The sequence below is a fragment of the Anarhichas minor genome, unplaced genomic scaffold (assembly GCF_050575085.1).
Source record: "Anarhichas minor isolate MPS153535 unplaced genomic scaffold, ASM5057508v1 ptg000073l, whole genome shotgun sequence".
Taxonomy (NCBI): Eukaryota; Metazoa; Chordata; class Actinopteri; order Perciformes; family Anarhichadidae; genus Anarhichas; species Anarhichas minor.
Genome location: NW_027466519.1, coordinates 8,235,414 through 8,307,502, shown reverse-complemented (window position 1 = coordinate 8,307,502; position 72,089 = coordinate 8,235,414). Strand labels below are relative to the sequence as shown.

At 41.2% G+C, this 72,089-nt stretch overlaps 2 protein-coding genes across 6 annotated transcripts in view; both read left to right on the top strand.

Annotated features, from left to right (window-relative positions):
* The window catches only part of mvb12ba (multivesicular body subunit 12Ba), a 16,123-nt gene extending 5,374 nt beyond the window's left edge, over positions 1 to 10,749 (top strand). For 4 of the 5 annotated variants that reach the window (XM_076079669.1, XM_076079672.1, XM_076079671.1 and 1 more), the window contains 8 exons: positions 375 to 482; positions 607 to 703; positions 1,128 to 1,257; positions 2,308 to 2,445; positions 4,656 to 4,750; positions 6,335 to 6,390; positions 6,690 to 6,749; positions 7,929 to 10,749. In XM_076079669.1, coding sequence (XP_075935784.1) covers positions 375 to 482; positions 607 to 703; positions 1,128 to 1,257; positions 2,308 to 2,445; positions 4,656 to 4,750; positions 6,335 to 6,390; positions 6,690 to 6,749; positions 7,929 to 8,015 — 771 coding nt within the window. In that variant the 3' untranslated portion in view covers positions 8,016 to 10,749. Of the gene's footprint in view, positions 1 to 374; positions 483 to 606; positions 704 to 1,127; positions 1,258 to 2,307; positions 2,446 to 4,655; positions 4,751 to 5,119; positions 5,172 to 6,334; positions 6,391 to 6,689; positions 6,750 to 7,928 lie in introns of those variants that run through there. The other variant, XR_012947848.1, reaches the window with a different exon arrangement.
* Positions 10,750 to 20,495: 9,746 nt separating this feature from the next.
* LOC142935386 (LIM/homeobox protein LMX-1.2-like) lies at positions 20,496 to 71,366 on the top strand. Its single transcript, XM_076079740.1, has 8 exons — positions 20,496 to 20,562; positions 21,679 to 21,865; positions 62,748 to 62,980; positions 63,181 to 63,356; positions 63,526 to 63,603; positions 67,462 to 67,528; positions 69,500 to 69,667; positions 71,209 to 71,366. The coding sequence occupies exons 1-8, from the start codon at positions 20,496 to 20,498 to the stop codon at positions 71,364 to 71,366; spliced, it is 1,134 nt and encodes a 377-aa protein (XP_075935855.1).
* Positions 71,367 to 72,089: the final 723 nt, after the last annotated feature.

Sequence of the window (72,089 nt, the reverse complement as noted above, 5' to 3'; positions counted from 1 at the left end):
AGATGGAGATAAAGCGCGACCAAACCTATAAGGGAGTTGTACTGATATCGATACTGTTTAACAACAGGAATTAAGTACGATTTAACTCTTTCATCTTATTGTACTGCTAAAGGAGAACTGAGTGGATTTCCTTACACTGTGAACAGAACTATTCCCTTTACAACTGCAGTGGAGGTTATCATTATCGTGTTTTACTCTAAGCTTAATACAGAACTACTGATGAGTAGCAGAGACATGTATCAGGCATTTAGCCTGTTACAGAAATCCTATGTAATGTTTCTTTGGGAAGCTGATGAAAAAAGGTGCTGAGACGGGTTAAAAGACTTGTTGTCTTAGTGTGATGACCCCTCCTCCCTTCACTTATCTGCCTCCAGGTCTCTACGACGACAGACGGCCTGGATGCTGACCTGTGGAAAGATGGCCTTTTCAAATCCAAGGTGACCCGCTACCTCTGCTTCACAAGGGCCTTCTCTAAAGAAAATGTAAGTCAACTCAGCTCATCAAACAGCTATGCATGTTACAATCTTCTGCCATGCACACAGCATTTGAATGAATCGGATTCACTCTGGTCCTGTTTGTCCTTCTCTTTGTTTTGTACGTCTATAGAGCCATTTAGGCAATGTTCTTGTGGACATGAAGCTGATCGATATCAAGGACACTCTGCCTGTGGGTTTCATCCCGATCCAGGAGACTGTTGACACTCGTAAGTTATCAAGTCAAGTAGAAAAGGCACTGAAAGCATTTGTCCAAAAAGGATTCAAATCAAATCTTTAAATCCAAGCATAGATGCTACCATGCAAAGCAAGAAACAACTGTAACAATCTCGATTTGAACAAGAAACTCAGATCTCTGTGCAATGATTATGTCAGAGTAAAACTAGTAAAACATGGAGCCTTCATCTTCCTGGGAGATCGTACCAGGTGGCAGACAGAATTGCATAGTTAGTAAAAACAAGGCTTATAGGGATCCAATCTAAACATCAGTGGTGTCATTATTCTATATTCATTGTGCGATCAATGTTTACTTCATAATGATAATCAAAACAATTGTCTATTACCACTTTAATGAGCAGACTGTTTACAGTGGAGTTACTCTCAGTCCGTCTGTCCGTCTCTTGTGTCCCCCAGAGGAGCAGGCCTTCAGGAAGAGGCGACTCTGCATCAAGTTTATTCCACGGGACTCCACAGAGGCAGCAATCTGTGACATCCGCATCCTGGGACGCTCTAAGCAGGCCCCGCCGCAGTACACCTTCATAGGGTGAGCAGCCTGACATCACACGATGGGACGTTGGCTTTTCTTGTAGACTTGACAAATAGAGAGAATTTTAGTTGAAACCAAATAAGTGTTTGCAACTGCATGATTAAGATGAACCTCCACACTTTTTCAGGCTTTAGTGAATGCACAGGGAGTTTCTGCTGAGAGGCATGTTTTAGGTGGGGCATGGAGTAGGGATGTTACGAGAACAGATACTAAGTCGATGGCAAAATTCTGAAAACGTGACGGTACTCGCTTTTCTGCAGTACCGCTAGTAACATAGGTACCGGGGGGGCTCGAGACTAACACGCAGTAAACTCACTATCGATGCATCCACGGGACACACCCTATTATTTCCCTGATATTGCTACATTGTGAACTAAAAATCCCAGCTGAAATCGGCAAGAGGAGAGCTAGTTAAAAGTGCTAAATTTCATATTCAGGGAATTAATATAGCACTGTACAACCCTACATTATATAGCGGCTTAAGTCTACCTTTGCAGCGAATGAAGTCTCTCCCTCTGTGTGTGTTGTAATCCAAGCCTCTCTGTGCTTTTTTTACATAGCCAGGCCGGCGACGCCTGCCTTTTAGTGCATGTGAGCACGCCACACTGTCTCGCTCAAAGCTGATAACGGCGCCCCGTCGAGCGTAGCACCAATTCCCGTATTTAGCACTTTAAAGCTAGCTATTAGCTGTTAGCAGTCCTGCCTGGCTAAATAACAGAGCTAACAGCTTATGTTAGCAGAGGTTGCATTGAGTGTCATTGTGATACGTCGAGCTTGTTTCAGTCAATATGAGTATTGGGCGAAGGTAAATTGTAACATTATCATGGATCATCAAAACAACCCCTGCACATGTTCATCCACTGCATCCCGAAGAAACACTTCCAGCCTCAATTCCTCAGAGAAAGTATTAATAAGAACAAAAAATGTGGGATGCAACATGTACACATTCACACTTTTCGGGGCTGGAGCAAAAGACAAAGTGCTTTATGTTAAGCCTGTAACTTTTCTACGCCGTCTGAGATTTCCTTTCACTCCCTTGTTTCACAGAGAGCTCAACAACATGGGAATCTGGTATCGCATGGGGAACGTACCTCGGGCCCAGGACTCCACACACACACCGACCACCAACAACATCCAGAATGTGAACTCCAGCACAGCCCCAGTCCCAGCTGCTCCGATGCCCAAGTATGTCCACTCTGTTGATGTGTTTTACATGTGTCTGATGTGTGCTAACTGGCATGTATCCACGTCGCTGAGACACTCTGCTCAGTCCTTGCACAAGGAACGAGGATGTTCACTGTCCTTAAACAGATCTATCTTTAGACCACAGTAAAGCAGGAAAACGTGATGCATTCAGCTGGAAAACAAAGAAAAGTAGTGTTTTGATTAATGCCACGTTGACAAAGAGGAAAGCTGTGAAGTAGAATTTCGAATGTGCATTGTGTTGTTGGAACTGTCAAATGAGTTTGAATACAGGTTTTGACTGGTCCTAATATTTGATCAGGACAATAGGTTGAAGGTTGGATCTCTACTGTGTCCTGAACAAAAGTGAGACTGATACTTCCCGCTCTTTGTCACTCCCTTGGATGATATCAAATTTCATATTCAAAGTAGCAGTTTTTATTTTTCAGAAGGTAGTTTCAGGGTGAGCAGTGTCAAAATGAAAATCATCTAGATAAGGTTGAAACCAAGTACATTTTGGATTGAGCTTTTCATTTTGATTGCATGCGTCTGATGGAAAAAAATAACAACAGCAACACTTCAAAGACCACCGGTGTATGTTACCGGTAGCCTGCAGCTGCACCTCCTCCGTCAAGCCACCTGTGTGGCAACATGTGACCTGCCTCGTGAACTCTGTAAACTACAAACACAACTACAGATTGCAATGGAGCCCCGCTCCCAGCAATGACAACAGCTTTCAACAAACTGGCGATTTCAGCTCAAATGGATTGTCGCGTCTGCATCTCTTTGTGCGATAAACATGTTGGCTTCATGGTGCATTCAAGCTGTTGTTGGATAGTAGCCTCCTGCCATCTTGTGGATCTTCTTTTTGTTGTTTAACAGTTTCTTCCCAATTGACTGGTGAAAAAAGTTATTGTTATGTCAATAACTATATTATTTAAGTTTGGCCACATGTCCCTCTAGGGGGGTCCAGGGGCCTTCTAGTCCACTACATGTCAGAGAGAAATATTGTACTTTTAACTGCATTTATTTGACAGTATTAGTTACTATTTAGGCTTCTTAGCCGATTCAGATTCTTGACACAAAATATAAATGAACTAATAAACTATGATGTATTATTAAGTAGTGTACAACCTAATGAAAGTAGTTCAAATTAGCTCAGCCTATACTAGCTGCAACATTAAAGTGATGAACACATTAATGCATCATAAATTATAAATCTGTAAACCTGCTCAGGGAACCAGAACTGCGAGTCACTTCACTGTGTTTTGAAACTGTGGCGGAACAAAATGGACTTTTGCTGGCTGCCAGAGTCTCGGTCAACAATGGGAAACACTGACCCATTCATATGAGAGGTCTGTCACCTCGCTTATCTCCGTCAACGGAGACTCCAGTCTGTGGTGTAGATGCCATAAATCCCAAAACTACGTCCAATAAGCAGCAGCACTTCACCAAAGCCGGACATCTTCCGACCCACGTGCTCGGGAGGAGCGGCTGGTTCGACTGTTCCCCTCCACAGACTGGCTGTGAGGGAATCCCTTCACAGCCAGTTCCAATAGAAGAAGAAATGGGGTCCTTGTTCTTTGCTAAAGTGCATTTTCAAGTTTAGCCAAATATAATGAGACTTAAAGCAGTCTGAGTCTGTGTTTCTATCCGCTCAGCAAGGAAACACAACCACGGGATTTTGTTGTATTCAAAGTGTGACACCATGAGTCCGACACAATGACGTGGGCCTTTTTCTCTACACAAACATTTATTCAATACATTGGACATCTGAGATAATTCTATCCTCGGACTCCACCTTTTGAAGTTAATTGCAACAGTTAGCTGTAGCAGCCTTTAGTTTTTAGTTTCGTTAAGATTGGTGCAGGGTTTTATGTGTCTCGTGAATCCACTTAACAGCACATTTGCAGACAAACACATGTGCAATGTACACAGAGGACATGCATAGTTTATAATGGAGCCCATTGGCCTGAGGTAAAAAGTGAAGGCAGGAGAGAAATCCTAAAGAGACGAGAGGACCCATCTGTTTTCTGTCCTGCAGTCTGTAACTCTTTGAACTAAGAAACATTCTTGATTGTTGGGGCGTCAGAAGACACATCCCATTATAATCTATGAACCCCATCACAGTATGGACATGCAGCAAGGGACTGATGCATAGATTCATCCTTTAGTCTCTATTGAACTAATGGAACAAACCTTTTTGTCCCAAGACATATTTCCATGACGCTCCCAGCCAGCTTCAGAGGGAAGAACACCACCAGACCAGACTACGAGCACCAGAACTCCAACCTGTATGCTATCTCAGGTCAGCAGTTTCTTCTCAACATCCTCTCCATCAAATCCCAAATGTCTTTTTGAAATGTGCCAATCAAAGCCACACATGGTGTTGTTGTTGGTGTGTGTAGAAATGTGCTTTAAATAGAACCATTTCCTTTCTTGGAGTCATTGTGATGGTTAAGGGGATCAATCTGGGAACAGCAAGACTTAGCTGATCAAGTATCAGAGAAGCAAATCCACTTACACAGTCATCTGATTTTAACGCATGACCCGTCCAGCCAATAAGGATGAGGTATTCTCTGCCCATGTCATGACAACCATTGACTCTGTGCACGAGATGGTGCTACTCTTTAGTTTGAAGCTTTGTTTGTAACTCCTTTTGTCTTTTGTGTCTCAGAACACCAACCACGGTTAACATTGATGTGTTTTTAACTTGCCCGGTCGAGCAGGTGGGTCAGAACTCCACTTGTCAAAAGTACATTTTCACTTGCCCCAACACAAAAAACAACAACAACAACAACAACAAAGACCAAAGTCATTTGTCATCATTTTTAATTTAAGTAAATGAATCAGAACAACGACACATTGTGTCAAAGACGCAAAAAACATTCTTGCTACTTTAATAATAATAATTGAAATATGTCAACGTTATGAGTGATGCTTTGGTACAGCCCTGGATTTGGATTTGGATATTAAAGATTAGATAATATCAACAGAAACGTCGAGCACAGACGTTTAAAAGGGAGCCGTTGTTTGAAGAGAGGAGACATTGCTATTAAATATATTTTAAAGACAATGTTCATAAAAATATTTAGCTTGAACTGTATTGCTGGCATAAAGCTTTATGTCTAATTCCCTCTGATTTATAGGTATATTTGGTCATATTTTAGAGTGAAACGTCCTTGTTTTCTGATCTTCTCATGCTGTTAATACAAGCTCAGCACTTCCTGTATTAAGAGCCCTGTAGAATGTCAGTGGACTGAATCCTTTCACTTCTTTATGAGACTTTTATTGTGAATCATTTGCAGGACTTCCTTGTGGAAAATTGCATTCCTGGTGCACACGCTACTGTAAGTGTAGCCACTGACATCTTGTAGGTTATTACAAAACAGCGTTTGGCTGGGGCGCTAACACACACACACACACACACACACACACACTGACTGAAATACAACAATAGCACTTTAGATGAGTAATCCAGATCAACAAACATGATTATATTGTTGAATTTATCAGATTAAAGCACAATGGAACTACTTATTCTTAATTGGCATGCACACTATATGACGGGCACCTGGAGGGTTTTCGCCCCGGCCTGTATTTGGGACCGGACATTATTTGAAAATATGGTATTAGGCTTATGCAATAATGGTGTTATAAAATGAACATAAAAAGACTCGTATGAAGTGAATTGCATGTCCAACATTATTTGTATGACACCTAATCATCAACTAGCCCTTGATGGTTGTGACGGCCCTACCTCTGATCTATAAACCACTGCTGCCCCTACATGAAGCCGCTCTGTGCCGTTGGATTAGGGCCCTCTGTGTTTCCTGACTTTGTGAGTTGATGCTGTCACTGTGTGGAGCATTTATTTGTGTTCCTCTTTCAGCAATGGACGGAGTGCCTTTCATGATCTCTGAGAAATTCGCCTGCGCTTCATCCGATGTAAGTAGCCTGGGTTGAGTCTTTAGCCCTTTGGTGGCAGGTTGACCTGATGGGGGACAGAATGTATCCTCCTATCAGAGGTGCCCAGTCGTGTGCTTCAACACCTCTGCTCACGTTCTGCCCTACGTTTAATCTAACCAGTGTAAAAGAATGCCTAACCTCTGGTTTGACTGCTAGATGTTCTGTACACGTGCAACAGATTTTGAATATCTAAAGCAGTGATAGATTGAAAGATAGGAAACACTAGAGTGATTGGACAACAAACTAACTAACTAACCGTCATTGCTCTCCATCTTCAGCTGCAGCAGGTGGATCTGATGGGCATTACAATCAAGTCATTGGCTGAGATTGAAAAAGAGGTGAGTAGACAGATGTAAGAGCCCTGCTATATCTATCATATCAGACGGAGATAGAAACACCACGATCAGACAGGTTGTTAACAAGCAACAGTTTATCACCTCATGTGGAGCTCAAACTGCAAACACCAGGAACACCAAACCGGAGTCATCCTCTAACTATCCTGCTTTGATATGAACAATGGGCGGGCGGTAGTGCAGTGAAAGGTAAAAACCTTTCCAACAACAGATATGAGTTGTGGGCCCTGTTTCAGAGAGCAGGTTTAGTTAGTGAACCCTGAGATGAGAGGTAACCTAAACTCTGGGTCTGTTACCGTGGTAACTGACTCTGAGATCCAAACCTGCTCGCTCGTAGGTTTCGCTCTCCCTCTTACATTTCCTCATCCATTCAGTCTGTATCACCACCTTCATTACGGAGGTTTGGCATTTAACATCATTCCTCACATGTTTCTGAGTGAGCAGGATGGTGGTGTAGCTGCAGTAGTGTGGAAGTGAGGTAGCTGAAATAAAGCTTTAAATCACCCAGAACATTATCGCTGGCTCAAGTCTCCTTTGTCTGTCGATTTATACGTTTGTTTAAAATGTTTAACAATATTTTCCATGTTAGTTGGCCCCTTTGTTCTTTACCCGTCCGATTAAAGCTTCCATATATATTTAAAATGTAGACTACAGCCTAACACACAGTCAGATTCCACCACTTTATGTTTATTATGAATTAATCGACAATATAGAATATAACCTTTGAATTGTACTCCCTTACTCTCTGACTCAGGCTCTCCATATATATTTTACATGCATTCATATCTTCAGCTGGATTAAAATGGAGGCTGCCTGTTGTTTACCTGTGAGCTCCATGATGATGGCTGTTTGCGTTCATTACGCAGGAGCTTAACTCTGATCAGCTGTTCTGGAACCAAAGACTTCTCAGGGTTAGGTTCAGTTTGTTAAACCTGCTTTCTGAAACGACCCTGGTGTGGTCCATTGGTGGTCTCAACAGATAGAAATGTTCCTGTAATTACACGCTGTGTCCACCAGAGGCCAGAGTGGTCCTTAGTTTGATCTACTGGACCCTTGTAAATCCAGGGCGTTTTGCTGATGATGTGATGAACTCATTGTAGACTTTGGTGATTTTTGCCAGCATACATAATACATAATAACAATGATTGACTCTCCCTCCCTCAGTATGATTACAGTTTCCGCACAGAGCACAGTGCAGCAGCTCGCCTCCCTCCCAGTCCCACACGGACCTCCCTGAGCTCTGAGGCCTGAGGATCCCCTCAGCAGCAGAGACCTGTACACAACTACTGAGGACCTGCCTACAACAAACAGTCCCTGAGAAGAAGAAAAAAACTACAAAAATGATTTTTCCCAACCTTTGGAAGATGTCATTGTCTCTAAGTGTTAGTTGTTCTGTTGAATTGTAAAGGAAATGAAAGACTCTAAGAGGAGATAGAAAAAACTGACCTTTCTTGCTCAAGAGAAATGGAAGGAATCTCACTCGTATGATTTTAAAATACATTTTCTTTTCTTAAAGAAGAGTGTTGTTGCCTGCAATACAAATAACCACGTCCGACCTGAAGGACTTGTTACAAACAAGATGTCATCACGTCTGCATCATTGGCCCGACTCCCGGCACCATAAATCATCCCGTTCATGTGTTGGAAATACAAAAGGAAATATCATGTTAGCAGGATTCTTTTTTTTTTTTCAAGCTTGTACTGCTTTTTTTGAATGGGAATGATTCTCCTTGTTCTCTTGATGTTACTGTTAATATACTGGTGTGACTGTGAGTGCACTTTGTGTTTGGGAATTTCAGTGTGCTTCCTGTTTGCCACAGGTATTCTGTTAAGCACTCCTCCACTGTCTGTACACGAGCCGAGCTCGGCTTCGATATAGAACCACTGTTACTGTTAATAGGTTACACTGCCGGACCTCACATACCACTATTCCTATGATCTGTTTTCAACCATTACTAATGGATCGTAAGGGCTGGGTATCATTTGAGTTTTGGTACCAATACCATACTTTAAAAAGATACTTTACTTTTAATTACTAACATATAAACATGTTCATGAGGAACAGCTGGTTTTATCTTAAACACTTCTCGTGTTCAGTGTATTACATTTCTTCAGTGTCTTTCCCTTCTGTCCAGCTCAATCTCTCTACAAACTTACAATGTCCAATAAGAGTCACTTGTGTAACCAGGGTTCTATGAGTTCTGTCTGGCTGCTATTACACTAGCTTCTGCAACTACAACTTACAGTTTACGGTCCATGTTGAGAATCTACTACATTTAAAGCATTTGTTAGCATACAGAAAACTACAGCTCCCACTAAAACCCTCCTGAGCTTTTGAAATTGTGAACGCGACAACAAAAATGTTAAATGAACAATATTTTATTTTTTATTTCTTTTATTATTGTCTTTGCCAACTGTTGACAGCTGTCATTACTCTGTATAGGTATTGAGGTTTGATACCCAGCCCGAGTTTCTTTACATCAACAGAACTATCTTCACTATTTTGAGTTTCTTTCTTAAGTACAATGCTAAAGGTGCTAAATGTGATATTCAGAGCATTAATACAGCAGCAAACAACTATTTGCTTTGTAAACATTTAGAGGAGTAATGTCTACCTGAGGAGAGAATTTAGTCACTCCCGCTCTGTGTGTTGTAATCAGAGTTTCAGATAGCCGGGCCTGCTGAGCGTGCCCGTTAGTGTTTGTGAACGTGCCCCGCTGGCTACCTCATGACCGCCGCTCTGCATTGGCGGCTACAGCTGATAACTGCATCGTCGCAGAAGCGTGCGGAGGCAATAGATGCTCTGGATTTTGCATTGAGCACCTTTACCAAACAGAGATGTTATGTTACAAATTGTTCTTCACGCCTGAACAAAGGCAAAGTTGTCAAGCAAAAGTGCTCTTTTCTTTTGAGTATATTGATTACACGTTAAAACCTTTGTGCCTACAGTGCATATTTTTCCTGTTACAAAGCTACGTCTTTAATTACATCTTTTCCCGCTAACCGTTTAAACAAACTCGTCTTTTAGCTTGAATCTGTTTTAGAAGTTGGAGAACTTCAATTTGACATGTGAACTCAGAACCACAAGAGTACATTTCTTTGTGACAAATTAAAAGGTCTTACCTTGGAGGGATTGTATCAGGAAGAGGCGTGTCCTACTCACCACTGCTGCTTTTCTTGTTTGCCGGTTTTTTAAATTGCTGTTGAGCTACTGTCGGTGAAACTCAACACTTCCTGCAGACGTTTCAAATGAACAGACTACCAATAGTGCAGAGGGCGTAATCCTCTTCATTCCCGGCAGGCCGTCATGTGAGAGACCCGATCTTACATTCATTGAGATGTTACTCTTCAGTTCACTCCAAATAGATGTCTCTGTGTATTTCAGTACCTCTTTTCCTTTATGTATATCCAGTATTGTGTTCAGAAGCGCCATGGATTTTGGTGACCCTGTTTTATTTTGCTTATTTCCTTTCATTTGTTTAAAGTGTCTCTGCAATATTACATAAATGCATAGACGAACTCCTTTTTATTTTATATTTTCTGTGTGTGTAATTTATTTGTCATCTCAGTATTGTGGCCATGTTCTCCTAAAGGCTCTGTTTTCAGAAATGTAACGTATAATGTTGTATATTGCACTGGCAACATGTTTGATGGGCTCATGTCCATGTGAAGCTCCGTGTATTTGAGCTGAGTGTATCCGCCTGCTACACGTATCATTTCTCAGCTGTGGTGTTAACTGAAACATTTAATAGCTAACCAATATTGTGTCTGCATTAACAAGTAACAATACTGCTTTGATATGTCTGAGTTTGCATGTACAGTGACATGAGGTGTCAGGTTTCAATAGGACAGTTATTTTTGTAGCTTAATGATCAAAGGTCACAGATTTTGTCTCATAAATAGATTTTATCCACTAAAGAATGAACAAAACGGCATCAGTTGAATTTGTATTATAATGAAGTTTTATTAAACTATGATGAACTGGAGTCCTTGATTTAAAGTTTGATTTCATTTTGGTGATGTCACTCAAGTGCAAGCCTGATCAGTAGATTTTATTTCTTATATATGTTTGATAAGGATCTCTTAATGGTGAACTTAAAGGGCTTTGTATAGTTGCACCAACGTATCGTCATTCTACGATTTTGTATATCTTACGAAACGTTCCTCATTATTCATGCTCGTTACATGCATACGGTCTTTTCAAAATAAACTTCTGTCTCCACAGGAAACGGGCAACAAAACGACTTAGTTAGGTTTCAGAAAAGGTCGTCGTAATATAACTACGGAAGTTACTGATGTACACAAGTTACGTGACAAATAAATCAACGTTGGCTTGTCATTTGACACGGGGAACGTACAGCGGCCTCCTGGCTGAAAGCCCGCAGTTTGTGGGGCTGCACTGCTGTGTTTTCAGCATAATAACAGACCGTATATAAGAAGTGGACGTAGTCATCGTGACGTCACCCATTGGTTTGTGGACTGCCAGTATACAGTACAGTACAGCAATCTGGCACAGAATATAATATATAGTGTACTAGTAAAACATGATTAACAATAAATAGTATAATATATAATAAATGCCATGTGTATTTATTGTACAATAATTTAACTTATTATTCTGTAAAATAGTCAAAACTATTTTCATATAGCGAACAACATTTTTAGTGAGTGGACATTTTACATTGTGAAAATCCATTTGTCTGGAGGACAAACTGCGCAAGGGAGGCACTGTTTCTCAATGACCATTGGCATGTCTGTACCGACGTTAGGTATCTATAGACGCTCTCTGAGAGATGTCAAGGTGCGAAGAGGAGCAGATGTCTCCATTGACCACCACCTTGTAACAGCAGGCATCAAACTAAGGCTGAGAAGAGCAGGCCCACCACCCAAAAGAATGTATGCATATGAAAGACCCGTCAATAAAGACAAATTCCAAATACAAGTCCTGCTCCCCTGTGGATGTACCATTGTCGTTTTTGATACGCCACAAGCTCGACTCTGGTGCCACTTTCATTCAAATTTTCACACAGAATGCTTCATGACCTAATAGGCAGATTGTCGTGTAATTATCTGAGCAAATCAATCTCCCAAGGGGATGAACCTTTTTTGTTTTTAAAGACGTATGGCCTTTCCTCTACTGTAGTGCCACCCTAAGGACAAATTACACTCGTTGAAAGGGTGTTAGAATGACAGAACTGTCTTGTGGTGTAACGAAAATTGCAGCCCTTGAGGGCCTCGAGTAAGTTGACATACTTTTCTGTGTTCCATTAAAGCTTCAAAGCCCAGTTCACAGCCAGCTTCAGAGAATAAAAGCCAATGTGAGCCTCTCGGTGTGGTTGTCTTCCATTGCTTTGAATTGGCACACACGCTGTTGGTGGTTCATTTCTCCTGCAGTGTTTCATCTCCGTGTATCTTTATTTTCTCAATGGTTTACTCACAAACATGAGTCAATTAGCTCTCCAGCAAACACGTGGCTTCTCCTGCCGGGAGCTTTATGGAGTGGAGTAGACAACAGCAGCCGATACGACATCTGGAGCTGCGTCACTGCACCACCACAGACGGCAGAGGTGGAAAAACTCAACGTGCGTTTGCCCGTACTTTGTCATGTGTTGTGTTCTTGTTCTAAACCACAGTGACAGATGTTTCAGTCCATGTGAAATAGAAATGCAAATCATAAAAATTGGAAAAGGAATTGAACTTCCCACTAAAGAAATATGAAGTCAGAGTGCAAACTGAAATGCTCATTTTCTGGCTGCCAGACAAGTTTTGAATGTTATTTTCCAATGCTATGAGCATTACAAATGAAATCCCATTCTCCTCCATTGTAGCTACTGGGGTGGAGACCGACTCTTCAAAAATTCTGGATCTTGTGACCTCGATATTGAAGCTGATCTCTGATGGTGCTCCAGACAGATTCCTTGGCCGGACACCTGTGGAAGTTCGGGATCACCCGACGAGGGTTTCATGAACATCACTGCAGTATAAGGATAAGGATGTTTATTGTCATCGTAAAAACATACAACGAAATTAAGTTGGGGACTCATCAGTCAGTACAGCAGTATACATGATCTTCTGGCATCATGGTCACAATAATTCCACGCTCGATCCCCTCAGCACGGTCTCGAGCGGATGTCCTCAGCAACACAATGTGCTCACCCTGAGATGTTACAGTCGAACTTAGATTTGAGTTTTTAACACAATATACTCTGATGTCAGTCAGAGTGAAGCCAATGCTGAAGTGTCTTAAAACTTGCATTATCTCTACTGACCATCAGGGGCGACTCCTCTGGTTGTATAGAAGTCTATGAGAAAATGACTCTACTTCTCTCTTGATTTATTACCTCAGTAAACATTGTAAACATGAGTTTATGGTCTCAATCTCTAGTTTCAAGTCTTCTTCAATACAGCATGATGTTCATTTAGTAAATTATGGTCCATTTAGACTCAAATAGACCATAAAGCAGGGTATGCTTTAGGGTGGGGCTACTGTGATTGACAGGTTGCTGCTGCTACCAGAGACGTACACTCCTCTGCATTCAAAATGTGTTAACTTCCGTTCATTGGCTGCATAAAAAATAACATGGCAACGGTGAAATCGCCAACTCGAGGCTTCAAAACGGGGGTCCACAAACCAATGGGTGACATTATAATGACTGTGTCCACTTCTTATATACAGTCTATGATGTTAGTTGAAGGCTGGATATCGTTTAAAAGATTACGATGCCAGTACCAACCAGTCCCATTAAAGTGATACCGATACCAATAGAGTACTCGTTTGTTTTACTGCGTCATTTGCTCTGACCGAATGCAAAAGAAACTGTCAACATATTGTTTAGTGTGTCTGTAGTATGTCAAATGCACTATGCCAATAACATATTTTGATGATTATTGTGAAGTATCGCATTAGAAAAGCTCTATGAAAACAACGACAAAAAAGTTTTTACGCTCGCTACAGGTGGTTTTTCCATTTGTCGAAAAAAGAGTTGATGTGCTTCACCGAAATAATTCTGACAAAGCGAACATTTAACTCACATGACTGATCAGCTGTTTCTGCTGTCATCATGTTCTCGGTTATATATTTGTATTGTCTTGGTCTCCGTACAGCGTGAATCATGACCAAAGCTTGACATTCAAGAACAATTAGAACTTGCCCAATTAAAACAGATTCCTGAAGGCCTCTCTCCATTTCTCTCTCGTACATGTGTAAGACGGTTAGAAGGCGACTTGTGTCTGGTTCACAGCCTCATCTTCTACTCTGTTTCCTGGAGGATTACAGCCACTGTCCCACCTTAATCGCTCCGAACCAGCTGATGGAAACATTGCTCATTTAAATGTTTTTTTTATGACATTTCAAAAGCTCGCTTGGTCGGCTTCACCATTGAATCATCAAGAAAGGTACACTGTAGTGCACGCTCTCTCTCTCTCTTTCTCTTTCAAACACACACACACACACACACACTGATCACTCAGCCCTCAGAGTTGTACACACCTCCTACAGCACTGAGTGAGACAGATTGTCATTACCTGTAATTAACATGTCAGCAATTACTGTGAGATAAATACTTGTAATGGGCTGATGATGGTGCTGTACTTAGTTGATTAATAGAGCACTGACTTGTTTCCACATAAATGCACAGGCAGGCTGGCCTGAGGGCAGCACTCAGGGGCCATGGAGCGATGGAAGCTGGTACAGAGGAGCTGCTGCTCAGCTAAACAACGCGTTAAGTCCTTAGTGGGGTCCTGAGTCGGGTTTGCACCAGAGACAGAAGTTATTCAGATTCTCTTCATGTGGCCGTCGTAGCCGATTCAAGTCCACGGATAAATCGGTCCAGAGTGAGGATTGGTAGCCGAAGAGGCGCCAGTTCACCTCCTGGGCACTGCTGACGTGCCCTTGAGCAAGGTACCAAGCCCCCTAACTGTTTAAGGTGCTGTGTCATGCGGCAGCCCCACCAGTCTGCTATCTCTCCCCAGTAGTGATTGTGTACTGTGCGTGTAAATGAAGACAATAACTACAGAGTGAAAGTTATTTTCCCAAGAGAACTAATACACTTTTGATCACATATTTTATTTTGACCACTTCACACCTTTACAATTGAAATTCCTCATCTTACTAAACAACACACGGCGTTTGTGGGCCCCTCTGTTCAAGTGAACGTTTACGGCTCACTGCGTATTTCGACGTCTTTGGCTTTATTTACGCTGGTGTTTGAGGCCTCATGTTGTCTGCATACAAGATGGCTTCTTGCATTTTCTTTTGCATTTGCCAAGACACAAAAACTGGTAGCTATCGCACAATTATTGAAAGCACAGACTCATGTAGCCTTTCTATTGACCAGTATGCAGAACCATAAGCACATTGTCTGCTTTACACTAAGATCGAGATTATCTACATTAGACACACCATTCAAAACTAAAAGCCTTTGTGCTAAATCATCAATAACCTGTACCCAGAATGCACCTTTAAAAACACCCTCAACGCCCTGTCCACACTACTCCGTTTCTCCTTGGATGCAGATTTGTCAAATAGAAACGATCTCCGTCCACACGGGAGTTTCAGCATCATTCTCGAGTTGATCTGCGTCCACACGGCAGCCGTCAAAGGCGGACAGCACATGACCATTAACTACACTGGGCATGCGCGTGACGGTGTAAACAGGAAGTGAATTGCTTGCTTAGTTAAAAAAAAAAAAAATACTCGCTCTGTCTCTCTCTCTCCAAATTTACTTTAACATCAACACTTACACATAAACGTTTACTAGATTATGGGTCCATCAATGTGGTCTCTCACTCGTTTCCTCCGTGTTGTTGATGTCTGTTCTCACTAGTAGCTCTGAACGTCATGTCCGCCTAGCTAGCTTCTAAGCTAATTTTAACATTACCGCCAATGGAGAAAGGAATCAGAGCTTCGACGAATAGGATTCAGTTTTGCTCTTTGGTGTGCACAACAATTGAGGCTGATTTCGGAGAAAAATGGGTTAGAGGGCTGTAGTTGCAATATAATGTATTCTGTTTACAGTAGAAAACAGTAACTACTGTAAGTTCATGTCATCCTAAGTTAAGGTGAATAGGGTAACACAAATGACATTAAGACAATGATTTTTTGTATTACAATGGTAACTTTTGGTGGAACAAATAGAAAAACTAATAAAATAAACACCTGAATGTGTGCTTTGGGTGTTTTCTTTCCATAAGTCTGAAAGACGTGTTATGGAAGTGAAAAGGCCAAAGACTCCTGATAGTCTTTGGCAGATAAAGACTCTGCTTTACTCTGCTTTATGTTCTGTCTGACTCTAAATGGACCATCATTTACTAAATGAACATCATGCTGTATTGAAGAAGACTTGAAACTAGAGATTGAGACCATAAACTCATGTTTACAATGTTTACTGAGGTAATAAATCAAGAGAGAAGTAGAGTCATTTTCTCATAGACTTCTATACAACCAGAGGAGTCGCCCCCTGGCACTTTGTTGCCTACACACAAATACCCAGAGTGCTTTGTGTTGGTGCCACCACAACTACTTTAAGATTGCTGCCTAATTTTCCACTAAACTTTCCAACTGCTCAGATACATCACACAGAACTTTATATACGCAGACATTATAAAAACGTGTTTACAAGGATGTCAGCTGCTGCTGATTTCCCCGAGAAACTGTTTTACAGCTCTCTTTGACAAATGCTGCTTGTTAAAATCATAGAAATTATGGAAGTCAATGTGGGGGGCACATGTCATCAAACAGTCTTCGCTGCTCTGACACTCATATCCTCTTTTAACATGTGTTGCATTATATTTACAGGCAGTGAGTGGCATCTGATGGTTAAGAACATCAAACCTCTTCTTTTCTTTGCGTCTGTGTTATAACACAGCTCCTGGCAAATTAGCAGAATGAGCTGTTAGGGAGTTTGTTGATTAGACTTCATGCATGGCACCTAGGTCTGATTAACCCGCTATAGCAATATAGGCCCTGGGGTAAAAATTAGCTGTGGACAGCAGATAAAGATGAGATTAAATCCATCCATTATCTTTAATGGGTTATCCTGTTCAGGGAAGCTGAAGCTCAGCTGACATTAGGCGAAAGCAGGGTACACCCTGGACAGGTCATAGAGACAGACAACCATTCACACCTACAGGCACTTTAGAGGAATCAATTAACCATGCTGCATATCTTTGGGCTGTGGGATGGACATGCAAACTCCGCACAGAAGAGGCCGTCCAGCCCGGGAATCGATCCCTTGCCCCTCTTGCTGTGAGGCGACAGTGCTAGCCACCACCACGCAGCCCTAGATTGAATCCAGTTTAATTTAAATTCTGCAAATGTTACATTCTAATACAAAGTCGTTAGTAAGGGAAAAACTCTAACCGATGGTGAGGGAGCGCTGGTGGAGACCAAACCAGAGATAAAAACGATATTAGGATATTGGACGTTTTGTCTCTCGTCACATTTGAGTGGGTACCAAGAGTCAGGCCCCTGGACTTTTTATGTCACATTTGACATCTATATATCTTAACTTTGAAAAGTGTGTGTAGGGCACACGATCCAAATATTTTGTGTGTGTCACTTGCACATAACCAAAAGGATACAGGTGTTGATTGCCATTATCCTAGATAAACTAGAGTATTTCTTAGTCTCATATAGGCTTGTAGATATACAAGAAATGATGTAGGGGAGATCAGAGTTGGCTGTCACATCCTTTAGATATCGCTACCTAGAGGCTGCTGTTGAATATATGTTGGTGACATTTTCAGAACTGAAGTCAGAGGTCAACCAGGAGTAAGACTTAATAATGGTGAAAGAACGTTAAATGTTTTTCACATCAAATGTAAATATCAAGCTCTTCTGTGCTTCTGGTATATAATAAAACAATTATTACCATTAAAATGTATGAAGGGAGAGCATTGGTTTGGATTTTCATACTTTTCTGAGCAAGGCTTCAACCCTAGACTTTAAAAGTGGACGTATTCACCGTGAAGTAACCTATTGCTTTGTAGAACCCGCAAAATCTCTAAGTAACTTAATGCTGAATAAGACATTTTTAATATGTTACAATACACTTTCGTGAACTGAAAAAAAAACACTGCAAAAGGGGTAAAGTGCCGACAACAGACAACTCCCATCCCTAAAGCATACCCAGCTTTATGGTATGTTTTACTCTAAATGGGTAGAGATTGAGACCATAAACTCATGTTTACAATGTTTACTGCAGTAATAAATGAAGTGAGAAGTAGAGTCATTTTCTCATAGAAAACCAGAAGAGTCGCCCCCTGATGGCCATTAGAGAGAATGCAGGTTTAAGACACTTCCGCATTAGCTTCACTCTTCAGAGCTGGATGTTACCACCAGGCTAAAACATGTGGTTGTTAGCTTAATCGCTTGCAAAAAATGCCAGTGTGGGATGCTTGTCACGTCTTCAGGGTTGGTTGTCACATGTGACTGATTGTGAGTGACTGACATAAGGACGAGTTGAGTATTATTGTTCTTTGTATTTTTCTTTATATTGTTATAAGGAATGCACTCATAGGAATGGTTCTTCCTGTTCCTGTTCTCTCAATGCAGTAGATGTGTTAGGTTGTTGCATTTGTATGAAATTAAACTTTTTTTAAATACATTTTTAAGATTGCCTCCCATTAAAATAACACATAAGGACAACCCCAGATTAAACGCGTGGATCATCACCTTTTTTATTTTCACTACTGACTGAATCACTGTTTTCAAGATTTATCTTTAGAAATATACACGTTATTTCTCTCTTGAAATCTATTTTATTTGACCATCGTTCACAGTTCCTTTAGAAGCTTTGAAGCATTGCATATCTGCTGCATATCTCGCTGTTTTCTGAACTGAAACAACTTTTCTTTTTTTCTGCGTAATGTGTGTTGGAGAGGCCGTCAACCCATCAATGTACCCAACAACCTCTGTATTTTATAATATGGACTGGAGGACGGGTTAGAATGTGGCACTTCTGATTAGCCCCCCCCCCCCCCCCCCCCCCCCTCTTAATTGAACCCGACCCGCGCGCATCCTTCCATATATTTAATTTCCCGTTAATAAAAGCCTCCTCCCGCCGCTCATATATCACGACGATTTCTATCTGCGAGCAAACTGCTGAATGCAGCTCGAGCCAAAGAGCAGACAGCTGATGACTTTATATTGCTTTTCACACAGCTGATCTCAGGCCTGCGGCGGAGGGCTGATCAATCTGCAGTGCTTTATTTGAAACCGCCGGATACATCGTCTGCGTATCATATCATACCCGTTTAGAATCACGTGATGCTATCTGTGGGTAATATTCCATAAAAGAAACGTGAATATTTATCCGTAGCCTATTGTGAAAGCCGACTGGGGGGGGAAAAGTTGCCTTTTAACGGCGCGCGTCATTATGCAAATTCTACATCAGGCTGCACGTGCAGATGTAATCTAGGTTCCAATAAAACAGCAGATCGTCTGCGGGTTCTCTGCATGTCGTGATCGGTGAATTGATATTGACAAACTAAAGGCCTGCCGTTCAAACCCAAATAGAAATAAAAGATACATAAATATGAATACAATTATGGATTAGACAGCAGCAGTAACATGTCCATGTATTGGGAGGGAATGTGTATAAAACACGTAAATATTTCTATATGATACCATGGTGCGGCCATGAAATAAACCTGAATATTTCAGCAGTAAAATATAGATATCCCCCCCCCCCCCCCAACAATTCTGATTATAGACACTTTAAAAAGTCTCCAAATTATTTGTCATTATTTGGAATTTTATTTTCATATTTAGGAATTCTGTTAAATGTGAAATTATACTTTCAGTAAACGGAATATCCTAACATGAATTATAAGCAGGGGGTCAGGACCCTCTCCCCTCTTCAGGCCTTCAGTCTGAAGGCAGGGTATATGGTAACCGTTATAAATATAATATGTGGTAGTCCACGAGGAGTGGGCTGATAGACTACTGTTCCATGTGATGGGGTTACGAGTTGATATTCATCATATTTAAGATGCTGCTGGTCTAAATGCTGCCATACAGTGCAGAAATAATGAACTCCTTACTTTTAATTGCTGTAGTGAAATTGAGTCTAAAATATCATAACCAGCCTATAAAATACAACTAAAACCCCAAATGCCCAGAAAACTGACAGCAGATATGACCTCAGTGTCATCACCGACTGGAACATGTTAGAATCATGCTAGTTTCATTTGTCCTGTAATTTGAGGCCCAGTATCATTCCGTCATGTTGAGCTTGTATGTGGATATTTGATGTGATTTGACAGAGCAGCATTCGGTAGGCCTGCATGGACTCACTGTGCAGCTTCTCGTGGAGGCGGATCCATCCGGACACCCGGGCACCAATACCGCTGCAGCGCAGCGGAGACGGCGCTCGGCGGAGGCCAGGGGGGAGGGCTTCTATCTCCGCCGCAACCCTCTTTGAAAGAGCGGCTCATCAAGGTTAGGATCGCCGGACCCTCTTCGGTTCACACCTCTGGATTTACACCAGCTGCTGGTTCTGTCCTCGTCTTCCCCGGAGACTGACATCTCGCTTGGCTTGTTGTTGTTTTTTAACTTCGCGGATTTTACAAACTCACTATTGCTTCGTTGTTGTAGTTTTTGCAGCTGCTCGAGGCTTTGTGGGGGATTTCTCACGCAGACCGGGATCTCACGGTTTGTGGAAGTTGCAACAAGTCCGGAGCGTGCGGAGAGGCGCGTGTGGGCCGGCAGTCACCGCTCTGCTGTTTGAGGATGCTGAAGGACATTAAGATAGAAGACCGTCTGCGGACCGATGCGGGCTCTCTGGATGTTATGATCGGTGAGTCCAATCCTCTTCTCTCTCTGCTGGAAGAGTGCGGAGTCTCTTTCTCTTTTCCTTTCTTTTCTTTCTTTGATGACGTTGCAGCAGATCTTCACTCAGCTCTAAGCTTTGGCTTATAATAATAATATTAATATATATATTATTATTATTATTATTATTATTAATATATAAGTATAAATATGTGCGTGTATGTTTATATATGGATATATATATATATATATATATATAAATAAATACACTTATTATTGATATTATTAGCCTATAGTGAGGAGAGAGCTGAATGGAGATCTGCTGTAACGTCATCAGTCGGATAACATACATCATGTCAGGAAGTCGTTATCAGATATTAAATCTCTACTGGATTCTCCTGGATACGAAATGTATGAAGGTTACATTAAAATAAAATAAAGTTCGATCTTGTACCTCGTCTTCACCTGTGCAGCTTGTCAGAAATGACTGCTCTATATTATCTCTTATGATATACTTATTTTGTGCGTTTTTGTGTTGTTGTGTTGGGACTGCAATCTGCATTTCGTTGTGCAATTACCTATTTTCCCTGTTATGTTCTAGAGGTGATGCTTTTTTAAGAGGGAGTAGGCCTACTTATGTATTGAATCAAGAATGCATATTTTTTTCTCACCCAGATGTTTCGAATCTCCAAACTGCAAGATGCATTATTGATCTATACCATAGCATCGGAGTTGTGTAGCCTAAATCAATGCTCAGGCCTCGGCTAGGCTATATGAAAATATAACCGATGTAATTGCTTCTTAATCTATTGCTAAAGGCCCGCAGCAGGTATATGATGAATGTAGTGTAATATTTGCTATTCGTTATATTATAATGGAGAGCGAGGACAAACGAGGGGGAAACAAACTGTGAGAACACATAGAGCGGACTGGGTTTATGTCACATTACTGGTCCTTTTTATTGACTTATTCATAAGGCCAAAACAGTGCAATTAAACGAGCGAACACGAAAGGAAACCCTTTCAATGAATTCGCTCTGCGCGCCGAATGACGGCGACGCTACACGACCTTTCTCCTTCTCTGTGTTTTTTTTATACGAACCACATCGCAGCGTTTCATTTGTCTCCCCCTTCCTCTCCGTCAGGCGGGGACTCTCTTCAGCGGGCCGTGTGCGAGGGCTGCACGCGGGTCATCTCCGACCGCTTCCTGATGCGGGTCAACGACGCGTCCTGGCACGAGGAGTGCCTGCAGTGCGCCGCGTGCCAGCGGCCGCTCACCGCCACCTGCTACTTCAGAGACACGAGACTCTACTGCAAGACCGACTACCAGCAGTAAGACGCTATCTGTCCTCCGCACACCACGCGCTCGGGCTCGATGGGGCCTTCGGGGTGGAATGTGTGTTTGGGGTCGGTCGGGGAAGGACATTTGAAGTAGCGTAGCTTGTATTTTCTTTAAAAAAAATACCGCCGTGTTTAGGCGTTTGAGCCGCGTACTAACGACTGGTCAGGCCTATTCAGAAGCGCGTAGGCCTACGTTGTGTTTCAAGTTGAGCTGTGTTTCTCTTCATCTTTATCGCGAAACTATTTAAGACTTTTCTCTCCACAACATTCAAGCAGCTGAACAATAATCAGACCTGTTGTGCAAAGAAATTCCCGGTTCAGCTTTTAAAAAATCGCACTAGGTGAATTGACGAAGTTGGCATCATTTATTGTGGGACTATTTTGTTCTTTACGCAAATGGCGTAATTCACAGATCCGTTTAATGACTCCAGGCAGCCGGTGCCGTTTCTCTTTGGGCATAATAATATATTTTCATATCCACTGACTACCTGTTCTTTTGAATTATAATATCTACATTTTAATGCCAGATATTAAAAAGCAAATGTATTTTTATTTGTGAAAGCACAAGAAAGTTGGCTACTGAAATCTAATAATCATGTAGTTGAGCAAATAAAAGGTTGCGTTAATAATAACCGGAGAAGCACACACTGATTGTGTCACTTCTGGACGACTTTATGAAACATGAAAAGTCATTGATCTTAATATGTCGGCTTAGTTACATTCATTGGGAATGAATGGGGGCTTTAAAATATGCATTGATTGCTTTAATTATGACATAACTAATAATAATGTTGTACAGTAAGCAGGATGAGGTTGGACAGTGTGCTGTGGTTAAAAGGCTGTTTGGAGCTTTGAGTGCAGCGCCTGCATGCAGGTGTTGTGTTATTACAGTATATATGGGCCTCCATAGGCTTTAATGCACCTTACAACACACGGTAAACTGTACAGCTCAACGTAACAACCTAACAATCCACAACAGCTACCAGTAAGAAACATCCTAGCACCCAGCTCCAGCTTGCTGTAGAATATGTGTATCTGTGCTTTAAAGTCCTATTTTTAGAAATATAATGAAAAAGGCACAGAAGAAGAGTGATAAGTTGTGAGCAACATGAGAGTGGCGTAGGCCTATTGGATGTGGTGAACAGTGTTGGTGCAGCTGGGTGGTCTTGCCTCTTGAGTTTCTTTCCCCCAGACAGCCTGTGCAGCGCGCTGACAGCGGGCCGTCTGACTGTCACATCATCTCTCTGCTGGGTGTCTCTGTGAGCCTGTCTGCTTTTCTTTGAAGGCCTTTTGTCCCGTATAGTGCTGGGGCTCTAAACACTCGCTGCCATGCGTCACCGCTGCATGCCGGAGGTCCGCTGGCCACAATGGGCAACACGCATCTCCCATACAGCATCGTCCCATTCCCTCAAGCGTCAGTGCAAACACTGAATTTCACGATTGACCTTTAACCTTTTCCCCTTATTTGTCGATGTTTCAGTTAGTTTGTTTTTGTAAGACCAACTGGAAAAAAAGTCAATTGTTACATATGATGCAGATGATGCAGATGAGGAATATTTAAATAAAAGGTGTACCTGGTTTAATATAAACCCTGGAAGCAGCACAAGACTTAAAACCAAAAAGTGCTAAAACAAGAGTGAGACAATTAAAAAATCTGAATAAAGCCAAAGCAAAATATTCAATGTGCTATGAGACAAAAGGTCGGCTAAAAGTTTAAAGATTTTATTCAAAAGTAAAAAAATAAATATACAAGAATGATAGACATTTATGATAAAATGCTATGTTTTGCCACAATAAAATCAAAATTAAATCCAATCAGATGAGTCAAACAAATGTACAAAAATTAAAGCTTAGATGAATATATTTTAAATGTTGTTACCAAAATATTTTTTTTATAGTGAGACATTGTAAACTAAACCCCAATATACCAAGCAATAATAATAGTACAAAAATATTAACAAAAATTAATCGTGGTGGTCTGATCAGTTTCAGTAAAAACGTTTCAAACAACATAAAGTCTCCATTTCTCAAAGGTCTGGGTGTGATTCAACTGTTAAAAATTGTTAAAATTGCTTTAATTGTTAAAAATGTCACTTCTCTGAGGGTCAGCTTTTCTTTACTGGCATTAAAAATGCAGAGATGAATTCTAAGTGACAGTCGTAGTGTGTTGGATATTTTACATTTGATGCAAGCAAATAAATAAATACAGTTCATTATGAAGGAGAAACCCAACAAACTGCTAAAACCCTTCAAGATGTGGATATAAAGTCAAATGTATTTATTTCACCCACTTGCACATTTAAATAATTCCATGAGTGACAAAAATACTCCATAATGTGTTTGAAACAAAAATAAATATATGTTTTGTTATTTATTGATCCTGATGCGGCTGTGTTTTGATCGTCATGCGTTACCAACACTGACGGCCAAATGGCCAACAAATCTCTTTCATTGATGTGGAGAAGCAATAAAAGCATTAACGTTGTGCAGTTTAAACACTCACTGGAATCCTATATGATATGAGAAAAATATGTGACAGGAAATCATTTTAATCAATCTAATAAAGCCATATGAATATAATAGTGAATGACAGAAATATTGTAGGTTAATATTAGAAATATTCAAAATCATCAGAGTGCTATTAGAAATTTGACACTTAAAAAGCATAATTTATAATGAATGCCACATCATTATTATTTGTTAGAGGAAATGGTACCACTTCATAAATGAGTAAAAAAATAATAAAATAAAAAAATGACACAATTCACAACAGGCCTCATCTATAAATCATGAGACGAACAAATCTGTGCGTAAAGGAACGTTTTTTAAATTTTTATTATCTTAAACGGTTAAACCAGCCATTTGGAATTTATGGATTTATGTCCGATTAATCACAAATTCGTTTTATGCATGTGATTAAAAACAATTACACATGTTCAATACTTTGTAAATGAGACAGAATAAATGCATTTAGGCCAAGTTAACAGGCTGTCTCTTTCTTTTAGTTTCCTCTCATCAGTCTAACAAACAGAATGTATGCTAGCCTCTCATATTAGATTCAGTGTTAAAACTTTTGGAACAATACGAACATTCAGGCTCCCTCGTGTGGCCCAAAAGTGTACTGCAGATATACATTTGCAATAAAAGACTATGGAAGAAATTGATTTGGCGACCCCAAAAAGAATCTTGTGCGATCCACTGTGGGTCCCGACCCAGTCTTTGGGAATGACCGTTGTAAACCATTTATTAATTGTCTACATACCGTTAATATAGATGGTGAAAAACACAGCGTTACTCTACCTGTACATTTCTGCTTGCTTCCTGTGAGTGCTACAGTCTTTGTTGACTACCGGGGCATCGTCTTATTAAATGTTGTTTTTTAATCAAGTGCAGCTCAGGATCAGGGTCAGAGTTAGGGAAGATTTCTCTCGGGCTACCGCCTCGCTGTTTTATACTGTGTATTAAATTTCTCCCCTCATCTTCCTTCGCCATTCAGGGAGAAAAAATATTGATGTAACGGCAATAAAAGGAGTGACCGGGGGTTTAATCATGGCTCTTCAGTCCTCACAGACTCAGCCTTAGAGGAGGTTAACTCTACTGCTCTGTAGCATGTAGGGTTGTGGTCATGTTTTTACAACCTGGAAAGTAAAAATCATATTATCAGTAGTCTCAAAGCGCTTACAAACACAGTTACATTTACTCACTATAAAGCATACGGACATTTATTCAAAATCTGATTTATTTTACATATCCACGAGTTCCATTGAACACCTCAATAAAACATGGCTCACTAGGTTTTTAGTTTTAAAGGGAACATGTAACTCATTTTCAGGTTCGTACTTGTATCTTGGCTTTCTAATAGAACATATGAAATCTTTTCTGTTTTTTTACACACACTCTGGAGTGCCTACCAACCAACGAACTATGAAATAAGACAACCCAGTCATTTGTTTGTGGGCTGCCTAGATCGGGAAACGTGATGCAACCAGACATTCAGATGTGGCTCCCCTTCCTATGTCACATGCAGCCCAATCACCTTTGATGTCAAGATGTGGAGATTTTGGAACTGTTAGCAGGACCCTGCTAGAGGATCTCGTGCAGCCATCAGGCTCTCGGGGAGTTAGCATATCACAGATATAGGTAGGAGCCCTAACCATTCAAGGCTTTATAAATCCTCAAATCAATTCTAAAACTCACAGGTAACCAGTAAAAAGGCAGCAAGGATGGGTGTGATGTGGTTGCTCCTCTTAGTACGTGTTTAAAAGCATAGAGTGTATATAAGAAGTGGACGTAGTCATCGTGACGTCACCCATTGGTTTGCCCGTTGCCATCTTAGATTACGGCTATCACCATGTTTTATTTGGCAACCAGTGAACGGAAGTGATCATATTTAGAATGCGGAGGAGTGACATAGAGACGCCTTATACGGCTCTGGTAGCGTCAACGACCTGTCAATCACAGTTAGCCCCGGCCTAAAGCATACCCTGCTTTATGGTCTATTTGACTCTAAATGGACCATAATTTACTAAATGAACATCATGCTGTATTGAAAAAGACTTGAAACTAGAGATTGAGACCATAAACTCATGTTTACAATGTTTACTGAGATAATAAATCAAGAGAGAAGTAGAATCATTTTCTCATAGACTTCGATACAACCAGAGGAGTCGCCCCCTGATGGACACTAGAGAGAATGCAGCTTTAAGACAAGAATGCAGCGTTTTGTATCAACTGCAGTATTTTAATGGTAAAGTTATGTTATTTAAAAGTGCGTTGCAATAATCAAGTCTGGGGGTCATAAAAGCCTGAATGACCTTTTCTAGGTCTGCAGATGAAAGGAATGAACTGATCCTAAATAAATAAAGTACTTTATTCATAGTCTGTAACGTGGAAAAAGATATTGGGTATGCACACGTAATGCACAAATCAGCGACTTTAACTTTAATGTAAACTGTCCAGATCACGTCCCACATCAGACAGGTTAAATGTCCTACATCAGACATGTTAACTGTCCTACATCAGACATGTTAACTGTCCTACATCAGACATGTTAAATGTCCTACATCAAACATGTTAACTGTCCTACATCAGACATGTTAACTGTCCTACATCAGACATGTTAAATGTCCTACATCAAACATGTTAACTGTCCTACATCAGACATGTTAAGTGTCCTACATCAGACATGTTAAATGTCCTACATCAGACATGTTAACTGTCCTACATCAGACATGTTAAATGTCCTACATCAGACATGTTAAATGTCCTACATCAGACATGTTAACTGTCCTACATCAGACATGTTAAATGTCCTACATCAGACATGTTAACTGTCCTACATCAGACATGGTAACTGTCCTACATCAGACATGTTAACTGTCTTACATCAAACATGTTAAATGTCCAGACCATGTCCTACATCAGACATGTTAACTGTCCTACATCAAACATGTTAAATGTCCAGACCATGTCCTACATCAGACATGTTAACTGTCCTACATCAAACATGTTAAATGTCCAGACCATGTCCTACATCAGACATGTTAACTGGCCTACATCAGACATGTTAACTGTCCTACATTAGACATGTTAAATGTTCTACATCAAACATGTTAACTGTTCTACATCAAACATGTTAATTGTCCTACATCAGACATGTTAAATGTCCAGAACATGTCCTACATCAGACATGTTAACTGTCCTACATCAAACATGTTAATTGTCCTACATCAAACATGTTAACTGTCCTACATCAAACATGTTAATTGTCCTACATCAAACATGTTAACTGTCCTACATCAGACATGTTCAATGTCCTACATCAGACATGTTAAATGTCCTACATCAGACATGTTAACTGTCCTACATCAGAAATGTTAAATGTTCTACATCAGACATGTTAACTGTCCTACATCAGACATGTTAAATGTCCTACATCAGACATGTTATATGTCCAGCTCATGTCCTACATCAGACATGTTATATGTCCAGATCATGTTCTACATCAGACATGTTAACTGTCCTACATCAGACATGTTATATGTCCAGATCATGTTCTACATCAGACATGTTAACTGTCCTACATCAGACATGTTAAATGTCCTACATCAGACATGTTATATGTCCAGATCATGTTCTACATCAGACATGTTAACTGTCCTACATCAGACATGTTAACTGTCCTACATCAGACATGTTAACTGTCCTACATCAGACATGTTATATGTCCAGATCATGTTCTACATCAGACATGTTAACTGTCCTACATCAGACATGTTAACTGTCCTACATCAGACATGTTAACTGTCCTACATCAGACATGTTATATGTCCAGATCATGTTCTACATCAGACATGTTAACTGTCCTACATCAGACATGTTAAATGTCCTACATCAGACATGTTATATGTCCAGATCATGTTCTACATCAGACATGTTAACCGTCCTACATCAGACATATTAACCGTCCTACATCAGACATGTTAACTGTCCAGATCATGTCAGGGTTTCTTGTCAACAAAAGTTGTTATTTAACAACGAAATGCAATTGATTGGTTTCGTGCCGAGCAACATCAACTGTCCATTTCTTTCTTGTCACTCGGCACAACTTATTTTTCGTATGCTAGAAGACTAAAGTTAGCTTCAGGCAACAAAACCACATAGTTGGGTTTAAGTTTCGGAAAACAGTAATGAATGTGCGTCTTCACATCTACAAATTCAGTGTAGAGCGCCGATCTCGCGGTTGAAAGTCCTGTTTGTTGGACCCATCTACCTCTTATTTTTGGAGCTGTTATTTGGTTATGTGTGTTTAGCTGAACAGCTGATGAACTCATACAAAAGCGTTATCTTCATAACCTCATGTGAGGAGATGTCATTCTGTGGAGAGTGTATGGAGGATGTTGTGATCTGTAAAATACAAATAAGGAACAGCTCATTATGCATAAGCAATATGTTGAGACTATTAGACAGATGTTTGTTGGTAATTTAATTGCTATTGACATCTGTATGCTATTTTTGTCAGTGCTTGTTATGTTAGTTATGTGTGAAGTTGAATATACTCTTAATACTTTCCGACTTCCCTACCCTGTCTGTGGGTCTCTTAAAAACGGCTCACAAATATATAGTTTTATTATAAAATGCTCAGTATTTTCCTAAAACACCTGTCCTTTGTAGTTTTTATAAAACGTCACTCTAACAGGGGGAAATAGTGCATTTGTTGGGGACTATTTTAAGCCGAGGATTATTCCACATCTGGTGCTCTAGTGAGTGTTTGGGGCCAGCAGGACGGTGTGCGTGGGACTGAGTCAAAATAAACTACAGCGTGTGTTTATGGACCCAGTGCAACAGTGTGGCCCACTGATGTGTTTTAAATAACAATGGAGCTCTACTGCATAGAGCAAGAAGATCATCAGGCTTTGATCCATGAGCCGGTTGCCCCTCGGGTAAACACCGTTAGCTCTGACAGCAGCTGTTGTCGTTGTTTTCACTATTCGTGTTGTTAGCATCGTTAGCTGCCAGCCGCCGGCTCAGCCGTCGCCATGTTGAGAGCCGTGGGGAGGCAATCCCTCTGCTCCGAATGTCGTATTGAGAACCTTTAAGGTTTCGTGGTTGTCTTTCAGTCCTATGCAATCAAGTGACAGGGAGTTTTTGAGTGTTTTGACCCAGGTAACCCAGGAGTTGCAAAACTTTCGAATGGTTCAGTATAGGTTGTTGGGGAGTTTTTGCATGTTTTTGCAACTTGTGGTTGACCTAAATCTAGACACAACCCCATATACCTACCTACTCTTCTTATTATATATACCCTATTCAGATCAAAGTAGCCTCTCACGGCAGCATGCTGTCGTTCTGTCTCTTGTACATACTTTTTCATTCGTTAACAATATAGTGCATTTGTGTGTGGCTGCATGTGTCTCATGGGTTCATGCAAATTAAATATTGAAAGAAAATGTTTGGGGACTGCAGCTCATATTATTTTAGTGGGCTACTGATTCAGATGGATAACCAGTTTCCAAACAGTTTTGGAAGTCTGTTATGTTGAAAGATGCTAACACAGGCGCTAAAAGCTAGGCTAACTCATCTTCTAGTCAAACTGTCCTGACTCCTCTCCTCCTCTCTTTGACTTTGTAGGTTTCGTCTTTGTACATTTATTTTGCTCCCTGCCCTTGTGTGTGAGCCCTCCATTATTCATTTTTAAACAGGGACGTATGTGGGATGTGTCATTGTAAAACGGAGCAGGTTTATTTTATTAGAAACCAGAGGACCTGGTGTGTTCAGCATTAATCAAAGCAGAGACCCCTTCAGGTGAGGATCCAGGAGTAAATCCTGGACCCAGGCACAGCGGGCTGTCCAGGAGTCTAAATACACTCCCGTCCCCCCGGGAGCAGGGGGCAAAGAAAAGAAGAGGGGGGGGGGGGGGCATGTACAAAGTCAACCCAAAGCAACAACACAGGAACTAGCGGGAGCTCCTTAAAGCGCTGTTCTGTTTGGATACCACAGCTGATCAACGGCCGAGCTCAGCGCTACAAAAGCAAGCCCCCGTGAAAACTTTGCAGATTGGGTTTCATCACCTCTCCAGACTCCTGCCCCGGCAGCCGCAGGTTGCCCTCCTCCCACAGTCTCCAACATCAGCTAAATACAATGATTTATGCCACCGGTCCTCTGACCCCACCTTGACTTCAAACAGAGGCAACATGAGTTGCCTGTGTTTGGCACAGTCTGTGGTCGTGGCTTTTAGGGGGCAGTGGAGGGAGTTTTCAGCTCACAGAGAGTCAGGATACGGCTACTGTCTGAGGAAAACACAAAATCATACTAATTTCTATTGAAATAAGGGATAAATGAGTAAAGTAAAACATGATATATAGATTTGGACCAATGAAAAAGTCCTGCTGCCAAGATAATACATATTTCTTGGTTGTTAAGATGAGTGTAAGGATACAGAGGGTGTAACTCAAAGCTATAATCTGTATCTGTCACAAAAACAACCCAGTCGCCAGAAAGAATTACGTAACAACGTAACTACCGTGAATAAACAACAACCACCCTTAACCGACTTCTTACATAATGCTACATAACTAGCGTAAAGTCAACGTCAACGTTTGGTTCCAGACGGGACAGAAACATCGGCCTCCTGTGTGAAAGTCCTGTGTTTGTTTGACCAGTCCACGAACACTTATGCTGTGTTCACACCAAACGCGCCACGAATTATTCGCGCGAGTAGATTACATACAAAGTCTATGCACAGACGCGATGAGACTGGAGTGACGCGATGGAGAATGTGCGATGGAGAATGTGCGATGGCGCGGCGCGTTTGGCAAATACTGTAGCCGTCTGTGTTCACCCAGAGCTCTACAATACCTCATATTAATAGAGACCGGACCAAACTATGTGTATAAATGTTTGTGTGTAAACCATATGGTACAAACAATGAAATAGACGCTGCCGTATTTACGCCTATATGACGTTATGTTGAGTGTTGATGGAGCTGCTACAATGTTAGTTTAGCCTAGCACCAATCGATCGGAGCTCCATTGAGAAAACAAGTATTTTAAAAGTTATTTGCTTGTCGTCTTGCGGAGAGAACTAACAAAACATGAATTCAGACTTTTTACAAATCTGCATCATTACGTAGTTATTTCGGAGTCCCTTTTCGTCGGTTTATTGCAGTTAAATCACAGCCAAATCAGTTTATTTTGTGTTCATACAGCTGTAGTAAGCAGCCGACGTGTGGCTTGCTAGACTCAGTGAATACAGCTCGATAAAATCCACGGAGCTCCTCTGGATGATGTTATGAACCCAGACAAGGTGGCGTTTAGTTTCCCGTGATATCTGGGACTTCCACAACATGTACTAAGCAGAAATATAGGTTATTTTTTCCATGGTTGATGGCGCCTTTCAGGGCGATAAGCCACGCCCCCTCTCAGGCGCATCCAGCGCGATTCGCGCGAATGAACACAAATGGTCCCCGGCGAGACCGGCGCAGCGCGAATGACTCGTTTGGTGTGAACACGGCATTAGACTTTCTCGCTTGTATACTCGCTATCATACCACGTAACTCTGAATAACTGTTGCTCAATATACTATGTGAGTTGCTCTGACCGAATGCAAAAAACGTCCACATTCAACGTCCACATTGATTGTAGAAACTTACAATGCAGATAGTTTTTCCTGCCAACTTGGCTGCACAAAAATATCTGTATTTAGATTTGTTACTGGATGTGGATAGGTCTGCACTTGAAGTTGTTAGAAATGATTTTGTCGGGCTTAATTTTCTGTGTATATATATATATATATATCTCCTCATAACTCTTGTAATTCCTAAATTAATAAAATGATAAACATGCTTTTCACTTGAACCACACCTTGAAAAAAGGCATTTTAAGTGAGTCTAAATAAAAGTTGTGTAAATGTTAATGATCGATGTGGAAATAGAACAGTAGGAAATACAAGTGAGAATATGTATAATATTTATTATAATATAAATTGGAGATGTATTGGAGAAAGTGTGTAGTTGAAATTGTTGCCATTTATTGCAAGCCTTTAGCTCACTCTCTTTTTCTGTGATAAAATGAAAAGTCAACATAACGAAGTGTGTCCCACACTTGTATCTCATATGTTGACCATTGACACCGCGTGGGATTAAAGGAAAAGGGAAATAAGAGGAAACCACAAAGGAAATAAATACATTTCAAAGTTAGAACATAAAAAATGTATTTGTAAACTCGGAAGACTATAACCCAAATGAAAAATCTGAAAACAATTTGAAAGTCATAATAATTGTCTTTAACTTTTTGTCACTATGAAGGCATAGTTGGACAGTGCACAGAGCACAGTTCATTGCTACATTTCAGATACATTTGATAACACTGTCCCTTTACACAGTCCTGTTGTTTTATCACACAAGGTTAGGTGTTAGTCATTTAGGAAGTGATCTGTGTTTCTTCCTGCTGACCTGAGAACAGCTTGGCATTCCTCTACCACACTGGGACGGACTCTAAAATTTGAGAGAGCCACAAATCATTAAGGGGCCGCAGGCAGTCTCTGTTGAATGCAGCCACTCTGAGAGGATGATAATGATGAATCTGCATCTGAACATTTATGCACCCCATCAATCATACAGCATAGCCGTTTGAACTAATCCCTGGTCCATATACAGTGCTAAGTAAAAAGAGGTGCGAATGACTTTCATTTCTTTTTTTAGTTCAAGCTACTCTGAGATTTAGAGTGAGATGGCTTGTTGGTCAGTGATAATATCTACACTGGGACATTGTGGGGGTTTATATGGCAACACAGAAAACTGTACAGGTCTTTTTAAAGTGACCCTCCATCAAAACTCATGTTTTACTGTTCACATCAATGTAGGGAGGCGACAACGAAGGTGGTCGCGGTGGCGGATGGGCATAACCACTTCATAGACTTACAGAGTGAGGTCGTTTTTTTGGAGTTTTCGTGCCGAGAATAAAGGCATCAAATATTTACACTATAGTGCACAACAACAAGGAGGCTCAGTGGTCTGAACCAAGACGTCAATCTTTATTATTCTCTTCAACCGCGATCAAGGCAGCCTAGATCCAGCCCTTCTGTCCTTAACTTTCACAATAAAAGCCCTAGACATATACACTGCACACCTGTTTACCAGAGGGAACTCAAATTCACTTAGAGCATTTTTGGTTATAGGAAACTCAATAAAATAGCTTTCTGTAGCTTAGGCTGTAGTGCATATTGCATATTGTTGTAAAACTCTGGAAAAATAAGACTGTGAAAATATGTCATTAGAAATACTACAAACCCAAAATGTGTCTCCTGTGAAGCTATGATACTGGGGGTTACTCACAAGTATCTGGTGTTGGTCATTCTTCGCTGGATAAAACACATCAGGTTACAATAATTTACATTTGTGCATGAATATGACTAAGTTACCTAGCTAGCTCGCAGGTAACGGCCGTGTTGGTGACGTGCATTGTGAGAGATGTCGTTCACTGATCGCTTTCACACAAAATTAAATGATACTACAAATCTTCAACAAACTGCAACTTTCTTGACTTGCAAAATTATCTTTTGAATTGGTAATGAATCAAGTGAGAAGTAGAGTCATTTCCTCATAGACTTCTATACAATCTGAGGAGTCGGTAGAGAGAATGCAGCTTTAAGACACTTCCGCATTGGCTTCACTCTTCAGAACCGGAGGTTGCTGCTTGTGCCGGTGTGAATAGTTTTGATGCAAAATATTTGCAGTGAGTATTTCACGTTTTTTGTGTAATTTATCCGTCATACCCCTGGTGAGCAAAGGCCGTCAGACGGGCCGACCTGAACCTACCACGTTGTGAAAGTAAAACTTTGTGAAAATTTACAAAACAACTTTAGGTGTAGGGGTCAAAACTACTTGGTTAGGTTGAGGACGAGGGAGTGTTTCGGTGTAACTGGATTCATTTAACAGATTTTTATGTTTTACTTCTGAAAGCATTGAACAATTACATTTAAAAAGTGCCACCCAGACACAGTTACTCTGTGTAATCCACAGACCACATTGTGAGCAGCTTTTATTCATATTACTTTGTATCAAGAAGATAGTCTGCATGAAAGCTGCTGAAAGTGAGGTCTGTGGATTATACAGAGAAACTGGGACATTGTTTGTGGAAAGAGATGTTTGAAATGTCATGGTTTGATGTTATTCATTATTTAATATGAACATTTGTAAGTCCATTGTTTTAAGAGTGAATCTGGATGCTTTTATTTTGGATTGATGAACATTTCTTAGTTCACTAATGATATGTTTGTGACATGGTATAATAAGGGGAAATTTCCACCACAGGAACAATCTGACATCATGCCGCTGTTTTTACGATTGTGTGAACTCCCCCGGCTTTTGTGTTGTTCGGCCCGAGTGAAAGTCAATAGCCAATAAATAGTGGCCGGCTGTGGGTTTTTACTTTCTAGCAGACATGCCACATTTTTACCACTCACGGTTTTTATCTGTGTGGGGGGGGGGGGGGGCACAGGCTATTTTGTCATGTGAGCCATTACACTTGGATTCATAGAGCAGCCCAGGGTGGGACGGCACGTCTGAGGAGTTTGTTGAATTCATTATTTTTATTACCAGTGACCAAAGAACCAAATCCTCGCTGTCCCTCACAACAATAGTTCATATGTGACAGACAGACATCAGTGTGTTTTATATGTCCCACCATGTCATGTCTTTTTCCAAGACTTGGCCAGGCTACTGATTGGTTTATTGCTTTAGTTTCACAAATATAGTCTGTTGTTTTAACCTTTACGGCCCACTTCCTCCTGGTCAAACACTGGCTGATTTTGAGGAATATTTCCACCAATTAAATATAAACTCAGGATAACTTTAGTTCAATCAGGAGGGACTTCATTTTTAAGAGCGATTAAATTAATTTACTGACATGGAGCACAATGGCTCTCACGCTAACAAGCTGTGGCCGTGCTCGCAGACACATCGTCCATCTCAGGCTGGTCTCATCCAGCATTCGTAGCAATACCTACGAAAAATATTGGGCAGTAATTTGTAGATTCTCCCAAATTTATTTTGTATGTTATCCACGTAATCATGAACGAGGACGTAAAAAGACCGCTGAAGCACACACCGAGCGGGAGGGAAGGGAGAAGAATGGGTCCAACAAACAGCGATCTTTCTGCCAGGAGACCGCTGTTCGTTCCCTGTGTGAAAGGAGAAGCTTTGGTCACTCAACTTTAGTAATTAGTGACAGCACATCCGTGGTTATTTAACCCAAGTGATGATCTTTTCCTAAACCTAACTAAGACGTTTTCTTGTCTGAAGACGGAAGTTTATTTTGAAAATCATACGAACCGTTGTATGACGATACGTTGTCTATCTATATACCAGTGGTGGGCCGTCAGGGCCAGCTACGCCTTCTCTGCTGGCCTAAACAGAATCACAAAGTTATAGCTATTTTATAATTTAATACTTTTTCACAAATAAACTACATGTATTATAATTATTTTCCCATTAACTTATTTTCTCATTGCACAGCTACTGTCTTCCTCTGTTGCTCTGCTTCCAGCACAGCTTGTTTTATGGAGAGCTTTTATCCAATCAGATTCATCCTCTATGTCTCTATGTAAGGAGAGAGGCTCGATGCCGCTAGAGAGCCTTTGCAGTTTAAGTGAATGGGGACGATATTGTTGATTGTCATAGTCTTCAACCAATCAGATCTTTAGTTTGACATGTTGGGCGTATTCTTTGACGTGCCACTGCTACCCAGGTAGCCTGCTAAGTACGTCTGCATTAATGTGCGCTGTGATTGGTCAGTGGGCCAGCGTGACTTTTGTCAAACAGAAAGCTAGCTGGCAGATCTTAGTGTTTAGTAAGAGTTCAGGTTGAAACATGTGTAAGAGAAGTTATGACATTTTTAGCGTTTTGCTTGGTGTAGATTCTTTTTTATTTTTACCTAGCTTTGTTTTTTTAACACTCAATGGCTGAAGGAGGAGGAGAAACGGATTTGTGAGTTGGGATTAAACTCTTTGTCAACAAAGAAAGGAGGATGGACTTTGTCTTTAAGTGAAGGCTGCTGTGGTAAGTGAACTGCTTTTGTTTTTTTACATCTGCAGTTGCTTTACTACTGTGTTCATTTGTCTATCGTGTTGTTTTTATGAATAATATGAGTGTCTCGTGCTCTAACGCTGCAGCGTTGCTGGGTTGATTTGTCATGCTTGACATTTTATGTTGTCATATAAATATATGTGACTGGTTCTTGTGAGTTTGTTCTTGTCATTGTGTTAATTACATTGATTCTGACTTGTCCGTTAATGACGAAGCATCCCGTTCGGATATTTGGTTCTCTGTTTGGGCTGTTGTTTTCTTTAACAAAGCAAGAATGATGGTCTGGAGAAATGGGGATTGTGTGGCGATTGCTTTAGCCCTGTTTGAATCAGTAGGAAACAGCTAAACGCTGTTGGGAGAGTTCGTAGATTGTATGCCGCTGTTGTTTCCCCGCTAAGCTAGTTTAGCTTAGCCTCCCTGAAGACACGTGCGGGGCCTCAGCTGTTTTTTGTTATCGTTCCGGGTTCAAAAGGTCACACATCCCGTTGTCTCCTACGTGAGCGCAGTCCATCGAAAACATTATATTTCCCACAATTTAAGCTTCTGCATTTTCCAAATGCACTAGTATTATTCAAACGTATTGTTCGGTTCGTAAGCCTCGTACCGAACGGTTTAATACGAATACGTGTATTGTTACACCCCTAGAAACAAATAATCGGAGTTTGCGTGTCATAATGAGATTATTAGGAGATGGTTCAAGTGTAGTAGGACAGCACAGAAGGCCCAGGTATAAAATGCACGGCCCGCCACTGCTATATACACAGTCTGTTATCCACACCAAAAGTATCTGAAATGTGGTTAATAATGCCTAAATGCATTGGAAAAATGTGCACACAGAGTTGAGGGAGCTTGATCCCTAAACTGGCAGTTAGGGTACCGGTCACTTTCGTTTGTCTCGTCCAGATAAATTTGACTAACCTGGAAGTTTGTTTCCTACCTGTCTGGTCGTCTGACTGCTCATGTCTTCTTTCTCTGTCTGAAAGATGATGACATTGTTGGTGTGACTGAGCCCAGACCGAGCTGACTGAGGACAGCAGCTCTCTGCTCTGACAGATTCATGTTTGCCAGTCTGTGGTTAGCTGGGTCTCTCTCTCCTCCCTCTGCTTTCCCTTTCCCCCCTGTTTAATCGTTATATCAGCGCTGCTGGCCTCTCCCGGGAATCTGGCTGGCATTTAGAAGGCTGAGACGACTCAAGACCCCAAGGGCTCATCCAAAACCTGCCTGCTCCAAGCTGTCCACATTATTAGCTTCCTGCTCTCAAAGGAGACATTCACACACACACACACACACACACACACACCAATACAATCACACACTCCTTCACTCCCTCTTTATGATTCTCTGTTCTCTTTGCGTTCTCTTGTGTTCTGCCTCTGGTTCTCGTGTGTGTTGTCGGAGAGCGTCTCCACCACCAGTGTAACAGTAATCACTTCATTGATATTCCTTGCCTAATTACGCTGCTGCGGATCATTTGCATAAATCATGTCCCTCTTTTTAATATTGAGGACAAACAGACGTCTGTAATCTTGTTGGTGTCTTTCACTGCAGCATACATTATGTCTCTCTCTCTCTGTGTTTCTGCCTGCCTCTTTCTCTTTAGACAGTACTGTGAGTGTCTCTCACACCAGGGTGACCAACCCACTGATTTTCAACCTGCCACTTGCTCAAGGATATTAAAGGATGGCATCGCTGCCCAATCAACAATAGATTATGAGACAGAGCAACAATTATGGCAAATGTTTGTTTCAACAGTGTAGACATTGGAGACTTTTATTTTGTAGTGATGATGTCATTATCAAAAATGTATATGTTGGGGGCTAAAGGTTGCCGCAGTTATCTGATGTCACTTTACAGCATTTCTGACACCACTTCCTGCCATTTGGTGCCACCAAAATTTAAAGTTACCAAGTGCCGCTTTAAGTAGATCATTTCAAAGTATTCATATACAATGGAAGCAAGGATTCATTTTTTCAGTGATGCATCACGTTTGACAATCTGGAGCACAGAGCTCACCAGTGATTGTCAATCTGCTGACACGATGCAGACAGGAAGATACTAGTATGTTTACCACAGAGCAAGAGATGAAGACATGCAGCAATATTCTGTCCTATTTGCAACATTTCTAAAGCTGATGTTATTGCACACACAACTTTACATATCACTTTTTGGACACAGAGAATCTTCTCATCGATCCCTTCGATTAAAGGGACACAGTTTAATTTGACTTCATCAATTGATGGTCCATGTTTGAGCCTCTGACAATCATCCACACACACATGGTAGTCTGATGGACACACAAAACACATGTATCTGACTCACCTACTGCCTCCTCATCACAGCTGTTGTGCTGTGGCTTCTTAGCTGCATTGTTCACATTTCTGGCTGGATTAAGGCCAGCTGTGTGAGTACATGGCCCGTCAGGTAGTGTCCATGCAGGCTAACTTCATCAGAGCCATGGAACGTATCCTCAAACAATGGAGTTATTTTTGTCATATTATATATTTATCATGCGTTTTCCTACGCTTGACGAGCAATCAGTGTGCCTGCACAGGGCCTTGTTGTGTTTAGGCAACAAAATAGTTTGAAATAAATACATTTGACATACTTGGTGAATTCTGGGCGTTGTTAGGTTTTGGAAAAGATCGTGGTTTGGATTCAAATAATTACAAATATGGTATTTTTTAAGTGCGGAAGTTACGCGTTAAATAAGTAATTATTTGTGTTAAAACAACGATGAAAGTGTCAAATAAGTCAAAGCTTGGGTTGATAGACTCACCCATCCACCTCTCCTCTAAGCGGACTTGTTCTTTACACGACGTCATCTGTTCTGACTCATGCTTACGTGGATTGCATATGAATTGCTTACGTGGCTTATAAAGGAATCATAGTGCATTACTTTTCAGAAGTATAGCTACGAACAGTGTATGAGAAGAGCCTGAGCCACGACACAGGGTTTTCTAATCTGAACATGGGTTCTCCTCCCCCTCACAAGAAGCTGCTGTTGAACAAAGAGCCAAAAAACAGCGGTCCTGGTGCCATTCCACACAACACATTCACCCCCACCCTTTCCTCATTTATTACTGGGCCTCAATATAATGATCTCATCTCAGAGGCTGGAAATGGTGAGGCGGCACATTTGTCCACTATTTTTGTGGCAATGTTATGTGTGTGTGTGTGTGTGTGTGTGTGTGTGTGTGTGTGTGTGTGTGTGTGTGTGTGTGTGTGTGTGTGTGTGTGTGTGTGTGTGTGTGTGTGTATTCACGCATTTACCTGCAGGCCAACCTCTCCATGTAACCTCAGCAGGACTTACCTTTGTGAAAGCTGATGTGGTAGGCTAAACACATGTGACCCAGAACAGTGCTAAAGAGTTTTGTTTCCCTTTATCTTCCATCTAGTTCCCCAGTTTCACCGCAGAGTCTACTGCAGTGCATCATTAGGCCCTTTGAAATTTAGAAACCATTATCCAATTATGCAGTTAGAGTGTCTAAGCATTCACAGAGGTCATCTGATCTGGTAAGTTCAAATACCAGCAGTGACATTTTCAGAGCAGGCCTGCTGGGCGCACACTGCACCTACATGAGAAAGAATGCACACGATTGTTTCAGAAAAGCACCTCTGTTTATGGAATGAAGAGACTGTCCTGCTTCTTTAAAGCTTCATTCTTTCATTCACGCACATACATTTTTATTGTCTGAAGTATTTATTAGAAATGTCTGTTCAGAGGTTTGATTTGATAAGTCAACCGTACAAAACTACATTCAGATACAACTCAAATATATTCTCTATCATGTTTCTGAGGGAAACAGTTTTAAACACGTGATAAACGTTGTAAATTGAACAAAACCTAATCACAACAAACTTGGTTATGTTAGGAACATAATGGCCAGAGTAATGTTTTTGGGAGACCAAGCTGGAAAATGAAATGTAATCCAGGAAGTCCATTTTGAGTAATAATAACTTTGTCCATCCTGGTCTCCTAAAAACGATGTTCCCATACAATGAAACAAATTACATTCGTTCTTAACTTATCACAAACACGTCTCTAAAGATATAAAGATAGGTCACGGAAATCTGCGTTGCGAGGGGCTCAGGGAGGATGGTTTGGTCAAACAAACACAGGACTTTCACCCAGGAGACTGCTGTTTGTGTCTGATGTGGAATCAACAGTCAACGTTGAATTATTTAAATTGACATCTGTAATTTAAATAATGTAACAAACATACTTATTATAAGCCTATTAAACCTAACCAAGTCATTTTGTAGCATTTTCTGTTGTGTTTTGTTTCAATTTACAACGTTAATCACATGTTTAAAAATGCAATTGTAATTCGGGAGAAAATACATTTCCCTTGAAACGTAACTGAGAATGCAGTTTAGTTGTATGGGAACATCATTTTTACCTGTAACATCTTTGCCTTTGCTTCTATCTTAGTGAACCATGGCTAAAGCACCAGGGATATCTTCAGCACATTGTCTGTGCAGTTGACAGCTTCAAACCCCAACAGCATGAGTTTCAGCTCCAAATGACACAAACAATAAAAGAGAGAGAGTATTGTCTTTTAACAGCAGCGTGGCTGCTTCAACTGCAGCACTGGTTTATGAGGCTCGGAGCAGGAGGGCTGACCATGCTGCTGAGAGCGAGGGCGACCATGTCTTTATGTGATCTGCTCATGAAAGTCACTGCTGTTCACTGAACACTGTTGCAAGCTGTGTTTATCTTTCTTCTTTGGAAACATGGGCATTGTGTCTTTTTGGACCTTTGTGTTGTGACCGTGGGTATTTATATCCAGTATGTGTCTGTACATACGTGTGTGAGGTGTTAGTGTTCGCTTCGGATGGAAATATTGGTGAAATGTTTTTTTGCTTTTTTTTGCCAGTGATGAACACCATATTAGAAAAATATACATTTCTAATCCCCCCGACAGTTGTACGGCTTAAAGAAACCCACTCTGCACGGTGCTACAGCGTGACCGGTGAAAGATGTAAAGACTAGATGACATGCAATATAAAGTAAGGCAGACTTAAACTACATGAGGTCATTGAATGCAGCAGCATCCTGCGTCACAAAAACGTACTGTGTAAGCAAGCCGGTTCTCCAAACATCATAGGATTGTTTAACAGAAAAAAACAATGTAAAACACTCGCATAAATGATCTACTACTCATTGTGTTGTTATTATTATAGCCTGTAAACTCTTAACGGGAAGAATATCAGAAAAAAATCAAATGTCAGGGCATCTAAGAGTAACTATTTAGATTGCTGTCCAATTGGACCACACAGAACCCCTCTCAGTAAACGGAACAAAAGAAGAAAAATTGTCTTGCGGTTCAGAATAATCCATTTAAGACCCTCTCGCTGTGGCCCCGATGGCCCTCACGTTTCATTTTGGTGAGTCTTGTGCTGCCTCATGCTGCACTATCCGGCTTTCAACTACCTCAAATGTAAAGCCATCTTGCACTCACAAAGGATGAAGAGCGAGAAGTCCGCTCCGGGCGGGTGGTGGGGGAGGATGGACAGACAAAACACAGGACTTACACCCAAGACGCCGCTGTTCGGGTCATTTATATTTACTTTGGTGACATAACTTTTCTAACGGCAGTTACGTAAACAAACTTATTTTAACCCAAAATATGATAATTTCCTAAACCTAACCAAGTAAACCTAAACACTAAGTAAATCCACGTCGGAAGTTTATTTTGAAAGGACACAATGCTCGTAATGAGCGGAAACTGACACACGTCACTGAGACGTCCTAAAGCGTCAGTATTTGATGAGTTGGTAGTGAGAACATGTTGACTGCAGGAGCCTGACCATGCAAGCACTGTAGATCTTAACCTTCTGTGACATGAGAGCAGTCCAGCAAAGCTAATGTTGCAGCGTTTTTACAAAACATTCATCCGTAAAACATCAACTGAGAATCAAATGTCTGGATGTTGTATTTCTTATCAGAGTATCTGAGTCAAATGATAGAGCATGCGGAAGGTAGGTAGGTAGGAAGATATGTAGGTAGGTAGGTAGGAAGGTATGGTATTTCTCTCAACATGCGCTCCATATAACCATTTTAAGCTCATTCAGTCTGCAACAAAACTCTGCCTGCTGTCAGGAATGTAACTGCCTCCATCTCACCAGCCTCCTCCTGTATTAGCTTTTAATCAAACGTCAATTTAGATTTTTATTTCTCTCTCTTTTTTTTTTTTTTTACTTGTGCTCACGTTCATTAAATGTTGTGTATCTCAGGCTCTGCCAGGGGTTGTGAGCTAAGGACTCTCTGTCCACATTACTCCGTTTCTCCTTGGATGCAGATTTGTCAAATAGAAACGATCTCCGTCCACACGGGAGTTTCAGCATCATTCTCGAGTTGATCTGCGTCCAGACGGCAGCCTTCGAAGGCGGACAGCACGTGACCATTTACGTACACTGGGCATGCGCGTGACGGTGTAAACAGGAAGTGGATTGCTTGCTTAGTTAAAAAAAAATAATAATACGACAGAGTAATAAAGTAGTTTTTAATAATGAAAGGTTGTATTTGATATTTAAGATCTTCCTCTAAAATCTCCCTCTATAAACTCAAACAGACACAGTTCGTGGAAAGTTTTAGAAGTTTTATTTTTCAGACGTAGTTACAGCGCTGCGGGTCTCTCGCTCTCTCTCTCTCCACATTTACTTTAACATCAACACTTACACATAAACGTTTACTAGATTATGGTCCATCAATGTGGTCTCTCACTCGTTTCCTCCGTGTTGTTGATGTCTGTTCTCACTAGTAGCTCTGAACATCATGTCCGCCTAGCTAGCTTCTAAGCTAATTTTAACATTACGAGAATGGAGAAATGCTAACCGCGATTAGCATTTAATACAACACAAATGTTATACTAAACACGCGAATAGAATATATCTACGTACATCTTTTCATGCTTCATAAAGACATACTTACAGACTAAGGTCTCTCAAGGCTACCAAACGGAAGAAGTAAAACGTTAGTGCAGCGTGTCTTCTCATTAGAATCTAAAAACAACGAGCTGCTCCATAGGGCTGATGACGGTCACGCCGCTCGCTAATCACTCCAATAACAGCTGCTTCCTCCACAGATATGCAGACTTTTACTGCACAACAGCTGCTAGCTGCTGCTAGCTGTTGTGCTAGCAGCAACATCATGTAGCTGTTGTGCTAGCAGCAACGCTTGCAATTAGTTATCCATGTTGAAATGAATCGCTGGTAGCCCAGTTTGTTTTCTTCCGGGTACAGGTCACGTGATAGTGAGTGTGACGAATCAGGGACGGAGACGTCATGGTTGCCAATAACCAATCCAGTAGCGAACACGGGTGTGGGCATAATTTTTTCTAAGCACATCCGTATCCGACCGTCCACACGCAAACGCAACCCCGGAGTTCTCAAATACCTCCAACCTCGGCTGAGTTTTCAGATTCCTCCGTTTAGGGTGCTCCAAAACTCCGGCGTAGTGTGGCCGCTCAGTGTAAACGTAGCAAATACGGAGTAAAAACGGAGTAATGTGGACAGGGCCAAGCTGGCTGCAATTTGTTCCAGAGCATCACGTTAGCAGAGCCACACCACCAAACCAGCATGTTGCTGCAATAAATGGTAAAACCTCGACGTGAGGATCCCGAGTGAACTAAGATACATTTAAAGTTCTCAGAAGTAAGTTTTCGCGACACAAATCAAAATGATGAAAAAAATTGCATTCTCCATTTCTGACTTTGATTCAAAATTTGCACTTCAATTTTCGTGAGACGTGTCAGAATTGAGTGGATACATTTGACTTTAATCTCACAATTCTGACTTTACAGATTTCTAACATTAAACCGAGATTATTGTTTGTCTCGAACAAAGACGCATATCAGCAGCAGCCGCACAGCTTATAAGAGTGGAGGTCATGCCCTCTCTGTCAGACTCAGAGCCAGGTATCAGTCGGCGGTGCATCAATTCTGTCTCGTCCTGGGAGAGGACTGTGGAGGCTGGAGGGGGTGTGTGTGTGTGGGGGGGGGGGGGGGGGGGGGGTTACAGCTACTCAGAGACAACCTGCACTGCCAGCAGTGATGTATTCTTCCTCAAACAAATGTCGGGGCTGGGGATGGGGGCTCCCCTGGGAAATAAAGTCTGCCTCCATCCACAACCCCCCTCCCCTCTTTATCTGCTCAAAGCCGTGTCTATTTATGAGGGTATAAGTGGTGTTAAGTCCCTGTGCCTCCAGGATGTTTATTAGTAGCAGGTCCAAGCTGACTGACACGCTGAATGGAAATTATGTCTCACCTTTAACACACATTGATTAATATGTCTGAAGGTATTTATTTAAAAAAACTCTCTGTTACAGAGCAGTCATTTTCAAACTAAGACAAGATGAGCACAAACTGAACACTTGGATAAATAGTCACTTAAGACAAACACTCATAGTGTCACCATAAGTGAGCAAAGTACCCGGTGGTAAGTGGGATACCTTATCTTGTGCTACAGTGTTACACAACCTCAATACGCAATATACAAGATTTCATGGATGCAAGACAACTAGGCTATACACACTATGCACCAGTGGCGGGCCGTGTATTTTATACCTGGGCCTTCTGTGCTGTCCTACTACAGTTGAACCACCTCCTAATAACCTCATTATGACGCCACAGCTACGGTTATTATCTGTTTAGTATGCACACACATCACCAAGGCTAATAATGTTAACTAATGACTCAGCAATATGGACTGTAAGCTTGTTCTGGACCAATAGACAGTGTCCTCGGGCCCAAATGATGTGTTGCTTAGTTTTATAATTTAGACACACATAGACAGACACACGTTTGACCTTTACACTTAAAATGGAGGCACATGGCACATATATTGTAATGTATATAACATGCAATAACATGTTGAACATAAGGTGGTCCTTATTGCCTCCACCCACTGCAGCCATTAATCCTTTCATACTGTAAATTAATTATTGCATTCATTCATTTGTTATTGGCATGCAGTGTAGAAAGCCACTTTAATGCAACTCGGTGTGCTCGCAAAGTAAAATGACTGTACTTTGCAATGTTGAGGTACTTGTACTTTACTTCAGTATAGGGGTGTGCAATATGACGATATTGTATTGTGAACAATTACGCTTTATTTATACTCGTGCGTGGCACTACGTAGGCCTCCGCAGATGCCGAGTGAGCTACTAGCACGCATGAAGTCGTATATGCTCAGCACGCTGTTGGTCGCAATATTCTCCGAAATGCCAGATGGCATACAAATGGCGAGAAAACAACAAGGGAAAGCAGCAAAACGCCACGATCTGCCTTTACAAAGAGATTGCTAGTATTGTGCTACCGTGCACATTCTATCAGTTGCAGTTCTATGGCTCCAGTGTTTCCCTTGCATACAGTGGCGCACCATTACTGCTAGAGGATTAGCGCTGCTGCTATTTAAAATCAAACCAAACGCAATTCCCTCGCACCGTTTAGCAGTAACGCCTGTTATTGGTCGTTTGAAAGCTGGTGTTTTTCTGTGTGCAGGCCCTAGGCTCTCCACACATGGAGGAGAGACGAAGTGAAGATAACGTTGGTACTGGTTACAAACAGGCTCGGTAGTGTGAGCCACACGCTAACGTGCTTTGTGTTTTTAAGCTGAGCTAGAACAGAGAATATTTGGTTAGAACAGATCCTCATTGTTCTCCGGAAAGTTTGCTGCAAGTGATGTAATGTAGCCCTGGTGCGTTCTATGTGGAGTGAGCACTGCACCAGCCTCCATTTAAATATAAAGCCTTTTAAATGCTACATTGTTTGTCAGCAATCAATCATAGGATACGTAGGAGGCAATTTGGCCATGTGTGCTCTTACTAATTTGGTATGCAGTTAACACATCAGTCATAATTTAGTTTTAATGAAAACTCAAATCCTGGCAATTGCTCCTGGTTTTCTTCACCAGTGTTTGGGAAGAAGGAGATAACAGACAGTAACAGACAGTAACATGGAGTAACAGGGAGTAACACACAGTAACAGGCAGTAACAGGGAGTAACAGACAGTAACAGGGAGTAACAGACAGTAACAGGGAGTAACAGACAGTAACAGGGAGTAACAGACAGTCACAGGGAGTAACAGGGAGTAACGGGGAGTAACAGGGAGTAACAGACAGTAACGGGGAGTAACAGGGAGTAACAGACAGTAACAGGGAGTAGCAGACAGTAGCAGACAGTAACAGACAGTAACAGACAGTAACGGGGAGTAACAGGGAGTAACAGACAGTAACAGGGAGTAACACACAGTAACAGGCAGTAACAGACAGTAACAGGGAGTAACAGACAGTAACAGGGAGTAACAGAGAGTAACAGACAGTAACAGGGAGTAACGGGGAGTAACAGACAGTAACAGGGAGTAGCAGACAGTAACAGGGAGTAACAGGGAGTAACAGGGAGTAACAGGGAGTAACGGGTGACCCAACTTTAAAAGTGATATATATGTGCTCCATGGGGGATCTAATTACTGCCGATGTGAAGAGAGCTTCATGTGAATTAGGAAAAGTAAGAAATATTTGGAAAATGTAAAAAAAAACTTCAAACTAATTTTAAATTGTTAAATTTGATAATCGAATTTGGTGTGGTGTTTTTGTTACCTAAAACTTTATTTTTTTGAAAAGGAAAATAAGTTTAGCTGCACTGTTCAATAACTTGCCAAATAAAAACCAACATGAAAGAAATCAGATCCTGAATCCATGTCTGTGAAGGTATATTTGTGTCTTTATTACGCAAACAAAAAAAAAAGTTTTAAAAGCAAATTTCTCGCACTGCAATCAAAAATCAAGTTTGTAAGTGAAAATATATAAACTGAGAATAATTTATTTGTTAGTTTTGCTTATGAAACTAGAATTTTTGGTTAAAAAAATAAAATCTTTGGTTAAAAAAATAAAATCTTTGGTTAAAAACAAAACAATCTTTGGTTAAAAAAAAATATCTTTGGTTGAAAAAAAAAGCTTTGGTTTTGAAACCAAAAGCTGAGTTGGGTGTAGTGGGTGGGGCATACGCTGCTGAATGTACCAGGAGTTTCTATTGGTCGGTTTGACTTGTCTCTCGGTATCTGCATCATCTAAACACAGACGGGAGGTTACGGTGACATGGAGGTAAGTTGACTGCTCTGTTTTGTCAAAATTATTTTAAATATAGCAGCACTTCACTTTGTTCTCATGTTGTTAGTATCGTGGAGTCTCTTTTTAAGAACGACATGGAGGGCTGCTGTGTTGACATTTAGCCCCACTGTGGGCTAACGTTACACGCACCTGAGGCATCTATGTTAGCTAAGGTTAGCTACACATGTATGACACAATTTAAAAAGAGACTCCACGACACTAACAACATGAGAACAAAGTGTCTGTGTTTAGATGATGCAGATACCGAGAGACAAGTCAAACCGACCAATAGAAACTCCTGGTACATTCAGCAGCATATGCCCCGCCCACTACACCCAACTCAGCTTTTGGTTTCAAAACCAAAGCTTTTGGTTTCAAAACCAAAGCTTTTCGTTTTGAAACCAAAGCTTTTTTTTCAACCAAGGATATTTTTTTTTAACCAAAGATTGTTTTGTTTTTAACCAAAGATTTTATTTTTTTAACCAAAGATTTTATTTTTTTAACCAAAAATTCTAGTTTCAAAAGCAAAACTAACAAATAAATTATTCTCAGTTTATATATTTTCACTTACAAACTTGATTTTTGATTGCAGTGCGAGAAATTTGCTTTTAAAACATTTTTTTTTGTTTGCGTAATAAAGACACAAATATACCTTCATACATGTCGCCCCCCCTTCTACTAATAACATTCAGGGGCCAATATTGTCTTTTTTACTCAACTACATTTATTTGATATGTTTAGTTATTTACTCCTATCACTTCTCAACTAATCTGTAATACTACTTCATTATTTAAGAGAATACATTAAACATTAAAGTGATGTTCACAATTAATGCATCAATAATTATAATCCAATAATATATCTTTTTCTGAAATGGGTTGCATAAACTCAGGTGAGAATAACCCAAAATCCTGCCCTTTGTGTTTAGAATGTAGAGATCATTTTCAAACCAAACAGCCCTGTGATGAATCAGTGTGGGTGTGCTGGTTAAATTGGACACAGGCTTGTCACCACCTTTCAGTCTGCAGCTGGGACATCAGTCCTCTGTGGGTGTGTCTATTATCCTCTTGCACACAAAAGGCCAATGACAGTCGTCAAACAAATAGTTATATTCCAACAGTGATGATAACGTCCATGTCCCTGTAAGCCATCTCTGACATAAAGGCCTTTCAAATGGCCTCGTACAAGAAATCCAAAGACAGTAACCCATGAACATAAACTCTGGCAGGTACATTTCTCATGAAAAACCCTTGTGTAATATTGAAACACGGCCGTGTAGTTTAGTATTTTTATATATTTAGTCACGAGGGATAACTCTACGCTAACAGTGTAAAAGGACCACAAATAATGAAGAGTCATAAAGTCAGCATACTGACTCAGTATTGTCTGTTACTAACCTGGACTCACTCCCGACTCGTCAAATACCGCTGCTAGGTCGGTCGATGCAACACACTGAGGCATCCTTTATTAACGTCTGTATGAGACGCACAGGGCTTTCAACTACCTCCAATGTAAAGCCACTGCATGGGTCAAACAAACACACAACTTTCACCTGTGGGACCGCTGTTCAATGTGTGTGAAACCAAGTCGTTTGCCTGACCAAGTATTTTTATTGGATGAGTAAAACTAAGTAAACCTGTGTCGGAAGTTTATTTTGAAAAAAGATTAGATGCATGTAACAAGCAGAAACTGTACACGGTTTCTGTGAACATAGAGGTTTATTTTGAAAAAACTAGCACACCATGCCTGAGCCGTCCAACACTATATATATATATGGTGTATGTTTTCCACGACCACACAAGTTGTAACGCTGTGCATCACAGAGCTATTCGATCCTTCTCGGGAGTTCACAAATCTATCTAATCTATCTTCAATTTTGTCCATTTGTAGGGATATGGGTTGAGAACCTCTAAACATCAGACATAAGTTTCAAATGCTTCGACTTCGGAATAGACTTGTGAAGATGTCTGATAAGAGACTAATTAAAAACATATTTCATTGTGGCATTTTGCATGGCTTAGGGTTTGAAATCTCATGTTTAATATGAATAATTTGTCATTTATTTTCCAGAACGGGTTACTTTGTGATATTCAGGAGATTAGGACCAAACTGTTCCTCGTGCACAGAGAAAAATGGTCTGTTGATATATGGTGTAAACAAAAGTTACAAAAGAACACATTGTCTCGTAAAGAATAACTATAGTGCAGAACTTTATGTGAAGTACAACTGAAACAAAAGACAAAGATCCCTATGTGCACAGTTACGCTCAGGAACATTACCATTGGCCTCAGAGACCGCCAGGTTTATTTCCACTCTAGAGGACACAATCTGTTTGCTGTGTGAGCTCAGGGAAATGAAGAATGAGGTGCACTTTTTGTTTTACTGTCCTATCTACGAGGACATAAGGAATGTACTCTTTAGTAAAATGACTTCCATTAATGTTGATTTATTTTGGCTGCAAGACTATGAAAAATGAACCTTTTTTGTAGCAGGCATGTTAGAGAAGGCAGAACGTTTTGTTTCAGATCCAGCGGTGAAGTAACATGTCATTTTGTAATTGAATGAAACTTAATGAAATGCGTCTCCACTGCAGCTGTATTTTTGGTGTCTTATAAACCCATGAGGGTTGGGCATGTTATGTACATGACACGGAAATAAAGATATCTATCTATCCATCTATCCATCCATCTATCCATCTGTCCATCTGTCCATCTATCCATCCATCTATCTATCTATACATCTATCTATCTATCTATACATCTATCTATCTATCTATACATCTATCTATCTATACATCTATATACATCTATCTATCTATCTATCTATCCATCCATCCATCCATATGTGTGTTAGACATTTTGTGTCTGTTAAATGCCTGAATCTTCCAAATTCCATGTCCCCAGTTTGACATAATCATTTTAGTAGCTTAGCTTTTTCTGGAGCTTTTAATTGCACCTCATAGTCTTCATCAGTGGAGGTGTTTGCTCATTTTAAACGATCAAAAATAACTGCATATGTTTTCATGTTAATTTCACAAAGCTCTCCCATATCTTCAGCCTGTTTATATAGGATGTATTCCACATGACCATCTCATGACACTTCCCCTTTAGGTTTAGCTTTCAGCATTTTGGTACACGGTTGTGTTCAAGGTTTCATTGACTGGTCAAAGAATCCTGAAATTAACAAATTCTTGAAAGATCAGGCTCATGTACAAAACACACGACACTCTGACAACGCTATGTCTTAGTAACAAACACAAATTGCTTCATTTTGCATTACAGGTATATTTAAAGTGGTTTTATTAATCAAATATTAGTAAGGGTTCATGTGGACTGCATGTGGAGGTGGATGAGTCAAAGCAGTGGTGAGGACCACAGGTGAGAGGTTGGCCACGGGGGAGGAGGGGTTAGCAGCCTGAAGGCAGGGCTATTGAAGGCGCTGTGTGGTGACGGACAGCAGCGTGTCGGGAAACAAATAAATTGTGACAGCCAGCTGGAGCACCAGCCCCACCAGCCAGTGAGCCTGAGGCTTTCATCACTTTAGGAAGCAATAATGAGGAGCAGCCGTGATCAGCCTGGAAATATGACTCCATCATGACCCAAAGCAATGCTTATGGAAGGGATGCAGAGGGGCCAGAAAGCCCGTTGGCCCCAAATGAAACCCACCAGATTGCCATGACAATACTTATTGTTATTATTGTACAGTATGTCCTCCCACACCACATGCAACCATTATTATCCCCTTTGTGAAATGTAATGTTTCATAACTGAGGAGATACAGGCAAATCTAGATTTTGGTTGTCCTTCTCCGGGTCCTGAGGAGATCTGAAAGCCTTATCTGGGCATCAGGTGGTCAGAGATGACAGATACATCAAATGACAAAAGACATACACATATCATATTAGTCTTCATTTCGTCAGCTATATCTAGATTTATGTCAGCCCTGAGAAAAAAAGTGAGTTTTCAGCCTGGTCTCATTTTCCGTTTTTTTTTAATAACTTTCTCTTAAGTAGCTCCGCTCCACCAGCACAAAGTATGTTGCCATGGCAACACATCGCCTGTTGACTTAAAATTATGTTAGGTACAGGCATCCGCCTGTTTGGGATGTGTTGGTTAGCGAATATCGAAGCCTCCACCCCCCATGGAAATCAATTCTAGTAGAAGCAATGTCGGACTGAAGATGGAAACAGAGTGTTGAAAATTCTGTCTGATATCAGGCATGAGTTTCTGTGTTTACTGCTGAGGAGGGCACTCCATTTATGATTTGTCCTGGTCCATTGACGGAAGGTGCTGGATTCATGTTGCCGTGGCATATTGTTAAGTGACGGGAGGGACAGGCTGATGGAGCCTCAACGATCTCCCGATCATTTGTCTTATCAACAACTCCATTTGACTGCATATGACCTATTTAACTGAGGAGGAGTGACATTATAGTTGAGTATGCCAGTTATGGCCTCCTGAAACTAAAGCAAACTTTCAAGATACAATCCACCTCACTGATTTTAGTCTAAAAGAGCTAGTACTGAAAATTCACCCAAAACTTACAGTTGTTAACCTGACCTGCCGGATGGCTTGTTACACAGAACCTTCTGGGAAGCTGTCATTGAAAACTGTTTGGAAAAGGGCAGGCATTTTCAAAAGATACTTGTCAAGGGATTGGATGAACCATCTGTCAATCAAACTCTTACAGAAGCCAGTCAGGAGAAGAGCGAAACTGTTATATACTGAATAACTGATGCTATTGCAGCATCTAAGCTAACCTCTTTGGTTCTAAGCCCCCCCCCCCACCCAGGCCAGGACTGCTGCCAGACATACTTTCAAATTCATGCATGATTCTTGCGTGACCTCTGGTTTATCGACTTTGAGAGCTGTAAATCATTTGGGTAGTAACCGTGTGAGATATTGCACAGCATTAGATCCCGTCAGTCCCCTCCTTCAGGCTGATGACACGGACATTGCAGCATCTGCCGCTCTGCCTCTTGGTGAGCAATGGCCTTTGAGTTGTGTTTTACAGCACTCTCCAATGTCGTAATCTCAGATTGTCTTGAGGCAATATTCGTTCTGGATTGCATTCAATTTGTCGTCGGCGCATTTGTCCGTACTACATGAATTGCATTTTTTCTCAGAAAAATCAAACTAAGTTGAATAAATTAGCAAAACAATGTGGAAGTCAAATCGACAGACAAGGTTTCAATGGTGATGATAAAGGGGATTAAAAGACAATTCTAATTTGTTACAACGGTTCGAAATAAACCATCTATGACCACCGGGGCACACACAGAGTAGTGAAAATTAACTCTGCACCAGGAATTTCAGCAGGCTGTTTTCTATTAATGACAATGCTTGTGCCTGTGACCTTTTATAAGGACTCGGTCCCCACGTTACAAATTGGTCCCCTTGGCAAGCGTGATATGTCAGGTGATGGACCCCACCAGGATAGAAAAACAAAACACAGAGAGAGAGAGAGGTAAGAAATCAACCACATAGAGATGAACAAAACTAATGCAGCTGCATGTTAAAGCAGGATTCTCTCCTCTCCTCTCCTCTCCTCTCCTCTCCTGACCTCCCTTCTCCTCTCCTCCCTCCCTTTCATTCTCTTCCCTTCCCTTTCCCTCTCCTCTCCTCCCTTTCATTCTCTTCCCTTCCCTTTTCCTCTCCTCTCCTCCCTTTCATTCTCTTCCCTTCCCTTTCACTCTCCTCTCATCCCTTTCATTCTCTTCCCTTCCCTTTTCCTCTCCTCTCCTCCCTTTCATTCTCTTCCCTTTTCCTCTCCTCTCCTCCCTTTCATTCTCTTCCCTTCCCTTTTCCTCTCCTCTCCTCCCTTTCATTCTCTTCCCTTCCCTTTTCCTCTCCTCTGCTCCCTTTCATTCTCTTCCCTTTTCCTCTCCTCTCCTCCCTTTCCTTCTCCTCTCCTCCCTTTCCTTATCCTCTCCTTTCTTGTCTTCTCTTCTCTCATGTGGTTTGCTTCAAGGGCTTTTTCTTCATTTTGTGGTGAAACGTCTAGACAGTATGCTGGGTTCCCATCAGTACAGACCCACGCACACACTTGCTGTCAGTAAGTTACAGAATTGTGTTTTGGGTGGTGCCACTATTGTTATTGTTCGGCCCGTTGTCATGAGAACTACACTCAGAGAGTATGTCTCTGTGTATCTGCCTCAATCTCTGTCCTGCTGCTCTGTTCGTTTTGCTCTCTGAGGGACAGTCAGTTATTCAGTCACATATTCCATCCTACCCTTATCGGATAAGATGGAATAGCTTTGCCCTAGTGTTGCACTGGAAGCTGGGTGACCCATTTCACAACACATTCTCACTGCCATCTCGTCAAATACCGACGCTTGGTCACTGGCCCGAAGCGTCAAACTATGACGCTCAGGGTTCCCCTGTAGTGGCAGTTTTGGACGTGTCAGGGACGGCGTGTCCGTTTCTGCTCATTTACATAGTGTCTTTTTAAAATAAAATTCCAATGTAGGTTTACTTCTGCAAAAAAAGTACTTGGTTAGGTATAGGAAAAGATTGTGGTTTTGGTTCAAATAATTATAATAATATTAACAATACCGTGTTACGTAACTGGTGTTAAGTAGCCAATGTAACGAAACTGCAGTAAATAAGTCAACGTTCACTTGGTTTCACACAGGACACGAACAGCGGTCTCCTGGGTTTTTGTTTGAGCCATTCCCCCTCCCTTATCTCCCTTATCTCCCGCCCTATGCAGACCTTCCCGCTTTTTATACTACATCAGTTGCTCTGAGCGTCTTACACTAACATGAATGGGTTTATATTAGAGTCAGCTGCAAGCCTGATAACCGGCAAACATTGGTATCAGACGCTTAAGGGCACCGACCAAGCGTCGGTATTTGATGAGTTGGGAGTGAAACCGGGTTGCATTTAAATCTATAAACCACCTGATTCACAACTGTCCACTGTTGGGATTTTACAACTGTATGTCAGGGTCATCCAATTTGCATTTTTCTTTTGTTTCACTGTCACCAATTGGACCGGAGGATCTCGTAAGGACCTCTTGGCTATAGACTCACCCTCCTCCCCTCTCTTTGACTCTCTCTGTGTGGTACTTGGCATCACATTTTGTGCTTCGCTGCCAAGAGAAGGCAATCGCAACTTCAGCTCCCCCTCCTCTCTCTCTCTCCGTTCTCTTTACAACACAGCTCTGCTGTATCGTTGGAATAGACAATCACCTCCAGCTGCTGTTTAAACATGGACCGTGTACCTGATTGATACTACAGTTGAATGTGATAACGTGCACAGTGCATTGGGCACTCTGCTTAGTCTTGCACTGCAGTCTTAATGCAGGATACAAAACGTCCTCGGAAATGTACTGTACATAAGTATGCACAAACATACACGTATATAACAAGCATGGAAACATCAATTCCCTTAGGCCTTGATGTATAAGATTGTGAGGATCCACCCGTCTCACACGGTGTCCACCACCACTCTATCACAGCCAAGATTTAATATCACATAACCTGCCAACAGCTGTCATGGCAACCTGCTTTTTCCCACAATGCAATTTTCCCACTGTCCCTGAGCTCTGATGTATAAAGTCTCCTTTCTCTCTATTTGTGTCTTAAGTCGCCTGTATATTAGAGAGTATCGGTCTCGAATGAGCAGTTGGATTCTGAGTTTGACGTCATGTCTTTGGGCTTGTGTATTAAAGGTTTGCCTCACAGGGTTGTCGAATGTGTGTTGCAAACTCTGGTTATTGATTTGTTTGTTAATGAAATGTCATAAATCAATTCTAGGTTATTATTAAGCTCATCCCAACCTTTAAACCAAGGTACCAGGGGTGAAGGCAGCCTGATAATCCATCAGAATTGACATGTAATTTTACTTCATTATGGCCTTTACAAATTTGGGGTGGTTTTTAGGTGCGATTCATTTGCACGTCAATATATTTTTTCTAACTGGTACTCGTGTCAATTTCTTTTGCAGCAAGGTCGATTTTTCAGATAAAGGCAAAAACCAATCACATTGAGACTCGACTGAGATTTATTCTCAACTGTACTGCGAAGATAGAAAGAACAAGCCCAATCATTTTTGTTTCCCAAACAGAGCAAGACAGATTACATCAATTATGAATTTGCTTTCCTCTTAGCAATAGAATCATCTGTTTTCTTTCAGGCTTGCAGGCGAGTATACATACTCAAGTCTCTTGGCGTGTAGATGAGCAAAATCCTACACCACCAACTTTGAGTCCGGACTCCAAGTGTGTTTATTTTCTTTAATTCGGGATGGCCCGCCCCGACAGCCTCTCCTGTGCCATGGTGATCTTTCGGGGCTTAAAGTGAGAGACGCTGACGTTGCGTCAACAGGTTGCGGTCTCAAGTACCAGTGTTTGCGTTTAAACAACTGAGAAAAACTGTAACTGAAATCTTATTGCTCCAATAAGATATATATGATATTCCAGACAACCGTGTTCTTCCAGCTTTGTGGCAACAATTTGTGTTTGTCCCTTTCCTGTTTCAATATGACAATTCTCCCATTGACGAAGCCAGGTCTATAAAGAAATGCTTTTCACAGTCGGCTGTGGAAGAACTTGACTGAACCCTGTCCAGAACCTTTAGGGTGAACTGGACTCAGCCATCATCAGTGTTGGACCTCGCTATTGCTCCTGTGGTTGAATGGGAGAAAATCTCTGCAGCCAGATTGCAACATGGTGGAAGCCCATGGTGTCATAATCACATCTTCAACTATCACATATTGCAGGAATGTGAGGATTTGGCATATTTTGTTTGGGTGTCCATATAGTTTTGACCATGTGGATGTACGTGCAAGGTTAAACTTGTTTTATTTTCTAATAACATAACTCACCTTCACTTCCTTCTTTTTCCAACACCACCACCTCTGATACACTCCCTCAGTGCAAAGTAAACCTCCAGAAGGTGAATAAATGAGTGCATCTGATTGATTGCTGAGATCATTTCCCTGCTAACAAACATGTTGAAGTGAGTCCCCAGAGAATCCCGAGGCCTTACTCTGACTTCTTGAGCTTTGACTGAGCAAACAGCACATCCCCACTCTCTGAATCCGGCTTTTATTTCCCCCTGCCTCCTTCACAATCATCTTTTGATTACGCCTACTAATTAAACCTCCAACAAGCTGCCACCCGAAGCCGCCACCCAGCCTCCTCCTTTAGGTCACCCAGGTCCCTGAGGAGAGAGAGCAAACAAGAGAACAGTGAAGGAACACACACAGTCTGTTTTTTTTCTGCTTCATCCTTTCTCCACTCCTCTTATCCTCTTTAATCCCGTACCTCTTTATGCTTGTTAAGCCGCTGGAGCAGTGTGGAAGCATAGGGCACAGGGCCAGGGGGTCAAGGAGGCTCCTCCAAAGAGGCGGTCCCGAGCAGTGGTGGTCCAGGTCCTCATGGAAATCAACCGCTGAGGACTTTTCATGAATCCCCTGTTGGAACAAACGTTCGCTCACATTGAAAGCTGCACCAAACAGGGCTTTGGAATAGACACAACTAAAAGTCTAGAGCCTCGGTGGAAGCTGTTTGTTTAAGTTTAAAGCCTCGCTAGCTGCTCCTTCAAGCTGCAAGGTTCCGTAGGCCCCACATGTGTTGCACAGAACCAACAGCAGAATGCTAATGTTACTGTCATTATTAATAATATGTTTGTCAAGGGTCAAAGGTCATGGGATTGTTCAAATCAAAAGGTTCACCCTCTTGGGAGCATACAGTGCTCTGTATATTTCATGAAAATCAGCCCGCCATGCATACTCTCCCAGAGTAACCGTTTTCAGCAGTTAGTATGCTTATCTTCCAAATACTTCAACTTTGGCTGAAAACAAAGCTCCCAGCAGAGCTCTAAGCACAATACAGAAGGAGTGTATTTTTACTGGTAAGGCTAGGAAGAGCAAAACCATCAACTCTGACATTCATTTCAACACTGTCATATTATGGAGTATAATGATGACAACAGCCTGTGAGAATTTAAAGCCAGTCAGCAAAAAATATATCAAAAAATATATTTCATTAATACATTTCATAACAGCCTTGTCTGTTTAACGTTGTGAAACAATGGGTTAGGTATATGCAACAAAACTACCTGGTTATGGTTAGCAAGAAGATCAGCGAAGTAGCATAGCAACGTAACGTAACAATCGTAGATAAATAACAAAAGTCCTGAGCAGACTTTGTTACGTAACGTCTTGTAACAACCGTAAAGTCAACATTTACTTTTGTTTTCACACGAGACACGAACAGCGGCCTCCTGGGTGAAAGTCTTGTTTTTTGAAAATTTAATTAAAACTAGATATAATACATAACAGATTGACATTGTACGGTTATTTTCTTTTCCAGATCATAAAGCATTTGAGTGTTCTGTATTCCCATGTGTCAGCCATGTGTTGTTGAGTTATTCTGTACCAGAGCTATTTGCATCATTATGAAAACCATGCAGCTGACCAACACATTGCCTGCGAAGGGTTCCCTTTTGCTTATCTTACCAACCACAGTGTTGGAGTGATTACAGCTAATGATTGCACAACTTAAATGTGTGTTTAAAAGAAGAACATGAACCCATAAAAACTGTTGAACTGGTTTGAAAATAGTGACAAATCTCTACTGAAGCTCACATTTAGTAGTTCACTTCCCTTCAGCAGTTTTGTTATTTAAATTAAAACGGCTCATTTAAATTTGATACTTTTTTGTCAGTGTAGAGAACTTTTTTAAAGAACAACACTTCATTTTATGGATACATAATTTCAAATGTATGTTGAGTCTGTTAGGGCAGGTACATATGGTAGTGACATTTTAAAAAAATTATTAAATTATAAAATAGCTATAATTTTGTGATTCTGTTTAGGCCAGCAGAGAAGGCTTTGCTAGCCCTGGCGGCCCACCACTGCTGAAATATGTGCCTGTAGTTTAAATGTAAAGGAGGGTGTTGGACAGCAGGGAGAAAGAGCTGCTGAATAGAGGAGGGGAGTCCCACTCAGAGAGGAGGAGGAGGAGTGCAGCTGTCCAAACACTGAGCCCCTCTGTACCTGCCTTTAAGCTACCTCCTCCCATCCCTCTACCCTGTCCTCCTTTAAACCTGTTCCCAGATCACACAACCACCACTTACACCAGTGAACCACACTATTATTATTTCCAAACTTACCTAAAGTAAAGAGCATCAGATTTGATCAATTAAAGTGTTTTCCTTTTTTAATAGCAGCCACTGCCAAAATACATTTAGATTTATTGATAAGACATTTGATGGTCTTTAATTTTTAAACTTTAACAGATAGCTATTGCTATCTGTTAAAGACATGCTAAACACATGTAAATATGGATGTTTAAATGTGTGCCTATTACACATCCAAAAGACAAAGAGTGGGGCTGGGGCAATTCACCGACATAATCAACGTCATCAACTACTAAAATATATTCATTTGAATAATGTGAAATACTGATCAGATAAGGTTTTGATATTTATTTTTTGTTAAATGAATTGTTATATTAACTGGGAGTTTAAAAAATAATCTTTAGAATAATCAATATATTAATCGTTTGAGTGGTGTTTGTTTCCAACTGATGAATGTGACTAATATTCACTCTCTTTTAGCGCTGTTTTTTGTCTCCACCAACTCATAAGAGAAATATCTGTCTCAAAGTGAGTCACTCTAAAGCTTCATAGAGCTGAGGGGAACTGCAGTTATTAGATAACTCTCTGTGGGTTCGACGCAATGAGGAACAGCTCTCACTAAACCTCTGTGATTTGATATATTGTTAATATAAAACTGTTAATTGGTGAAGCTTTAAGTACAGCTATGTCTGCCACTGTAAAACAAACTTGATAAGGACAAAATAGGAATACCCTAAAAAACAATCTAATAATATACACATGAATGATACTTTCAAATAACAGAAGCCAGCATCCCAACCCAGTCTAAACAAAACCATACAAACCTTTGTGAGGCTTTAGTTGCCATATTGTAGCAAAATAAATTAAATACTGTTGACAGTGAGTGTTTTGTACAATATACATTCATTACAAATATTTTATATTTGCAATAACAGTTAACAGTTTAAAGATCCATTAGTGAACATTTAGTCTTTATATAATTTACATACGCTAATTACTTAAAAACTTAATCTTTAGAAGAAAGTGGTTGGTTGGTTGGTTAGTTGGTCTGTCAGCTCGGTCTAGGGAAAATATGACTACTGGCCACATTGCCATTGACCTTGAGGGAATAAATTAATTTTTAAGAAGAAGATGAATCTGAAATGTTTTGTAACCTGATGCTTTGCCTAGTGCCATAAATGTTCCTTTGGTCAACTACATATTTATTCATACAGATCTGGCTTTTAGTCAGTTTGTTACAGTCAGAACAATTTACCAACATCCAATCCAGGGCAAGGAGGTACGGAAAAGAAAGGATCTCTTCCCTTCATAGAGTGTCCCTCCACCTCAACACACACACACACGCACACACACACACACCCCTCATCGTTAACTCTTCCAAAAAGCCCCCCCCCCCCCCCCTTTCTTATTCGTCTTTTGTTCCCTGGCTATCTTTTCTCTCTCCTTGGCTTCTCCACTCTCTCTTCCCGCTCTCTCTGGAAAGTTTCTCACTTTCTCTCTGACCTGTCAGGATGAACAATGTGTCTATAGAGAGGATAAGGACCTCTCCTTCCGGAGTCCCCCATGGGGCATTATTTCAGAAATAATGTCTAAGGTAGACAACCATGAGCGCCAAATCATTTCTTGATCATAATAAATTAATTCTTTGCTTGCTAGCCAGCTCGGTGACTTGGCTCTGTTCCAGCATAGTAGCTCAGAGCATATCTGTTGCCCCCACAGAGCTCTCAACATGGCAACTGCTGAGCTGTCGTCTCACAGCTAAAGTGCTAACAGAGCTAACAGTGAAAACAACAGCAACGTTACTTAGCCAACAGTGTTAACTTTAGTGGTAACCAGAGGGTGAGACTACACTTCCGCAATGAGCGCATGAGCTCAGTGCAGAGCGGCAGCCTTGAGGTAGTGGGACACGTGCATGTTAGTGCACGTGCTTGAAACAGCTGGCTTCAGATTTTTCTGCCAATTCATTTTTCTCACTTGTTGTGTTTTTTCCCGCTCAGTTCTTATCTCAGGACAAGCGTACCTGGAAATTCTTAACCAAGAGTCACGGTTTTCAATGAGTTTCTCAAATAAACTGAGTAAAACAACAGATTACAATGTGTGATAAATGTTGGTTTAACTGTGTGGTGAAAGATGATATTACACTACTAATCATGGAAGTGAAGTCAGATGAAGTTAGCAACTTGATTAGTAACTTCATGCCACTGTGACTGATCAGGACTCTGGGGAAGAAAAAGTAAAGGGAAGCACCTGTGTCCTCACACCAATGAAACCAGAGAAAGTTAGCAACCCTTTTCAGACTTCGTTCATTCTATGCATACATAATAAACCAGTCCTCTCAGCCTCTCTGTCCCACTATAACCAGTCCTCTCAGCCCCTCTATCCAACTATAACCAGTCCTCTCAGCCCCTCTATCCAACTATAACCAGTCCTCTCAGCCTCTCTATCCAACTATAACTAGTCCTCTCAGCCCCTCTGTCCCATTATAACCAGTCCTCTCAGCCCCTCTATCCAACTATAACCAGTCCACTCAGCCTGTCTGTTCCACTATAACCAGTCCTCTCAGCCCCTCTGTCCCATTATAACCAGTCCTCTCAGCCCCTCTATCCAACTATAACCAGTCCACTCAGCCTGTCTGTTCCACTATAACCAGTCCTCTCAGCCCCTCTATCCAACTATAACCAGTCCTCTCAGCCTCTCTGTCCAACTATAACCAGTCCTCTCAACCCCTCTATCCCAGTATAACCAGTCCTCTCAGCCCCTCTATCCAACTATAACCAGTCCTCTCAGCCTCTCTGTCCAACTATAACCAGTCCTCTCAACCCCTCTATCCCAGTATAACCAGTCCTCTCAGCCCCTCTGTCCAACTATAACCAGTCCTCTTAGCCCCTCTATCCAACTATAACCAGTCCACTCAGCCTCTCTATCCAACTATAACCAGTCCTCTCAGCCTCTCTGTCCCACTATAACCAGTCCTCTTAGCCTCTCTGTCCCACTATAACCAGTCCTCTCAACCCCTCTATCCCAGTATAACCAGTCCTCTCAGCCCCTCTGTCCAACTATAACCAGTCCTCTTAGCCCCTCTATCCAACTATAACCAGTCCACTCAGCCTCTCTATCCAACTATAACCAGTCCTCTCAGCCTCTCTGTCCCACTATAACCAGTCCTCTTAGCCCCTCTATCCAACTATAACCAGTCCACTCAGCCTCTCTATCCAACTATAACCAGTCCTCTCAGCCCCTCTGTCCAACTATAACCAGTCCTCTTAGCCCCTCTATCCAACTATAACCAGTCCACTCAGCCTCTCTATCCAACTATAACCAGTCCACTCAGCCTCTCTATCCAACTATAACCAGTCCTCTCAGCCTCTCTGTTCTACTATAACCAGTCCTCTCAGCCCCTCTATCCAACTATAACCAGTCCACTCAGCCTCTCTATCCAACTATAACCAGTCCTCTCAGCCTCTCTGTCCCACTATAACCAGTCCTCTTAGCCTCTCTGTCCCACTATAACCAGTCCTCTTAGCCTCTCTGTCCCACTATAACCAGTCCTCTCAGCCCCTCTATCCAACTATAACCAGTCCTCTCAGCCCCTCTGTCCCACTATAACTTATCCACTCAGTCTCTCTGTCCCACTATAACCAGTCCACTCAGCCTCTCTATCCAACTATAACCAGTCCTCTCAGCCCCTCTATCCAACTATAACCAGTCCTCTCAGCCTCTCTGTCCCACTATCACTTGTCCACTCAGTCTCTCAGCCCCACTATAACCAGTCCACTCAGCCTCTCTCTTCCATTAAATGAGTCATTAACTAAGGTATATGTAATCTTTTTTTTAATTATGTCAAGGTGCAATAATGCCAACTATAACTACGACCCCACCCCCAATCTCACACAGGTCATCAGGACTTTTTCATGTGAATTTAGTTTGGACAGTAAATGTAACTAGCTACTTCCTCCCCTGCACCCTAGTATATAAATGATGCGATTAGTGACAGTGGGCCTCAAGTCCAGTGCAAATTATATAATGTGGTTATTGAACACCCCCCCATACAGTATTCATTGTTAAAACTCTTCTCTCTCCTGTGTGTCCTCAGGTTGTTTGCCACCAAATGTAGCGGCTGTCTTGAGAAGATAGCACCCACAGAGTTCGTAATGCGAGCTCTGGAGAGTGTTTACCATCTCAGCTGCTTCTGTTGCTGCGTCTGTGATCGCCAGCTGTGCAGAGGAGACGAGTTTGTTCTGAAAGAAGGTCAGCTGCTTTGCAAGAGTGACTTTGAGAGGGAGAGGGACCTGCTCAGCACAGTCAGTCCAGACAACTCGGACTCAGGTAACACTGGGGATACCATCGTAGGCTATACGAACACAGTGGCTTTGAAAACGCATCCAATGAAGGACTTAATGTAGTCATTTTGATATCGACGATCGGTCCTCATTAGCATCATTACAGAGAAGACACAAAACTGCACTGAAGTCAAATCTGCAGTAAAATTAAGTCGAAGAATTGTGTTTATTTCTGTCCGGTGACAGATAAAAGTGAGGATGAGGATCTGGATGTGAAGTCAAAGAAGTGCCCTGCCGCAGGGAAGGGCAGCAATGACAGCAAAGACCCTCGCCGGCCCAAACGACCACGCACCATCCTCAACACCGTGCAGAGGAGAGAGTTCAAGGCCTCCTTTGATGTGTCCTCCAAACCCTGCCGAAAGGTGTTTAAAATAATGTTATATTTGATGTTCTTTTTTTGGCAGAAAGAAAAAAATTTATGAAAATAATTCCGGTCTGATATTTGGGAAATATGCAATAACATTATGATGCACACATATGATGTTATTGTGTAAAAGTTGCTGATGAGTGTTGCTGTGCTGTGACTTGCAGGTGAGGGAGACCCTGGCTGCAGAGACAGGACTCACTGTACGGGTGGTCCAGGTCTGGTTTCAGAACCAGAGAGCAAAGGTCAGTAAACCCAAAATATTCTATCTTTCAAATCACTGAATACGACTGCTTGGTTAGTGACTTATATGCTAATTTTGGGATGTGTCAGGAACAGTCTCCACTCATAGTGTCTTTTCCAAATAAACTTTCAACGTATAGGTTAACTTAGTTTTAAGGTTAACTTGGTTAGGTTTATCAAAAAAATATGGTGGTTTGGGTTAAAAAAAGTATGTTTCTTATTTAAATTTGTTAAGTATCTGGCGTTAGTTAAGTATGGAGCTCAGGTAAAATGAGTATAAGCCGGCTAGGTTTCACACAGGACACATACAGTCTCCTGGGTGAAAGTCCTGTGTTTGTCTCTGTCTGTCACATGATTCAACACATCTTGGTGGTCCCTCAAGAGTCCCCCACATCGCTTCCCTTGACCTTAAAAGCACTGTTTGTTGTCAAGTCCACCAAGTGTAACAAGATACGATCACAATGCTGGCAGAATTGATGTCATTATCCAGATCTGGATCGCGTGTGAAAATGAGGTCTTACTGTCCTTTTTTGCCAAAAGTGCTTAATTGTCTAAACCAGTTCTACATCAGTTAAGCTCCAGGGGATCGAGAATTTATAATCTACTATTTGCTTGGCTTGGTGGCATTTGGGAGAATAAGCTTGTCAAAGTCCGAATATCCAATAGGCCTTCTACTGAAGTCAGTTTTCAGTCTATAAGCAAGTCACATAGTCTACAAAATGTGAAATGCTGGATACAGATTGGTTATGTTGTAATAGTCACTGTTCTACCACTTCTCCTCTTCTGACAAAAATATACATCAATCAATCAGATGCAGTGGAATCTGTTTTCAGCAGGGAAAAAATGCTCAGTACACAGACATAAATCTCCACTACCTATGCCACCACTTGGCTCCTTTATACAGCCTTCTCCATCTTCTGTCAGCTGAAAATACACATAGCCCCTGTTCTGCTCACAGACAAAGCTGCTTGACAGTATACAAAATACTTTTTCTTTCCTTACTATCATTAAATTCCATGTGCAGCGCCAAAGCAACAGTGAATGTGTCTCCTAACAAGTGTTGTGTGTTTATCTCAGCCCGATATATCTTATTACTCTGTGCCACAGAGCTCTTACCTTGCATGGCAGCTGGATTCATGCAATGCCACGACATCAAACAAAAATCAATCACGTCAGGCTTCAATTAATGCATTTGTGTCTGGACTAAGCAGTGTCCTGTGAGAAGCTACTGGCTTGGTTTCGGTGTGTGTGACAACACGAAAAGGCAACTGTTTTTTCAAAACAACAATGGCGGCTCCTAAAAAGGTTAGTGTAGATGCTTCATTGGCATCCGTTGTACTGGAACTGGGACGGCTGTAGACACTAACTGTATCTAGCAAGCCACATGTCGGCTGGTTTGCTGCAGCTGTATGACCCCACATGAACAGATTTTATAACCATTTATAAAAAGTCTGACTTCATGCTTTGTTAGGTCCAGCCGCAAGGTGACTCGCAAATAACTTTGAAAATGCTTGTTTTCTGAATGGAGATTGGATCTATTAGTGCTTGGCTACGCTACCACTGTACCTGCTCCATCAACACTCAAAATAACGTCATCCAGGCATAGATACAACGTTACTCTTTATGCCATAGATAGTCTATTCATACACAGACATGTATACACATAGTTCCGTCCGGTCTCTGTACAAATATGAGTTAACACAGATCTATGAGTGCCCATCAGTACCCACAGACTGCTTTTTTTCTCCACCATTTCTGTTTCAAGCGATTCCAGCGATTATGCGAATGACGTGAATTTCGGGCATTTGCGACGCGTCATTCTGGTGTAAATTTGTGTCTATTTGCATCTTTGCATTGTCTTTGTATGTAATCCCAGCTCACTACTCCTAATGCTTAGGATGGGTTAAATGCAATGTACCTGTATGTATATGACGATTCTAATAAAGTTTACAAGAGTATTTCTTCATTGAAAGAAGACCAAAGAACAGCACTGATGGCTTTTCGCTCTCTTCTCGACTGGCTTTGGCAAGAGTTTGATTGACAGATGGTTGATCCAATCACCTGCCAAGTATTTTTTTTAAGTGCCTGCCCTTTTCCATACTGTTTCCAATGACTGGCTTCTCAGATGGTTCTGTGTAACAACAACAACAACCATCTGGCGCGTCAGGTTAGTAGAGCACCATTGTTGTTTAAAACACATCAGTGGGCCACACTGTTGCACTGGGTGACATGTTGCTTCATTACCATGAACACACACACTGTAGTTTATTTTGACTCAGTCCAACACACACCGTCCTGCTGCCACAAACACTCACTAGAGCACCAAATGTGGATTGATCCGCCATTGAAAAAAGTCCCCTGTTTGAGTGACGTTTTATAAAAACTGCAGTGACCAACTGCAACTGCAAGAAAGTACTGAGAAAATATTTAAACTGTATGTTTGTGAGTATGTTTTAAAGATTTACATCTTCAGTGTGAACCAATGGGCTTAGCAACAGGGTAGTGAAGTCAAGTGTTGAGAGATGGACTCACACAATTTGCTAACAATAATTCAATGTACTATATTGTATTATCTTTCTCTGTATTTTAACCCCACTTGGTCTTTTATGAGGAAAGAGTTAGATACAGCCTTATTTTTGCAAACAGTCAGTGACACAGTGATAGCCGTGACTTCATCATAAACTGTTACTGAACATTTAGAAAATATCTTTACATAACAAATGACATATTTCTAAAATGATGTGTGAAAACTGGTCAAGTGTCTCAATAAGACAATTTAGTATACGTCCTGATTTGATCCATTTCTATATTATGATAAATTTTCCATCCGATCGTCACAGCAATGATCAATCAGAACTTCCACTACATAATAATTAGTGTCCACATGGTACTTAGGTATGTCCCCTTACTTGAACTATATGTACATTTATAGGCTGATTGACTTGTCCTTTTGTCCTATAGCGCGCTGCTGGAATGAGCCCTAAAGCCCAGAAATGAGTTTCCTCGTCTCAAAGTCAATGTTTTTGATTGTTTTTTGGTTAGATGCCTGGAATAAGGTTTGTGGCTGAAACAAGCTGAGGAGATTTAATGTTTTGTTCTATGTCATAAAAAACGTGTAATATCACACCCTTGAATTTTTAAATTCACGTTTGTTTGCCACAGAGCTCATTTTCTGCAATAATCCATAACCCAATGGAAGAATCCAGTTGGCTCTTTTGTTGAGCGAAACAGTGATATGCTTCCAAGTTGGCCTACAACTGTACTTCCTCCCTGCAACACTATTGATGAAGATGTTTTGTCTCTTTATTTATTCGATTTTCCATAACTATATATTTCTTGTAATAGTAAAATGAATACCGGCCCATCGGTCCATTCCTTCGAAGCCTCAATTTACAATTGTCTTCTTTAGATTACAGTCATTGAGATGTAAAGTTGTCATGTTATGTTTCTTGTGGTTTCAAATATATATATATATATATATATATATATATATATATATATATATATATATATATATATATATATATATATATATATATATATATAAATAAATATTCATCACTGCCTGCTAATCCTAAACACCCTAATATTCAAAGCATTCAAAGGTCGGAAAACATGTTGTTTTTTAAGTGGTCTCAGGTGTGGTTTGACCACCTGACGGACTCCCACATCACACCTCTTTATTTGTTTTTGTTTATACTGTACATATTATTTGTTACACACCTCAAACTTTTGTAGGTCACTTGATATTTTAAATACATAATTCAGTGAAGGTTAACAAGAGAGCTCCGTGTCAATGTCTCCTAAATAAATGCCTGTCGGCCACATACCAAGCTTTTTTACTGTTCATGTATTTACAGATGAAGAAGTTAGCCCGCAGACAACAGCAACAGCAGGAGCAACACAACAGCCAAAGGCTCGGCCAAGGTGAGGAATTATCTGTGTGTTTATATACTGTACTGTTTAACTGCTTTCTCAGAAAAAGCACCATTGATGTCCATCTGCATGATTTAATCTGTCCATTATAATTGTAATGACAGTGATTACTGAGAGCTAGGTAATTCATGAATTATTTGGAGAAACAGCTTGAAATATTGCATTTATTAGCGGAGCAATAAACAGAGTGGAGTCACTTAGCAAACACTTCCAGTTTTGCAGGCTTTAGAATGAGTCCCATACTCTGAAGCCAGAGTGACATCTCTGCTGGTAAATATGAGCTTTTCCAGACAGTGGAGCTGTAAAGTGTGGGCCACAGCCATGATTCTCGCTGCAGCATAGCTCCTCATAGCTAAGGGCTTATTGCCACTGTGGTCTCACCGCGTATATGAGCAGACAGTTTAGATAAGTGTCTCAGTGCTTTGGCAAGCACTGCCTCTATCTGTTCAGGGACTTCCAGCGTGTCAATATTGGCATAGCAGCAGGGTTTATTATAGTGGAAACTGCTGTTGTTAACCAAATGAGCTAAGCAAACTAGCAAACGGGGGGTTGTTTGACATTGATGTTAGGATGAGATGAAGCCTCTCGGATGACTGGTGAGATATCTTCAAGATCAAACAGCCAGTCAGTTTAGACAATGCGTTTACAGTATACGCTCTTATAAGAAAGCCATTTGTTGTGCAGCATTCATATTCTGTAGAGAAAACATGGATGTAGTGTCTGTGTTCACAACTGTAGGGATGTTTGGTGCTCAATGCTCCAGAGCAAGAGAAGCATGTCTTTTTTACTGCTTACGGAATATATGGAATTGCTACAATGCATCCGTGGCTGCTTGTAGTAACTTACTTAAATGGTTGGCGTAGATAATAAACATGTATTCATATATATTCAAGATATAAGTAAAATGTAAGGCTTTTATGAGGACACCGACATGTTCTGTTTTTCAACAGCTGCCGTCACTATGAGCAACCACAATACATCCGGTTGATAGTCACAAGTTAACCCGGTTTGCAGAGACTTGTACGTGTTCTGTTTGTTTACTTGTGGTCATTAGGTTGCCCTAGTTAGAGCAACTAACGTTATATTTCACAATAACACAATTAGTTGATTGAATTAATTTATTCTGTTGGACTACCGCAGCCCCTAGACCATGTCTTAGCCCACTAATGTTAGCTAGCTTAGCTAGCAATTTAAAGTTTGTCACTTCTGTTGGAGCAGCTGAGCTCCGCACGGGTTCTCCCCGAAACATCTTAGACGTTGTTAAAAGTATCATTACATAGAAAGCACCGGTAAACGTTGAAAATTGTACACTTCTAAGGACGTGTATTGTAGGGAGACACCAAGCTTGCTTCTTCGGCCGAGCACATCTGGTACCTACACAGGTGTTTCCCTGGAATTGTGTATAGCCTGGGAAAACCAAGATAGTGATCTCAATCCAGATATGAGACACTTGAAATGGCAAGTGTAAATGGGAGCTGTTTCAGGTTTAACAAGCAGGCAGACTACAATTGTGAGGGTTTTACTGAACACACAGCAGCTATCTTAGCCTCAGTGAATGCTGTAGGCGCACCCATTGGAAATCCAGCAACACGTACGTGAATAAGGACAAGAGAATACGACAACTGTGGAATAACTGGGGGTTGTGTTTCTCGTCTCATGGAGGAGCTATTATGTCCCAGACTAGTCTGTCCACATAACGCAGAGAGACCAAACTGATAACAACCCTCCATCTTTCTTTCAGTAAGACAGCAAACAAGCCAACCCCCAAATGTGAAAGTGGGATCAGTAACTGTAATGTAATCATCAATACTAATCAAATCACTGTAACTTTACTGCTCAAAACCGTGAGTTGGACGTGAGATGCCCTCACAGGTATAGGAAGACAATGTGCGCATGTGCTATGTGACCACTACATCTGAGAGTTGTAACCCTGCTCACACTTGTTGCCACTGACTGTTACAGAGGTGATATCAGGTTGTATGGAGGGCCTGCTCAGCTCCTACTCAGGGCATCTACCTCCAAACCAGCAGCAGCAGCTGGTGACCATGGAGCACGGCAGCTACCACACTGACCCCTTCCAGCAGGGCCTCACGCCACCACAGATGCCGGGTGACCATATGAACCCCTACGGTGAGCACCACACTCTATAATGGCTGGACCCGTGGTCCTTTTTTTTTACATGTTCTCTGTAATCTCCTTGTTTCCTTTGATGTTAATATGATGTGGAGACTTTTGTCCATAATGGTCTCCAACTGGAGACCTATCCAAAGTGTTTCTCTACCTGCCCCCCAATGCATGCTGGGATAGGCTGCAGCCCTCAACTACAGTAGAGGATTATAGCACTGTATTCTTATTTCACATCTCTGCAATACCCAATGTGAAACCTGTCGATTCAAGATATTATCAAGTTGCATTATGGGAAGTATAGAATCCTGTTTTTTGTGGACCTTGGCATTTAATCTGCACTGGTTTTGGGTTTATAAATCAAAAATGATAGCTGATCATTTAAAAAAACCGTACCATCTGGTTTGAACCACATAACAAACTGTTAAGTACCATCATGTTTCACGGCTTGACTTTTAGTGATTTGCTTTCGAGGATTATCAAATTAGGATTTTGTACGTCTGGAACACAACTCTAAAGATGTGCTTTCATGTTCCAATGGTGACATTTTAATTATTTTTTTCAAATTTTTTAATGAATGAACTGATCTTATGAAGCAGGTAGCTCAAATCAAGCAATCTGATTGATTCATATCAGTGATATAATACCCACAACAGCTATGATGTCTAATTCCTTTGCACTTTCAGTGTCATTCCGCGTCTGAAAAAAATCAAAAAGTAGACTAATGTGTTGCTTAGCGACAGGGTCAGGGGAGGATCGCAGAACATGTCACAAGTTAGCCGCTAAAGCCCGCTACAAAATGGAAACATGTAAGGCTCTATGGAGGCGTTGATTGAGCACCGCCCGTCTCCAGAAAAAAAAAACACCTGTTAATCGACATGCAGCGCCACATAAAGAGGAGGTTCCACGATGTTGCCCAGAATATACAAGAAAGAAAGAAGAAAGAAGAAACATTCCTTTAGTAGTCCCACAGTGGGGAAATTATTCTCTGCATTTGACCCATCCCTGTATATACAGTATATATATATGCTAACTGCAAGTGTTCGCTCCATAGCAACTGCCTCGTGAGTGCAGGCAGCCAACCCAGGAAGGCCCATTCTATTGTGAACATTATTATTTATTAATAAAAGACTATTCAACTTGGAATGTGTCTATAACTTTCGTGTGGCCGTACTTGATGATCGTTTTATATAAAAGCAATAGCTTGCTTAAAGAAGTAGCATGGAAGCAGCCCGACAGAGAGCTATCTCCAACCCCAACACTCATTGTTTGTGCTTTTATGGAATTTACTGTGTGGTTGAGTCTCACTGTCGTCAAATACATTGCCACAAAGATGCAGCGGGGAGCCTTTTATATGGCAGTAATACAATGTGTCAGGTCTGTCAGCTTGCTGCGTACAGCTCTTCTGTCCCCCCAGTGGCCAATAAAATTAATGAATGCAGCTTTAAGTAGAGATATCTGTGTTTAAGTGGACTTCTTAAAGCTACTGCCCACTCACAGCCGTTGTGTTTGACTTCACTGTTTCTTCTCTGCTTCTTTCTTCACAGGCACCGACATCATCTTCCATGACATGGACAGTGACACCTCTCTGACAAGTCTAAAAGACTGCTTCATGGCCACTCCAGACGCAGGCTCCTCGCAGGCCCGGGCGGGGAACCCCATCGACCGCTTGTACTCCATGCAGAGCTCCTACTTTGCCTCTTGAGAACCCAACCCACCACACCGTAATCCCAGGCCATGAACAGGTGAAGACACAAGACACATGTCCTGTATGACATGAATCAGTAAGGAGGGAAATGTGATTGCAAGACGGAATCCACCAATTTTACCTGACCGATCTCCACCAGCCAAAGGAAAAAGGAAAACTTGAAACTAAAACTTCACCTGCCAGTGGGCCTCCATTCTGCTTTTCGACTGGGCTCATTTTGTTGTCAACATTTGTACAGATATCACATTGGAAGTGTTTAGTGCTATGAAAAGTTGGAACATTTTGTCCAAAACAAACTGTGTCACAGAAACGTTAGGCTCCGTGTTTCTCAGTATGTAACACAGTTTAATAGGTACTTTATTAAGGTTGTAAGTTGTTTTTAATGGGACAATCAGGCAAATGTAGTTTTGGTGATGTAATATTAGCCGACTACCAAGCTCTTCTGCTGTGAAAAAATAACAGTGAGCCAACTGATTGATACCTGTTGCAGAATGTATATATTGTTCTAAATGTAATTATTGTTCTTCAGAAACATCCAGTTTTGCATGTTAGGATAGACGATTTATTTATTACTCATCAACGTGCTGGTATACAATAAATCAAGAAATTATGTTTAACCCTTTCAATACTATAGTTATGAAAGACAATAAGATCCCATTGTTAAGTACAAAAATACTTCCTAATTCGTTGATGATTTGATTCTGCTATTTATGATGTTAG

Bases quoted from the DNA above. Each gene is read 5' to 3' on its own strand.
- LOC142935386 (XM_076079740.1), top strand. From the start codon at position 20,496: ATGCTGAAGGACATTAAGATAGAAGACCGTCTGCGGACCGATGCGGGC. The intron at 62,981-63,180 runs GTAACACTGGGG...GTCCGGTGACAG, and splicing joins TCCAGACAACTCGGACTCAG to ATAAAAGTGAGGATGAGGAT. The intron at 63,357-63,525 runs GTGTTTAAAATA...TGTGACTTGCAG, and splicing joins CCTCCAAACCCTGCCGAAAG to GTGAGGGAGACCCTGGCTGC.